This window comes from Lepisosteus platostomus, chromosome 15 (assembly GCF_059453375.1).
Source record: "Lepisosteus platostomus isolate fLepPlt1 chromosome 15, fLepPlt1.hap1, whole genome shotgun sequence".
Taxonomy (NCBI): domain Eukaryota; kingdom Metazoa; phylum Chordata; class Actinopteri; order Semionotiformes; family Lepisosteidae; genus Lepisosteus; species Lepisosteus platostomus.
The window spans coordinates 6,978,778-7,050,362 of NC_142625.1; the positions used below are offsets into that span (position 1 = coordinate 6,978,778).

General features: G+C 49.5%; 6 non-coding genes and 3 pseudogenes across 6 annotated transcripts; all 9 read right to left on the minus strand.

Annotated features, from left to right (window-relative positions):
* Positions 1 to 1,610: 1,610 nt before the first annotated feature.
* LOC148647808 (U2 spliceosomal RNA) lies at positions 1,611 to 1,790 on the minus strand (annotated as a pseudogene).
* A 6,592-nt stretch (positions 1,791 to 8,382) lies between these two features.
* Positions 8,383 to 8,572, minus strand: LOC148647809 (U2 spliceosomal RNA). The gene has a single exon (XR_015927143.1). It is a non-coding gene; the product is annotated as a U2 spliceosomal RNA (small nuclear RNA).
* Positions 8,573 to 14,952: 6,380 nt separating this feature from the next.
* On the minus strand, positions 14,953 to 15,129 carry LOC148647810 (U2 spliceosomal RNA; annotated as a pseudogene).
* Positions 15,130 to 20,368: 5,239 nt separating this feature from the next.
* LOC148647811 (U2 spliceosomal RNA) lies at positions 20,369 to 20,559 on the minus strand. Its single transcript, XR_015926840.1, has one exon. It is a non-coding gene; the product is annotated as a U2 spliceosomal RNA (small nuclear RNA).
* Positions 20,560 to 26,150: 5,591 nt separating this feature from the next.
* LOC148647812 (U2 spliceosomal RNA) lies at positions 26,151 to 26,333 on the minus strand. Its single transcript, XR_015927148.1, has one exon. It is a non-coding gene; the product is annotated as a U2 spliceosomal RNA (small nuclear RNA).
* Positions 26,334 to 31,548: 5,215 nt separating this feature from the next.
* Positions 31,549 to 31,733, minus strand: LOC148647813 (U2 spliceosomal RNA). The gene has a single exon (XR_015926902.1). It is a non-coding gene; the product is annotated as a U2 spliceosomal RNA (small nuclear RNA).
* Positions 31,734 to 39,313: 7,580 nt separating this feature from the next.
* LOC148647814 (U2 spliceosomal RNA) lies at positions 39,314 to 39,503 on the minus strand. The gene has a single exon (XR_015927004.1). It is a non-coding gene; the product is annotated as a U2 spliceosomal RNA (small nuclear RNA).
* Positions 39,504 to 45,582: 6,079 nt separating this feature from the next.
* Positions 45,583 to 45,772, minus strand: LOC148647815 (U2 spliceosomal RNA). Its single transcript, XR_015926839.1, has one exon. It is a non-coding gene; the product is annotated as a U2 spliceosomal RNA (small nuclear RNA).
* Positions 45,773 to 49,062: 3,290 nt separating this feature from the next.
* On the minus strand, positions 49,063 to 49,238 carry LOC148647816 (U2 spliceosomal RNA; annotated as a pseudogene).
* Positions 49,239 to 71,585: the final 22,347 nt, after the last annotated feature.

Genomic DNA, 71,585 nt, shown 5'->3' on the forward strand with positions numbered 1-71,585 from the left:
CCCGGTCGTTCGCCGTCTGATCCCCGTGCTGTTTCCAGCTGCTCCACGTGACGTTCCTGGCCGCTCACCGTCCTCTTCTCCCTGGCGCTCCTCCCTCTCCTGTCTTCCTCCCTTCTTCTCCCCCTTACCGGGGGGCCTGCTACCCGTCGGCCGGCCTTCCCCCTCGCTGTCCTCATCTGCCTGCCTGATCCACTCCCTGACCACCTTCTCCATGTCCGTGCCCCTCTTATTGCACTGCCTGAATAGGTGGCCTCTATCCCCGCACAGGGAGCACTCTTTCACCGGGCAGTCTCGGGTGTGGTGTCCCGGGCGGCTGCACTTCCCGCATTTTTCCGCACTACATGCCCCCTCTCGGTGCCCGAAGGTCCGGCACTTCCTACAGAATTCAGGCTGGTCCCAATAGAACAAATACCCCCTACCTCCTCCTATTGCGAACGTGCCTGGTGGGTGGCTGTATCCATCATTTGACTTTCCGTCCCGCAGCAGTTCCATCAGGTACGTGTGTCGCTGAGCACCAAAGGTCCCGCCCTCACCTCCACGTATCTGCTTAAAAAGGTAGTCACGTCGGCATCTGTCACGAACGGGTCGAACATGTGCAGGACCACCCACCTCTTGCTGTCGCTCTGTAGTCCACCGCACTCATACTCCCGGAATCCGCCGTCCTCGATGACTTCATTGCACTTTTCTACCATCCTCTTGTGGATGTCTGCACTGACAAATGTGGAGTCGATGAACTTCTGTGGAAAAGTGTTGTCCTCACGATCCCTTCTCTCCCTCGACCTCTGACCTTAGCCAAAAGGCCGAGAAGCGATGCCCACAAAGGCGCGGACCGACGCGCGGGCGTTCCGCTGGCGCACAGTGGCGCAGGCCGACTCCTCTGGAGCCCGGGACCCGCGCAGCTGCCGGCCTCCCTGCAGCCAGAGGCCTGCCGCCGGACTCTGCTCCCCCTCTCTCTTGCCTGCCTGCCTGCCTGCCTGCCAGTCCCGGGCGGGGGCCCTGCTCTTTGATCTTCTGTCAACGGCCCGACAACGACCGCAGCCGCAGGGGGCGCCAGCCTCCCAGCCTCCTTAGCTTAGGCCCCTCCCACCGGTGGCAGCTGTGCCCAACCAGCTGCAGGCGAAAGCCGAGCGCCAGCACCTGCGGGCAGAGGCAAGGGGCAGCTCTCTCTCCGGAGGGAGGGACGGGGACACGCGCACGCACACACGCCTGCCTGCCGAAAAAAAGAAAGAAAAGGTGGATATACTAAGTTTTCTGGAGGGAAAACGCCCAGCTGTCGAAAGGGGCCCGTCTGCAGGGACAGGGACGGACACACACACACAAGCAAGCCACGCCTGCCTCCCTGGGAAAAGGCTGAAAAACCTAAGTTTTTTGGAGGGAAAACGCACGGGAGCCGAAAAGGGGCCCGGCCTGCTTGCTGAGAGAGTCGAGACGCGGGAAAGCGCACTGAGGGAGCACGGGAACGGAGACGGAGACGGGGAGGGGGAGAGAGAGACAGACACAGAGACACACAGATGGACGAGAAACGAGACTGGAGAAGAAGGAGCTCCAGTCCACCTCGCTTGCTTGCTTGCTTGCTTGCTAGCTATGTCTGTCTTTTCACCGCTGAGAGAAGGTGGTGCACCGCTCCCGGAGGCGCTGCAATACCGGGCCGATGCGTGGAGAGGACGGAGCAAGCCCCTGATCCAGCTCCCTGTTCCAAAAATCCGTTTAATATGTGGTCCCCCGATGGGGGACGTATCAGATATTAAACTGATAAGAACAGATTTCCCTCTAATGTCCCGTGCACAGTTCCTTCCATCGCTCCTTCGCCGCATCGAAGCCCCATTTCAAAATGTCCCATCGCACTCTTCTTGTTATTTCTTCTTCCACTCTTCTCAGAATCCCCGAAGCCCGCTTTTCCACTCCGTGCTTTATCAGGTCAGTCGGAGCGTCCCACAAAAAGGCCTTGGCGAAGCTAATCAGAAGCCACAGGAGAAACTTCCGGTTCCAGGCTTGCACTCCTGGTAGTCCTTTCATGATGACTGTTCTTGTCACAGGGGAATCGGGGCTTACCTGGTTGAAAAGGGTCCTGCATGAGCTCCAGACTCTCTGGGCAAAACCACACTCCCAAAAAACGTGACTCACCGTTTCTTCCCTTGCACAGCCGTGTCGCGGGCACAGGCTCTGTTGTGATAGCCTGTGTGCATGCATCACTGCCCTGACTGTCATACGACCCCATACGCTGAGCCAATTCAAGTCTTTAAGTTTATTATCCAGACCTTTCGGCTGGACCTGCTGCCAGATGGTACTGGACACACCTGGGATCGCTGGTCTCTCTGTCGTCATCACTATCTTGTAGCTCAACCTGTGGTTCAGGGAGCACAGTCCCTCCTTCACCTCCGGATGTGCCCGCAACCACCGCACCGCATGGCGGTAGTGCAATGGCAACCGCTCGGCTTTAGGGGTCGTGTTGGACCAGACAGTCAGGTGTCACATGCTTGCCGCGAGCCAAAGGCTCACAAACCGACTGCACAGATGGGGTGGATTCTCGTGCAGGATCATGCATAGGCTCGCCACGAAGGCACAGTCCAGCTTCGTCGGGAAATCGAGGATCGCTCGTCCCCCCTCGGCCAGGGGCCTGTACATGTCGGTCCTCTTGATCCTCTCGTACGTATGTCCCCAGACGAAACTGAAAATAGCCCTTACCAGTTCTTTCCTCCGCCTGATAGGTAGGGGGTACACTACCGCCAGGTGGAGTAGCAGAGGCCGGATCTTTGACTTCAGCACCAGCGCTTTCCCAATCCAGGTCAGTGATCTTGATTGCCAAAGGCCCAGCTTTTGGTTGGTCTTCCCGAACCTGGCCTCCCAGTTGAGACTCACGGGGTCCTCGGTGTGGAAACTGACCCCCAAGATCTTCACCGGTCCATCTGTCAACGTCAACCCACCAAAGTCCCTCGGTGCGCTCGGCCAGGTCCCAAATACCTTCACTAGGCTTTTGGCCCTGTTCAGTCGAGCGCCGGTGCCCTTGGAGAAATCCTCCACGATGCCGAGAGCTCTCCCCAAGCCCCTCTCGGAATCAGGAAGAGCGTGACGTCATCAGCATATGCGGCGATCTTCGCCATCTGCCCACCTCCACCTGGCACTGGGATCCCGTCCACCTCCGGATCTCTCCTCAGCCGGTCCAGGAGGAGCTCTATAAAAATGACAAATAACAAGGGCGAGAGAGGACAGCCCTGTCGCACACCACACCGCACTGGAATACGTTCACCTAAGGCTCCATTAACACATACCCGGGATGTCACGCCATTGTAAAGGGTCTGAATCCAGCCGACAAACTAGTCCGGCAGACCCTTCCTCTTCAGGAGTGCCCACAGAATTCCGTGATGAACCAGGTCAAAGGCCTTGGTCTGATCCAGGCTCACCAGCATGAGTGGCAGGCCTCTATCTCCCACCCAAGCGATAACATCACGGATCAGCTGCAGGGTCCAGCTGATCTTACAGCCTGCCACACCACACGTCTGGTCAGCCTTCACCAAGGCCGGCATCACTGCTCTCAGGCGGCCGCCCAGCACCCTGGCCAAGAGCTTGTAATCGGTGCACAGGAGTTGAATCGGCCGCCAGTTGCCCAGGTCTGTCTTGTCTCCTCCCTTGTGAATCAGGGAGATGATGCCGATCTTCATAGTAGGCCCGAGTCCATCACGGTCCTACAACCTCGTTGAACACCTGCACCAGGAACGGCTCCAGATGGTCCCAAAAGGCGAGGTAGAATTCCGTCGGCAGACTGTCGATGCCAGGGACAGTGCCCTTCCTCATACCCAGCAAGGCAGATCTGATCTCTGCCCCTGACACTGCCCCGCACAATGCAGCGGGGTCGTCTACCGTCTTCTCCACCCCGCCCAGGATCTCATTCCTGATGCTGGGGTCGGTCTCCTTTTCGTCAAACGAGGCATTGTAGTACTCTGTGGCACACTCTAACATCCCGGGTATGTCAGTGGCTACAGACCCGTCTGCCCTCCGGACGCTTTCAAAGAGGCTGCGTTCTTGCTGCTTCCTCACGGCACCGAAGAACTAGGCTGAGCAACTTTCGTCACTTTCCCTCCAGACTCCCCGTAATCTGAAAAGGAAATCTTTGGCCCACTGCAGCCACTTACCCCTAAGCAGGCTCCTGATCTGAGCGACCCGCTCGCCGTTGAAGGTGCCCCCCTGGTTCAGTTGCGCGTATAGTGCTTCCAGCTCTTCCTGGAGCTTAGTGCACTGGTGTTCGTCCAAGCTTCGGCGGACCTTACAGTACCTCTTCGTCACGACCGAGATGGTACGCTTGCAGGACTCCCACCAGTACACTGCCGAGCTAAAGGACTTCCTCCTCTCCTCATAGTCACTTAGCACTGTAATGATCTTCCTCCGATATCTTGCCTCCTGCAGAACTTGCCTGTTCAGCTTCCAGTAGCCTGCCTGGAAGCGGGGGTCCTCGACACCGAAGGAGACCATTAACACATAATGATCTGAAAAACAGGTGGGGGTCACTTGCCTGCTTAGGGTTGCCCAGTTTGCTGGGGTGAAAACGTAATCCAAGCGCCTGAAGGTTCCCCTTCCGTTGTCCCAAGTGTGGCGTGCGACGTCGCGAAACCCGTCCCTCAGGCCAAAACCCGCGATCATGGACTGAAGTAAGTGGACGCCCTCGCCGTGTGCGTCCCCCAGGTCGATGTTGAAGTCTCCGCCAATGATTAGCTCCCTGTTCGTGTACAACAGGGGCTCCAGATCTCTCAGGAAGGCACCCTGCTGCCGTCTGTCTGCCGGGGCGTACACTGCAAGCAGTCTGGTCTTAACTCCTCTCCGGGTCCCGTCAACCACCAACAGACGTCCGGGGACCACTGAGCTGACCACCTGTGCAGAGAAACCTGGGGAACCACACACGATGCCCACGCCGGAGGAGTTTACCCCCCCCAACGCTCCACCACGAGGGCCCCTGCGTCCACTCCTTCTGGAAAAGCTTCACGTCCTCGTGGTCCTTAAGATGGGCCTCCTGCACAAAACAAATGTCAAAACGTCTTTGGGACAGGTCTTGGAAGACTCCAACTCTCTTTACCTGATTCCGCAATCCCCTCACGTTAGCCGTGGCTACTGTGAAGGTCATTACGGCTCTGGGTTGCTGTCACTCTCCATTTCCCCGCCAGGGCTAGAGCTAGACAGGTGCTCTACCCCTGTTGTTCTTCCCAAGCTTTTGCTGTCTTAGTCACCCATAAGGGTGACTGCTGGTACCGGGCTCACACCTGGGTCCACGCAAAAGCTAGGGTCGGGGTCGGGTCTCAGACTCGGGTCATAAACAGGTCCAGGGTCTAAATCAGGCCCAGGGTCGGGATCAAGGCTGGTGTCAAGGACAAGGCCGGGCGTACTAGGCTGGCAGATCATCGGGCTCCCCTCATCCTCAGTCGTTTGTAGGGCAGGGAGTGAGCTCCAAGCCGCTATCCCGGCTCCCTGCCCTCTGGCTCCTGGTCACTCTGAGCTAGCTCCGGCTCAGCCTCCTCTTCCATCTCCTCCTGGTCCGCCACAAACTCCTGGTCCACCACCACCTCCTTGCGGCGACCCCCGGACCTCTTCTTCTTCTTGTCCTCCGATTCTGTCTGTCCCTTACCAGCCTGCGCCCGCTTCCTAGATCGGACCATCGTCACGGGCGCCCGATATGTCGTTCCCTCCTCATCCGCCGGCTCTGGCGCTGCAGATGTCCCGGCTTCCGCCGGAACAGGTCCTTCCTTCACAATGTCTGCCCAGCTCCCTTTAACGCGCTCAACGTCCCGCGATGGCCCTTCCTGTGGATCTTCCTCTGTCTCCTGTCTTCGCGTCTTCCCTTTCCCCTTCCGCCTCGGCTTCCCCACCGTCTGCCACTCGTTCTCCTCCACGCCCTTCCCAGGGGCTCCTTTGGCTTTGGCCTGGCCGTCCTCTCCACTGTCTCCCGCTTCGCTGTCCTCTGCCCCGCTCTCCCCTGCTGCCAGGCCCACACCTTCATAGAAATCCTTATTAAAATCGGCATTCCTACGACGGCAGTCACGGTACAGTGACGCCACACAGCGAGCATTCTTTAATTGGGCAATGCCGTGTCTCATGACCCCGTTTGTTACACTTCCTGCATTCAGTTACTTTACAGTCGGCCTCCCGCTGCCCATACTCCCGACACTTGCGACAAAAGACCGGCTGGTTCCCATAGTACAGGTACCCCCTACCTGTTCCGATCGCAAAGGTGGCAGGTGGGTGGGCAAATCCTCCCGGGGACCTGGGGTCCTTCCGCAGCTCGACGCGGTATTGCCTCTTCCCTGTCCAGACCCTACGCCGATCTATAATGAGCTTCGGCGGCTCCAGAACTTCCACATAGCGACGGAGAAAGGTGGTGACATCACAATCCGGCATAAAGAGATTGAACATGTGAAGGATCACCATCCTCTCGTTGTCACTCTGCAACCCCACACACTTATAGTTTCCCAGCTTACCGTCTTTTTGAGCTGCTATTACCTGCTCCGTAGCATGGTGGTGCCCCTTCTCCGTCACAAAGGAGAGATCCATGAACCGCAGCACCCGATTCCCCTGTAAACATTTAATCTCCGCGACTTCTAGCTGCAAGACACCAAACAGTACCTCTTCCTCAAAGTCATCCCTTCCCGGCATCTCCCCATACGCCTTCCAAATGAAGCAGATGGTCTTGCAAATGTTGGGACCCTCCTCCACCTTCCTCGCTGCAATGGGGTCCGCAGCCATCGCAATGCAGCCTTTTCTGCTGCCGAAGCAGCCTACTCACCAAAGCCGGGGTCCAAAACCATCCAATCCAAATCGAAATCCAACCGCAATCCAAGCGAAATCCAAAGTCCGAAATCCAGGCAATCCAACAGCGTAGTCCTCCTCGGCAGTCTCCTCTCCGGTGTTCTCTTCCACGGTCTTCTGGAGTTCCCTTGGCCGCGGACAAGCCACGTACCAAGATCGCAGCCAAAAGGCCGAGAAGCGATGCCCGACGCCGGCCTTGGGCGGGCGCGCGGGCGTCCGGCTGGCGCGCAGCGGCGCAGGCCGACGCCTCGGGAGCCCGGTCCGCATGCGGCTGCCGGCCGCCCGGACTCCGCTCTCCCTCTCTCTTGCCTGCCTGCTTGCTCGCCTGCCTGCCCGCCAGTCCCGGGCGGGGGCCCTGCTCTTGGATCTCCTGTCAACAGCCCGAGAACAACCACAGCCGCAGGGGGGCGCCAGCCGGCCGGCTTCCTTATCTTAGGCCCCTCCCACCAGCAGCAGCTGGGCCGAGCCACGCCAGCAACTTCCTCCTCAATCACTGGAGCAGCCTGCACCACCTCCTCCTCCTCCTCTTCTCCATCCACCCTCAGTGTACCGTTATCATACTCCCTTGCTCTTCGTATATCTCTCCATACACAGTTCCTGAACAAATGTCCTTCAGTCTCACACAGGGTACACACTTTCTTCCGGCACTCCCTTGCTACGTGCCCAACACCTCCACACTGTGCACTCATTCCCCCTACGCTCAGCGGCTTGATGTCCTAAATTCCGACATCGTCTGCAAAATTTGGGCTGGTTCTGATAGAAAAGATAACCCCTACTACCTCCTAGCGAAAAGGATGCCGGGGGGTGGTGAAAGCCCTCTGCCCCACGTGCGTCTGACCGTAGCTTCACCCTGTACTTCCTTTTCCCAGCCCAGACGTAACGGCTATCGATAATTTTCTCCGTCTGGCTGATGACTGAGACGTGCCTCAGCAGAAAAGCTGTTACATCATCATCGCTCAGAAAAGGATCATACAAATGCACCATCACCACACGAAAATTGTTGTAATAACAGCCCAGCACTTCAAAATCCCTCAAAAATTTCTCGTCCTTCTTATCCGCGTACCTTGCAGACACCCTCTTGTAAATCTCCTCATCTCTAAAGGTGACATCCATATACTTCAAAGGTCTATTCCCTTGTGCACATAAAATCTCTTCTGCTTGTCTTCAAACTCACGTCTCCCAGGCGGTTCTACCCCTCGCATCCAGCGAAAGCGCAAAGTCCATTTGAAAGAAAGAAAGAAAAGGTGGATATACTAAGTTTTTTGGAGGGAAAACGCCCAGCTGTCGAAAGGGGCCCGTCTGCAGGGACAGGGACGGACACACACACACACACAAGCAAGCCACGCCTGCCTCCCTGGGAAAAGGCTGAAAAACCTAAGTTTTTCGGAGGGAAAACGCACGGGAGCCGAAAAGGGGGCCGGCCTGCTTGCCGAAAGAGTCGAGACGCGGGAAAGCGCACTGAGGGAGCACGGGAACGGAGACGGAGACGGGGAGGGGGAGAGAGACAGACACAGAGACACACAGATGGACGAGAAACGAGTCCACCTCGCTTGCTTGCTTGCTAGCTATGTCTGTCTTTTCACCGCTGAGAGAAGGTGGTGCACCGCTCCCGGAGGCGCTGCAATACCGGGCCGATGCGTGGAGAGGACGGAGCAAGCTCCTGATCCAGCTCCCTGTTCCAAAAATCCGTTTAATATGTGGTCCCCCGATGGGGGACGCATCGGATATTAAACTGATAAGAACAGATTTTTTTTATATTTTATTAGAAAACAGTACAAAAAACAGTGCTTAAAAGTTTATTCTACCCACCACCTTTAACACCACGTGATCAAGTCCTTCCATCTTTCCCGTGCAGCAGCAAAACCCCAAAATTATTGCAAAATTAGAAAATCAAACACAAGGTTTCCATGACAAAATTCAAGGTGTCATCCAAAATCATTATACATCAGTTTCTACACACAAATTTAACACAGGTAAATCAAAACAACTCTTACAACAAAATCAAACCCTTCCACCTTTCCCGCGCTGCGTGATATCCCCATTTCTGTACATCTTTTAATCCGAAATTTAACTTCGTGTACTATTCGCTGATAAATGCTATTAACTGTTCTTACTTTGCCCTTACGAATTAAAACGTCTCTTGCATCCCACAATTCAACTTTGACCATACTGATCAGGAACCATAACAGGAAATTAACACTACCCCTTTTAACTCCCCCTTTGATCCCATACAGTACCACTGATGCTGACACATGAAAAGATACATCCAACAATCTGAACAGTTTATTATATTTCTTCCATACCTTTTGTACAAAATCACATTCCAGAAAAGCATGCTTTATTGTCTCTATATTTTTACATTCTTCTCGTGGGCACACAGTTCCTCGTCAATTTATGCTTGTAAAGTACCTCACGCACTGGCAGCTGTCCCCACACCATCTTCCAGTTGAGGTCGATGAGCCTGTGTTCCAGACCTCGTGGTTGGATTCTAGGCCACACAGCCTTCTTCCCTTTCCACTCTATCGGGATCTTAATCACATCTATCAGATGCTGATATAGCAGTCTATGATTCAATATTATCGATACCTCCCCTCTATCCCAGTATCTCTTTAGCCAAGCTTGAGCATGTTTATAGTGCCAAGGGAGATCACTTCCATGCGGTACTACATTGGACCATGACACCAAAAATCTCACTCATTGCGCAAACCAAAAACGCATAAAATATTGGTGCGCATGACTCACTGGAGAACTTAAGGCCAGGCACAGATTGGACACAAAAATACAATCTAATTTTAATGGGAAATCTGGGATACCTCTTCCACCCTGCTCTATTGGTCGAACCATATCCACTCGCTTGATATACTCATACTTACCACCCCAAATGAAACGGAACACTTCGCTGACCAAAGTGCGTCTAAGCTTTGCCGGCAGAGGATAAACATATGTCAAGTAAACAAGGAGCGGTAAAATGTCCACTTTCAATACTAGCACCTTCCCAATCAGAGTCAGTCTTAGCTTTGTCCATAAACCCAATTTCCTCCTCACCATTCCAATTTTCGAAATCCAATTGCAATATCCTGAGCCTCTTCGCAGAAAATCGAGTCCCAAAATCCTTATAGGTCCTGTGCACAAAATAAAACCGCCACCCCACTGCTCCGATACTTCACTAGAGCCGAAAGTTTTAAAAGTGCTTTTCGCTACATTCAAATGTGCACCGGATGCCCTCGAGAAGACTTCAAAAATTTCTAGAGCAAAACTCAAGCTAGAAGTGGTTCCTACCAATAACGTCACGTCATCTGCGTACATTGTCAATTTAGGTCTTTCACCTCCACTTCCTGGCAATACCAATCCGTCTATCCTTCTATCACCTCGAATAGCAGATGCAAAAGGCTCCATATACATTATGAATAAAAGTGGCGAGAGAGGGCAGCCCTGTCTCACCCCTGCCTTCTGATGAACTAAATCTCCCAACCAACCATTTATCACTGCTCTGCTGCCTACATTATTATACAGAGTCTGGAGCCAACCTATCATTGTTGGGCCAAATCCCATTTTCTCTAGTACCAGCCACAAAAACTCATGAGAGACTCTATCGAAAGCTTTTTCGAGGTCTAGGTTAGCTAATATTAAAGGCACACTCCTCTGTTCTGCCCATGCTATAGTGTCCCTTAATAACTGCAAAGTCCATCTGCTTGACCTCCCTTTCACTCTGCAAGTTTGATCCCTTCCTATTACAGTGGGCATCACAGACGACAAGCGGTTGGCAAGCAACTTAGCCATTATCTTATAGTCTACGCACAATAGTGTTAATGGCCTCCAATTTCTCAACAATGTGCGATCCTCTTTCTTATATACCAAAGTTAAAATTCCTTCCCTCAAGGACTGACCCATACACTTTTTATTAAAAATCTCTTCCATCAATCTCAAGAGCAAAGGACCTAAAATCCCCCAAAAGGTGCCATAAAATTCCACCGGGATCCTGTCTATACCCGGTACCTTCCCCTTTTTTAATGATCTCATCGCCGCCTCCAGCTCAGACAACTCAAAGGGCCTTTCCAATCCATCCCTTTCTTCTTCCGACAGAGTCACTTGTAGCGTCTGGAGCACTGCTCTGGCCGCCTCCCTCTCACATGTCTTCTCCGAAAATAAATCTTCATAAAACTTTGTTGTTTCTTGGAGCATTCCCTCTCTATCCGAGATCTGTTCACCACTAGTGCTTGTAATTGCATACAGGACCCTCTTCTCCTGTCTTTTCCTAACTTTATTAAAGAAAAATGTGGAGCACTTCTCATAGTGCTCCAAGACTTCTATTCTCGCACGAAAAAGAAAATCTCTTGCTCTTCTCTCGTGGTGTTCTTTTATCTGTTTCACGAGATCCTTAATCAGCTGTACCGACTCCTCACCTGGGGGCGCTATACCATCTCCATTATCATAAACCTTCTCCAAGTTTTTCTCCAATGTCTCCACATCCTCCCTCTCCCTCCTCCTCCTCTCCCTACAATACTTCCTGGAAACTTTCCCTATTATAATTTTGATCTCCTCCCATAACTCCACCAAAGATCCACCCTCTGTCTTTCTACTCAAAAGTCTTTCTAGTGTCCTCTCCATCATCCTTCTTTAGCTTTCTTCTAACACTGCACAGTTTAACCTCCAGGCTCCTCTGCCAAAATTAGGTCCAAAATCCTCTACCTCAATATTCAACATACAATGATCTGAAAACCATACTGGGGTCACTTTAGCATTCTCCACTTTTACCTTACTGGAGGCGAAGACATAATCCAGCCTCCTTCTAACACCTCTAGTATTGCTCCAGGTGCTTCCCACCCGGGATCGATTGCCCTCTTTATGACAATCCTTCAGATTGTACATTCGCACCATGTCCTTCACCACCCTAGTATCCCCATCCTTCTCGTTATCTATGTCTATGTTAAAATCTCCACCCATTACCACCACCCTATTCGTGACACACAGCGGACTCAAGCTCGCTAATCCCTCCTCTCTCCCTGATTGCCGCTGGTGCATATACGCACACAAACCTAAAATCCAGACTGTTAATCTTTGCATCCACATGCAACAGCCTACCTGGCTCACTCACCCTCACCTCTCCACACTCCACTTGAGGTTCCCCAAAAAGGATCCCTATTCCCGTGGAGTTCACCTTTCCGATGCTCCACCTTGAGGGGCTACGGTCCCACAAGGCAGTCAGAGCCTCCAGATCTTTCCCATCTTTAATATGAACCTCCTGTAAAAAACATACGGTAGGTTTCAATTTCTTAATGCACTCAAAAACAGCTATTCTCTTGGCTATATCTCGCAATCCTCTCACATTTATGGTCAAGATATTACTCATTAGCTATTTATGCTGAAGGGTCAGGTCCAAGCCTTCTGGGCTTTTCCCTCACTCTCCTTGATGTAGGCCTGTAGATCAGACCCACACCTAATTACATCCTCTCTCTTCTTACCTTCGAGACCCATCCCTAGGACTTCCCTTCCGCTATGGTCAAAAAATGGCTTAACACTACTAAACTGTGTAAAAATATCCTTAATTTTCTCAAACCCTTTAGGGTATCTCACCCCCTCCCTATACCATGTGGTTCGTTTTAAAAAAACACTGGTGGTCTCAAGGTCAAGCCTTCAGGAACTCCCCACCTGCTTCACTTTCCGTCGTAAATCCTCATACCTCTTCTGGCGATCTCTTTTAGCTGAGTCCCCAGCCCTTTGAGTTTCCCTGTCCTTAATTAATTCAAACAATGCCTGCTGTGCAGCTATGGCTGTCTTCTGGTCTGTACTTGTTATCCTAATTAGATTCCTTCCCTCTATCTCAAATACCACCCCCTTTTGTGCTAATTTCCCCAAACTAGGGAAAGATGAGAAATCGATCTGGCCCTCCTCATTAATTTTCTGTTCAGACAGAAAATCTGTCGTCGCAGCAACTATGAGTCCTACCAACCCACAAGGTCGCTTACTATGACTGGAAATACCCTCTACCTGTTTCTCAGACTCCCCACTTGTTTGCGGGGCCGTCTCAGCTACCACCTCGGGAGTTGAGACCTCCTCACTACTCTGCTCTCCTTCCAATTTTCTTTTAGCGGCCCCTCCAGACCACTCCATTCCCCCTTCTTTCTCTCCTATAGTTTGCTGAATGGTACTCATAATGTCCTGCATTGCTTCCAGATTTTTAGCAGTCCGAGCTGCAATGTCCTCAACTGCTGTTGAAATCTCTTCCTGGTCTACCTCTGGGTCCAGGGTGGGACTTTCGTTCTCCTGACCCTGGACTTCAGCCGATTTCTGTTTCTCTCCTTCTGCCACTTCTCTGATTGTCTCCTCCGCTCCGTCCAGCCCCTCAGTCGCCTCCTCTCCGTCCTCTGGCCCTGAAACAGAGAGGGACAAAGAAGGCCCAGCAACCCCAGACACGCCCCCTGCCGCTTCCCTGCTTACCGAAGTGTGGCTCAGAGGGCAGTCCTTATACAAATGACCTTCTTCCCCACACAGGTTGCAGGTCTTCTCCTTCTTGCAGCTCGCTCCAAAATGTCCCGTTTTTCCACACTTCCTGCAAACTATTTCTCTGCAGTTTACCGCAAAATGTCCCTCTTTCCCACACCTTCTACATGTCAAAGGTTGTCCGGGATAATGAAGATATCCACGGTTGCCTCCAATATAAAAAGTTGCCGGAGGGTGCAAAAAACCATCTTCCTGTGCACTGATAGTTCTCAGGCGAACTAAATACTTCCTTTTCCCTGTCCAATACCTGTTCCTATCTATCACTTTCGTGCTCTTTGCGATGATGTACACAAATCTTCTTAGGAAGAGTTCTATATCTTCTTCTGGCAAGTAGGGATTAAACATGTGTACCGTTAAAGGTCTGTTCTCTCTTACAAAAAGTGGCTCCACAATATAGTCACTCAGTGGTTTCTTGTCTCGGTTAGCTTTTACTATTTCCCACACCCTGCTACATACAATTCTATTTGACAAGGACAGGTCATATGTCTTTTTTCCTAGGAAATCTTGAAAACAATATACATCCTCTGGGCCTAGATCAAAAAACCCAAGGACTATCTCCTCCCCAAATACTTCTCTATCTCTTAGAATCCTCTCACCAGCTTCTACCTTCTGTACAAAACGAATGGTGTTTCTTAGCTGACCTTCTCTACTGCTGGCGCCCTCTAATGGCTTTCCCGTTGAACTTCTGGCTGAAGCCGCAGCTGCCGCATAGCTTTTCCCTCCTTCCTTCGCATATCCTCTCTCAGCTCTTCCAAGATCTTCACCGGCCAGGGTCCTCCCTGCCGTATCAAAAACGCCTTCGGGAGTCGGCTCCATCCCTCCTTCCTCCCCACTCCGCCGCTCCCTCTGGTAGGTTGTAGGAAATCTTCTTCCGGTGACACTCACCTCTCTCCTCTCCGTCCGTTGCTGCTAACTCTTCCCTTGACTCAGTCCTCTAGTCGCGGTCAGGCCACGTACTACTGGATCTGAGCCAAAAGGCCGAGAAGCGATGCCCGACGCTGGCCTTGGGCGGGCATGCAGGCGTCCGGCTGGCGCGCAGCGGCGCAGGCCAACGATTGGGAGCCCGGTCCGCACGTGGCTGCTGGCCTCACAGACGCCGCTCTCCCCCTCTCTTGCCTGCCTGCTTGCTCGCCTGCCTGCCCGCCAGTCCCGGGCGGGGGCCCTGCTCTTGGATCTCCTGTCAACGGCCAGACAACGACCGCAGCCGCAGGGGGGCGCCAGCCGGCCGGCCTCCTTAGCTTAGGCCCCTCCCACCAGCAGCAGCTGTGCTGAGCGAGCTGCAAGTGAAAGCGGACCGTCGGCACCTGCGGGCAGAGGCAAGGGGCAGTGCTCTCTCGGGACGGACGGACGGACGGACGGACACACACACACACACAAGCCACGCCTGCCTCCCTGGGAAAAGGATGAAAAAAGTTTTTTGGAGGGAAAACGCACGGGAGCTGAAAAGGGGGTCGGCCTGCTTGCCGAGAGAGTCGAGACGCGGGAAACTGCACAGAGGGAGCACGGGAACAGAGACGGAGACGGAGACGGGGAGGGGGGTAGAGAGAGAAAGAGAGAGAGACGGAGACACACAGATGGATGAGACGCGAGAAGAAGGAGCTCCAGTCCACCTCGCTTGCTTGCTTGCTTGCTAGCTATGTCTGTCTTTTCACCGCTGAGAGAAGGTGGTGCACCGCTCCCGGAGGCGCTGCAATACCGGGCCGATGCGTGGAGAGGATGGAGCAAGCTCCTGATCCAGCTCCCTGTTCCAAAAATCCGTTTAATATGTGGTCCCCCGATGGGGGACGTATCAGATATTAAACTGATAAGAACAGATTTTTTTTTTATTACAAAATTCATCACAATCAACACATAATCACAACAACAATGTTCTCCATAACAAAAATCAAACTCCTGTAAGGGAACAAAAAAACAAGCTTCAATACACACATCATTACCCTAACCCCACCCCTTATTCAAATGAGCACACACCCTTCAATAACAAAAACTCCCCTTATTTAAAACCCAGGGTCATCCTTTCTTTTCTAAATATCCATTAGGGATTTCCATTTCTCTTTTACTGCATGGTAGCTCCAATTACGCAAATCAGCTGCTATCATACATTTAACATTCCACACAACTTTGTTCCAAACACCCCTCACACTCCGCAACACCCCTTTCTTAACTAACACATTTCTGGCGGCCCACAATTCTAATTTAACACAACTAATCAAAAACCATAAAACAAACGCAGCCTTTTTTGTTCTCCCCCTCCCCCCAACACCATACATTATGGTCGCCAGATTGATTTTGAAACCTGTCTCCAATATCCCAACCAAAATGAACACTTCCCCCACACACTCTGTGCAAAATTACAAAACCAAAAAACATGTTCAACCGACTCGACTGCTTGGCAATCCGCTCGTGGGCATCCGGCCTGCCTGGTAAGCTTGTGCTCATACAAAACGTTAATCATCCTCGCAAATGGTTCTATATATAGGATGAACAACAACGGGGACAAAGGACAACCTTGCCTTACTCCTGAGTTTTGTTTTACGAACTTCCCAATGAAGTCGTTGACCACAACTCTGCTGCCCACCTGTGCATACAAGGTTTTCAACCAACCAATAAATGTATGTCCGAAACCCATTCGCTCCATCACTTACCACAAGAAAGAGTGCGATACTTTATCAAACGCTTTCTCCAAATCTAGATTGGCTAGAATCAATGGCAGATTCCTTTGCTCTGACCACGCAATTACATCTCTAATGAGCTGTAATGACCAGCTAATCCTTCTCCCCTTAACGCCACAAGTTTGATCCTTGCCTACCACACACCCTATTACCTCCCTCAAGCGATTAACCAGTACCTTGGCAATGAGCTTATAATCGGTACACAACATAGTAAGCGGCCTCCAATTCCCCAAGTCCGTTGACTGCCCCTTCTTGAATAACAAGGTCAAGACCCCCTCACGCATTGAATCCCCTAACCTTCCCTTAGTGACGACCTCTGTTGTTATTTCGAGCATTATAGGTCCTAATATGTCCCAAAATGTTTTGTAAAATTCTGCAGGCAAGCCGTCTAATCCTGGTGCCTTCCTATTTTTCATCCCGGCTAGTGCTTCTTTAAGTTCTTCCAAACTAATAGGCTTTTCCAAGAAACACCTACCACTCTCCGACACCCGTGCAGAAATACACTCTAACACAGCGGACTCCGAAGCTTCTCCTAAAACTTCCCCAGAAAAGAGCTCCTGATTGTACACATGGACCGCTTCCAACATGCCATCAGTGTCCTCCACTATCTTATCAGTACCAACACGGACCCCGTTCATACTTCTTCTATTTTGAAGCTTCCTCACCTGCCTGAACAGAAAGGAGGCACATGTCTGTTGCTGCAACAGGGAATCAATACGGGCCTTGAACAAAAAGCTTCTAGCTCTTTGCCTATGGTAAGCTTTCAATCTGGCCCTAACAACTGCAATGTCCTCCATATCTACCTCCACCCCCTCATTAAGCTGCGTGTAGAGGTTATTCAGTTCCTGCTGCAAGATCCTCCCTTCCTTCACTTCACTCCTCCTGCGATTTAGGTTGTACTCCCTTGTGAACTTTTTAATTCTTTTCTTAACTACCTCCCACCAATCCAGGGCTGAGATGTAGCTCTTCTTCGCTCCCCACCACTCATTCAGCTTGGATTTCATACCTTTAATATAAGCTTCCTCACTCAATACCTCCACATTCATTCGCCAAAAGCCCCTGCCATACAACCTGTGCTTAAGATGCAAATCAACCACAACGATGTCGTGGTCAGAGCACCACACCAGCTGGACAGCAGCTTTCTCCACTGTCACTTCCCTTGAGGCGAAGATATAATCCAGGCGTCTTGCAATACCTGCTGCGTTCCTCCAAGTCGCCACCCCTGCCCCAGCTGCAACTCGGGAAAAACAATCCACCAAGTTAAAACGTGTCAAAAGCACTCGCAGCTGCTTCCCCCCCGCATCCTCCCAGCTGCCAAGATCAACATTGAAATCCCGCCAATGACAAGTGTTTTGTTCGAAGCACACAGCGGGTATAGCTCTTTAAAAAAATCTGCCCTCAAAGAGCTTATAGCAGGGGCATACACCGAAATAAGCCTAAAATTGTTACCAAAACACACATCCACACTCAAGGCCCTCCCAGGCACTATTACATTGCATTCTTCTACAATCATATCGTGATTACCAAATAAAACCCCCACACCCGACGAATGTACCCCACCCACACTCCACCGAGACCCACCCTTGTCCCATTTCCTCGTAAAAGCTCTAACATCCTTGTCGTTCTTCAGGTGCACTTCCTGCAGGAAACACACATCAAAGTTTAGGCTTTTCAAGGAAAAAAACACAGCAGTTCTCTTCACTCTGTCTCTCAACCCCCTCACATTTAGAGTAACCAGCTTCATCTCGGATACAAATTAGGTCTTCTCTTCCCATCTCCTAATAATCTTCATAGCTGCGATATACGCATCCCTGACTTCCGACTCCTTTTGCCCATACACATACAAACGAGTGATATTTCTAGTGTTCCCATCACCTTCGATCTTAACCCCCAGATGAGACCTTAAAATACTTTTAAGCGCTCCGGCCCGATTAGGAAACTTTACGCTCCCGTCCCTCCATTCACAGCTTTTCAGAAAACCCGGAGATGCCTCTAGGTACTTCACTATTCCGTCTTTTTTCTTGATTGCCCCTACCGCAAAGGCCTCCTTTGCCATGCCATCATTGTCTCGCCACTGTTTCTCAATGTCCCTCAAAAGAAGCTTTTTAGACCCGATTTCTGCGTGCGTCTTCCCATACAGCCGGAAGCGCTGGATCTCACTCCCATTGCGCACACAATCGTATCGAATGTCCTTCCTTGATATCTCCTGTTCCTCAAAATCAGTGGGCCACAGGACCTTACCACCCCCCTCGTCCCATTTACAGAGCTCTACAAAGTCACGGGGAAGATCTGAGTCTAGCCAGAGGCCTTCCTCTTCTTCTTGCCTTGGGACTGCACCTGCCTCTAAGACTTGGGTGAAAGAATTGCCGCTTCCGTCATTAGGACCTCCAGTTTCGGGGACAAATGGTGTACCAGTGGATTCTGAGGAGCTGCAACCACCAAGTTCACCTTGTCCCTCTACCCAGACCTCTCTTTCCTCTTCCTCCTCCTCCGAGCACGGAGGGGGCTGGAGCCTCAGAAACCTGCCTACCACCCGAAGGTGGCTCCTCTGGATCTCTGCCCGCTTTTTTCACAAAAAGTTCTTCAGACACAGCTGCCTTCCTTTTAACTGTCTTCTTGGAGGTCGAAGCACCATCCTCCTCCTCTTCCTTCATTCTATCCCCCCAGCCTTCCTGTAGGGCCATGCCCCCCATCTCATCCACCGCATCTTTTAAAAAAAACAGTCCAGGTGTATCAAAACTGATGTCCTCTCCAGATTGACTTATTTCCATCTCCTCATTTCCCATCCGCCCGCCATTGTCTCCTGATACACCTTCCTCAGCTGCCTCCTGTTCCACTGGTGGATCTACAGCTGGGTTTCTCAACACACCTGTGTCAGTTGCCTCACTCCCAGAGTCCCCTTGGCCCGCAGACGCAGCTTCCCCATCCTTCCGAAGCCCGCTTATGGCTGCAGAATAGCTCCCAGCCCTTCTCGGGCACTCCCTATAAGCATGGCCTTACTTTCCACATAAATTGCATTTAATGTCCTCTGTGCAAGCAGACGCCACATGCCCAATACCTTCACATCTTTTGCATACCTGCACTACACAGTTCAGAGCTATATGACCCTCTTGCCCACAGCGCCTGCAAGTGAGGGGCTGGCCCGGGTAAAACAAGTACCCATTGTTTGATCCAATCGTGAAGGTAGCTGGCGGATGAAGCAAACCATCACTTGCCTGTGCACTGAACCTGAATCGCACTCGGTACCTTCGTCTCCCGTTCCAGTATTTCTTCCTATCGAGCACTTTGACCCCTTCGTCCTGCACATCCACAAAGCGCTTAAGAAAGCTCACAATGTCCTCTTCCGCCATATAACAATTAAACATGTGCAACGTTAATGTCCGCAGCTGCCTTGCAAATAAAGGCTCAACGTAAAAATGCTTAAGCGGCTCCTCATTCCGATGCTCATTAGCAATAAACCAAACTTCACTGCATTTAATGTCAGAAATCAAAGAGAGGTCAAATACCTTTTTCCCGGGAAAATCCTGAAGACAGTAAGTATCCTCCGGGTGCACACCCAAAGCCTTCTCTAGAACCACGTCCTCAAAAGTATCCCTGTGAACAAACTCCTGGATCCCATCATCCTTCAAAACAAACCGGATTGTATTCCTCAGCCTCGCCTCCCTGCCGCTCGGTCTTCTCTCCATCCTCTCAAAATGGCTGCATCCTCCTCCGCCACGTAGAAAAAGGTCAAAAAAAGCTCCTGCCTAGCCTATAGGCAGGCCTGGGGAAAAAAAACCCTCACCTTCCCTCCTTTCAACTGTTCCCACAGCCGCGGTCAAGCCACATTTTTTTTTCCTATAAAATATACTTTATTCCAAAAAGAAAACATCTCACACATCATCACTCCACATAATTAAAACAACGGCGGAACGGCGGTGATTGTCCGTTATCAATCTTTGCAAGGTGGGCGGATTTGCAAGGGAGGGACAGGGACGCGCGCCCGCACACACGCCTGCCTGCCTGCCGAAAAAAAAGAAAGATAAGGTGGATATACTAAGTTTTTTGGAGGGAAAATGCCCAGCTGTCGAAAGGGGCCCGCCTGCAGGGACGGACACACACACACACACACAAGCAAGCAAGCAAGCCACGCCTGCCTCCCTGGGAAAAGGCTGAAAAAACTAAGTTTTTTGGAGGGAAAACGCACGGGAGCCGAAAAGGGGGCCGGCCTGCTTGCCCAGAGAGTCGAGACGTGGGAAAGCGCACAGAGGGAGCACGGGAACGGAGAGGGCGAGAGAGAGACAGACACAGAGACACACAGATGGACGAGAGACGAGAGATGAGACCCGAGAAGAAGGAGCTCCAGTCCACCTCGCTTGCTTGCTCGCTCACTAGCTAGCTACGTCTGTCTTTTCACCGCTGAGAGGTGGTGGTGCACCGCTCCCGGAGGCGCTGCAATACCGGGCCGATGCGTGGAGAGGACGGAGCAAGCTCCTGATCCAGCTCCCTGTTCCAAAAATCCGTTTAATATGTGGTCCCCCGATGGGGGACGTATCAGATATTAAACTGATAAGAACAGATTTTTTTTTTGTTTTTATTAGAAAATAGTACAAAAAATTCTTAACCTGTTATTCTACCCACCACCTTAGCACCACGTGATCAAGTCCTTCCACCGCTCCTTAACTGCTGCAAAACCCCAGCGTTTGATGTCCCATCGAATTCTTCTTGCTACGTCTCTCTACCTTCTGGAGGATGCCTGGGACTGTTCCTTCTATGCCGTGTCTGATCAGCTCTGTTCGTTCTTCCCACACACAGATCTTAATGAGGCTGATCAACAGCCATAGAAGGAAGCGTGTGTTCCATCTTCGGGAAAGGAGCCGAAAAGGGGGCCGGCCTGCTTGCCCAGAGAGTCGAGACGCGGGAAAGCGCACAGAGGGAGCACGGGAACGGAGAGGGCGAGAGAGAGACAGACACAGAGACACACAGATGGACGAGAGACGAGAGATGAGACCCGAGAAGAAGGAGCTCCAGTCCACCTCGCTTGCTTGCCCTTTCCTTTCATTACCAGGGCTAGTGACAGGGGAAAAACCAGACCCACCTGCTCAAGTAGGTGTCGGCTGGACCTCCACACCTTCTGTGCAAACCCGCACTCCCAGAAAACATGATGGACTGTCTCTTCCTCTGTGCAGCCTTGTCTCGGGCACTGGCTCTGTCTGGACAGGCCATGTGAGTGCATGACCGCCCTGACCGCCAGCCGACCCCATATACCGAGCCAGTTCATGTCTTTTAACCTATTGTCCAAGCCCTTTGGTTGGGCCTGCTGCCAGGTGTCCCTGGGCACACCCAGGATCGCTGGCCTGTCCTCCACCATGATTGTTTTGTACATTACTAAATGGCTCAGCGATGTTGTTCCGTCCCGTACCTCCGGGTGTGCCCGCAGCCACTGCACCGCGTGGCGGTAGTGCAGTGGGAGTCGCTCGGCCTTTGGGGTCGTGTTGCTCCAGGCGGCCAGATGTCTCATGTGTGCCGAGAGCCAGAGGCTCACGAAACGGCTGCACAGATGAGGCGGGTTGCTGTGCAAGACCACGCAGAGGCTTGCCACGGAGGCGCAGTCCAGCTTTGTCGGGAGGTCCAAAATTCCCCTGCCACCATCTTCAACAGGCCTGCACATGTCTTTCCTTCTGATGCGCTCGTACGAGTGGCCCCACACAAAGGTGAAGACGGCTCGTATGAGCTCCTTCCTTTTCCTTGCTGGTAGGGGGTACACTACTGCCAGGTGGAGAAGAAGGGGCAGGATCTCCACCTTCAGCACCAGCGCCTTTCCGATCCATGTCAGCGAACACCGCTGCCAAAGGCCCAGCTTCTGATTGACCTTCCGGAACCTGGCCTCCCAGTTCAGTCCCGAGGGGTCCAAGGTGTGAAAAAGGACCCCCAGGAGGTCCAACAAGAGTTCCAGATAGATGACGTACAGCAGGGGCGATAGAGGACAGCCCTGTCGCACACCACACTTTACTGGGATACTCCTCCCTACTGCTCCGTTGACACATACCCGGGACTTCGCACCACTATATAGTGCTTCGATCCACCTGACGAATCCGTCAGGCAGACCCTTCTTCCGCAGGAGTGCCCACAGGATCCCATGGTGGACCCGGTCGAATGCCTTTGCCTGGTCAAGACTCACCAGCATGAGCGGCAGGCCTCTGTCTTCAACCCAAGCGATGGTGTCCCGGATCAGCTGCGGGGTCCAGCTGATCTTTCGGCCTGCCACGCCACATGTCTGGTCTGCTCCTACTAGCGTTGGCATCACCGTTCTCAGGCGGCCGCCCAGCACCCTGGCTAAGATCTTATAGTCAGTGCACAGGAGCTAGATTGGCCGCCAATTGCCCAGGTCCGCCTTGTTTCCACCCTTGTAAATCAAGGAGATGACCCCGGTCCTCATGGAGAGGCCCAGATCACCACTGTTCAGGGCCTCATTGTTGACCTGCACCAAGAGAGGCTCCAGTTGACTCCAGAAGGTGTTATAAAATTCCGTTGGTAGGCCATCGATGCCAGGGACAGTGCCCTTCTTTAGTCCAAGCATTGCTGTTTTCAATTCTGCCCCTGACACTGGCCCGACCAGAGTGGAGGTGTCTTCCGCCACCTTTCCCACACCTTCCAAGAAACTCTTTGATGCTGAAATCGATCTCCTTCTCTTGGAACAAGGCTGTGTAGAACCCTGTGGCACACTCCAGCATCCCGGGTATGTCTGTAGCTGCAGTCCCGTCTTCGTGCTGGATACTATCGAAGAGGTTTCGCTCCTGCCGTCTCTTCACAGCGCTGAAGAACTGGGGCGAGCATCGTCCTTCCCCTTCTCTCCATACTCCCCGCAACCTGAAGAGGAAGTCCTTCGCTCTCTGCAGCCACTTGTCTCTCAGCAGGCTCCTGACATATATAATCCTTTCATTGTTGAAAGCGCCCCCCTGGTTCAGCTGCTCGTACAGCGCCTCGAGTTCTTCTTGAAGTCGGGTACACTGGCGTTCCTCCAGACTCCGCCGGATCCAGCAGTAACGCCTGGTTACCGTCGCGAGAGTCTGTTTGCACGATTCCCACCAGTGCACCGCAGAGCTGAAGAGTTCCCTCCTCTTCTCGAAGTCTCTCAGCACCGACTCGATCTTCTTCCGATATCTCGCCTCCTGCAGGACTTGCTTGTTCAGCTTCCAGTATCCAGGCTGGAAGCCGGGGTCCTCAACACCGAAAGAGATCGATAGCAGCCGATGGTCCGAGAACCAGGTAGGGGTCACTTGCCTGCTAAGGATTTTCCATTTAACAGTAAGGAGGATGTAATCAAGTCGTCGGAAGATCCCTCTTCCATTATCCCAAGTATGGTGTGCAACATTTAGAAACCCGTCTCGGAGGCTAAAGTCTGCTATCAAGGACCTCAACTGGTGAACTCCCACGCCGCGTGAATCTCCCAGGTCGATGTTGAAATCGCCGCCAATGATCAGCTCTCTGGTAGTATACAGCAGGGGTTCCAGATCTTTCAGGAAGGCACCCTGCTGACGTCTGTCTGCTGGGGCGTACACATTGATTAACCTGATCTTAGTTTTCCTCCAGATCCCGTCCACCACCAGCAGACGACCCGGGATCGCTGAGCTGATCGACTGGACGACGAAACCTGGCGAGCCACAAAGGATGCCGACTCCAGCGGAGTTCACCCCTCCAACACTCCACCACGAGGGACCCTTCCTCCACTCCCTCCGAAAGGTCCTCACGTCGTTGAGGTCCTTGAGGTGGACTTCTTGTAGGAAGACCACGTCCAATTGCCTCTGAGACAGGTATTCAAAAACCGCCGTTCTCTTGTCCCGCTTCTTCAGACCCCTCACGTTGACTGACGCCGCTGTGAGGGTCATGGCGGGTCCTGTGGGTTTGCGTCACTCTCGGGGGAGCTTGCCGCCCCTGCTGTACTTACCGAAGTGTCGTCGGTGGACATATAGCCGACTTCCACAGGGCTGTACATGTTGTCTTGCTCGGGGGTAGGCGTGTCCGGCTGGCAAGTGACCAACGGGCTGCCGTTCTCCGTCATATCCTGCGCCACTGAATAGGTGCTCATGGTTGTTGGTCCTGGTCCTTGTCCAGGGGGAAGGGAACTGTCGTCGCTGTCCTGCTCCGAATCACTCGAGGCGGACAGGATCTCTAGCTCTTCTTCCATCCCTTCCGAGTCCTCCGATTCTCCCTTATTCCCGTCCTCATTTTCCCCCTCGGCGGTCTTCTTCTTCTCCCCCGTTCTCTTCTTCATCTTTTTCCTCTTCTCCTGCAGGGGTACCGCCTTCTTCTCCTCCACTGGGGCTGGAGCTGCAGGTGCTCTCTTCACCACCTGCGCCCAGGTCCCTTCGTCCTCGCCAACCTGTCGGGATGTTCCCGGCTGCTCATTGTCCTCCTCTGTCTGTCGGTCAGCCTTCTCCCGTTCCTGTTCCTGTTCTCCTCCCCCTTCCTTCTTTCTTCCACCAGGGCCTCCGCTGCCCGTTGGTCTCTCTTCCGCCTCCCTGTCCTCCCCTGCCAGCCTTCCACCTTCATGCTCTGCCCTGTTGAAGTCCGCGCTCCTCTTTACGCACTGCCGGAACAGATGCCCGGTGTTGCCGCACAAGGAGCACTCCTTCACAGGACACTGCCGGGTTGAATGCCCCCGAACGCCGCACTTCCCACAGTTCACTTCCTGGCACTCCCCCTCTCCATGTCCAGTCCTACGACACTTTCGGCAAAACTCTGGCTGATTCCAATAATAAAGGTACCCCCTACCAGAGCCGATGGCGAAGGTGGCCGGTGGGTGGGAAAAGCCGTCCGGTGATCTTTCATCCCGTCGCAGCTCTACTTCATACCTCCGCTTACCGGTCCAAACCTTCTTAGTGTCTGGGACGACAATTGGACCATTCTTCACCTCAACATATCGTCGCAGGAAAGTCGTCACGTCAGCATCCGAGAGGAAGGATTCAAACATGTGAAGCACCACCCACCGTTTGTTGTCCCCCTGCAAACCACCAACCTCGTACTCGCGCATCTTACCCTGTTCAATGACTTCCGTGCATTTCTTGACAGCCTGTCTGTAGATCCCCACGCTCACAAAGGTGACATCAAGGAATTTCTGTGCCCGGTTCCCCTGCACACATTTCAGATCAGACACACTCACCCCCAAAAGGTCGAACAAGATGTTGTCCTCTATTTCTTCCCGCCCAGGCATCTCCGTCTCCAGCTTCCAGTTGAGCCGGATGGTCCACTTCACACTGGGGTCCTTCCCGGCCCTCCTCCGTTCCCCGGGGTCCGCAGCCATTTTGGAGCGCAGCCTTTCGGCTGCAGTGCAGCCCACTCACCACTAGTGCAAAAGAGTCCGAAGACCGCAATCCAAAGAGAATCCAAATCCAATCCGAGTTCAGTCCACAGGAAATCCAAAAGCGTTGTCCTTGATAAGGGTGTCCTCTGCTCTCTCTCCCTCGACCCTGGATCGTGCCAAAAGGCCGAGAAGCGATGCCTCCAAAGGCGCGGACCGACGCGCGGGCGTTCCGCTGGCGCACAGTGGCGCAGGCCGACTCCTCTGGAGCCCGGGACCCGCGCGGTTGCCGGCCTCCCTGCAGCCAGGGGCCTGCCGCCAGACTCTGCTCCCCCTCTCTCTTGCCTGCCTGCCTTCCTGCCAGTCCCGGGCGGGGGCCCTGCTCTTTGATCTTCTGTCAACGGCCCGACAACGACCGCAGCCGCAGGGGGCGCCAGCCGCCCGGCCTCCTTAGCTTAGGCCCCTCCCACCGGCAGCAGCTGTGCCCAACCGGCTGCAAGCGCAAGCCTAGCGCCAGCAGAGGCAAGGGGCAGCTCTCTCTCGGGAGGGAGGGACGGGGATGCGCGCGCGCACGCGCACACGCCTGCCTGCCTCCCTGCCTGCCTGCCGAAAAAAAAGAAAGAAAAAGGTGGATATACTAAGTTTTTTGAAAACGCCCAGCTGTCGAAAGGGGCCCGCCTGCAGGGACGGGGACGGGGATGGACACACACACGCAAGCAAGCAAGCAAGCAAGCCACGCCTGCCTCCCTGGGAAAAGGCGAGCACGGGAACGGAGAGGGCGAGAGAGAGACAGACACAGAGACACACAGATGGACGAGAGACGAGACCCGAGAAGGAGGAGCTCCAGTCCACCTCGCTTGCTTGCTCGCTAGCTAGCTACCTACGTCTGTCTTTTCACCGCTGAGAGAAGGTGGTGCACCGCTCCCGGAGGCGCTGCAATACTGGGCCGATGCGTGGAGAGGACGGAGCAAGCTCCTGATCCAGCTCCCTGTTCCAAAAATCTGTTTATGTGGTCCCCCGATGGGGGACGTATCAGATATTAAACTGATAAGAACAGATTTTTTTTTTTATTATACAAAATACAAAATAAAACACCAAAACTTCAAATACATAAATCCACAAACACAGTCGAAAACAAAAACTACTACACAGCTAAATCAAAAGGTATCATAATCTCATCCCTTATATAGACACAACCCACCCCAATACAATTCCCATGCTCAAAAACCAACCCACAATTAACATCAAGCAGATATGCGTACATAAAATAAGCAACCTACTTGAAAATACACAAAACATGATTTACAACCCCAGCCCTATTTACATGATCCCGCCCCTTATGCAAATTGCCTGCCACCCCCAAGTTCACCCCAATAGTCTTATTTACAAAATTACAAGAAAATTAAAGGTTCTAAACTATTTCCAATCCCAGATATCCACTATGGATTTCCATTTCTCCTTTGCGGCGTGAAAACCCCATCTCTTTATGTCCCCTTCTACCAACCCTCTCAAATTCCATAAAAGCCTTCTATATAACCCATCTACTGTACAAACAGTTCCCCTCTTGACTAACAAATTCCTGGAATTCCATAACTCAAACTTAATTAAACTAACTAGCAGCCATAACACAAAGCTCTTAGTATTTGCCCTGCCTCCCACCTTCAGCCCATATAACACAACCGCAGGAAGCACACAGAAAGTGGAGGACAGACTACTAAACAAAGTTTCACATTTGTTCCAAGTTCGCTGAGCAAAATTACAGTCCCAGAACACGTGGCTGATCGACTCCACCGCGTGACACCCGGCTCTTGGACACTCCTGCTGCTTTGTCAGCTTGTGCTTAAACAAAACCTCACGGACTGCCAAACGACCCCAAGCGGATAGCCAGTTCAAGTCCATTAGGTGGTGCTGTAGCCCTCTGGGCTGGACTCGCCGCCATACCTCGTTGGGGACGCCTCCTACGAGGCTGGCCTCTTCAGTTTGGGTTACTGCAGAATAGAGCCGTCTGTGGTTAAGCAGGACCTGGTGATCTTTAAGCTCAGGGCGTTGTTTCAGCCAGTGTGTCGCGTGTCGATAGTGCCATGGTAGATCGTTCCCATGAGGCAAACTGTTGGACCACTGAGCCAAGGCGCGCACGTGACTAGATAGCCAGAACCTAACAAAATACTGAAAGGGATGTGAGACTGGGGAATGCAGAGCTATACACAGGCCAGACACATATATACAGTTTAGTTTTACAGGGAAGTTGGGAACTCCCCGTCCGCCTTCTTCCACTGGGCGATACATATCAACTCTGCGCACATACTCATATTTCCCCCCCCACATGAACATAAAAACCTCCCTTACCAGATATCTGTTGAAGCGCGCGGGCATGGGATACACCGATGCCAGGTAAACCAGCACAGGCAGAAACACCACTTTCAGGATCAGGACTTTACCTACAAAGGACAGCTGCTTGTTCTTCCAGTGCGTCAGCTGCAGCCTAGCCTTCTCCAGCCTCTGGGACCAATTGCACCAAGCAGCATCCTGTGCCGTGAATAACACCCCTAGGATCTTAAGGGGCCCTTGACAGATGCCCAGACCATGTGCCGGTCCCAGTTGTTCTTTCCAGGGCCCGAAGAACTTGATCTGACTTTTCCCTCTGTTTAGCTTTGCCCCTGACGCGAGGGAGAAGTTCTCGAAGACGTCCAAGGCTGCCTGTAGGCTAAGGTAAGAGCTGAGGAATAAGGTAACATCGTCAGCATATAATGCCACCTTAACTCTTTTTCCTCCACTCCCAGGTACGAGGATCCCGTCAATGGATGGCTCCTTCTGGACTGCCCGCGCATAAGGTTCCATATATAGTGCAAAAAGTAATGGGGACAGGGGGCAGCCCTGATGCACACCGGACTCTTGGTGAACAAGTCCTCCCAGGTGCCCGTTCACCAGTACTCTACTGCCAACCTGTGAATACAGTATTTTTAACCAGCCCAGCATGACAGGGCCGAACCCCATCTTCTCCATCACCCGCCAGACAAAGGCGTGTGAGACATTGTCAAATGCTTTTTCTAGGTCCAAGCTGGCGATCAGCAACGGGACGTTCCTGTTCTCGGACCACGCTATCACATCCCGTACTAGTTGGAGGGTCCAGCTGGCACGCCGACCTCGAACCCCGCAGGTTTGGTCCCAACCGATCACATGGGCTAAGACCCCCTTCAAGCGGTTTACCAGCACTTTAGCGATCAGCTTATAGTCCACACACAGCATCTGTAGCGGCCTCCAGTTTTTAAGGTCCGTTGCAGGCCCTTTCTTATACAACAGTGTGAGGATTCCCTCCCTCATGGACTCACACAAAGCCTTCCTACGAAAGATTTCCTCCGTCACCTGAAGTAAGATTGGCCCTATGATATCCCAAAACGTCCGATAAAATTCGGCTGGTAGCCCGTCTTTACCTGGTACCTTGTCAGCCTTCATGCCGAGCAGAGCGTCGCCAAGTTCCTGCAAGCTTATAGGAGCCTCCAATTGTTCTTGGGCTTTGACAGGAACCTGTGCTGTAATATTGCTCAGCAGCTTTGCACCCATGGCCTCGTCCACCGTCTTTAGGGAGAAAAGACATTGGTAAAAGCGTCTCACCATTTCCAGCATCTCCTCACTACTAGCTACTATTTTCCCCTCCGAGGTCTGAATGCCAGTCATCACACTGCGCTTCTGCCTCTGACGTATTTGTCGGAAGAAAAAACTGGAGCATGTTTCGTGAGTTTGTATGAACTGCACGTGGGCTCTGAACAGGTAGCTCCTTGCCTTTTGCTCGTGGTAAGTGCGCAGTTCAGCTTTAGCTGCTGCAATATCTTCAGGGCACACTGACATATCCTTATTACACTGGGAGAACAAGGTGTTTAATCTGTCCTGCAGCGCCCTGCCCTTCTGCCGCTCACGTTTGAGCCTTGCTCGGCAATAAATTCTGGACTCCTTTCTAATTTTCTTTTTTAAATGTTCCCACCAATCAATCAGGGGGGTCCCCAGATTCCTCTCCTTCCACCATGTTTGCAATTTGTACCTCATTACCTTGACATTCGTCTTCTCTTAGGTTCTCCGTATTTAACTTCCACACCCCACGCCCAAACTGGTTCTTTAAATGTGGAAAATGGGCCTCTACTAGGGCATGGTCAGAGAAACCTACCGGCAGCACCACCACCTTCTCAACAGGTACGTCCAGTGAGGCGAATACATAATCAAGGCGCTTTACAGTACCTTGGGCGTTCCTCCGCAGAGGGCAGGCTTGATTCCTCTGCCAACGCTCTTATACGCTCTAGCGCGGTGAGCGAGACCCCACCTTCCTCCTCCACACTCCCCGGGACCTCCTCTGCACTCACCGGAGCCTCCGTTTCTTCTTGGCCGTGGCGATCTTCTGCTGAGGTAAGTGCTATTGCCGTCTGCCTGTGGTTCGTTACCCCGTGCCCTTGTTCCTCACCCTCAGGTTCCATCTCCTCCTCGCCAGCGTCAGGGACCTGCGATGCCGGTGCCAGACCCTCTGCTGCATCTTCTGCCTGGTGAACTGAGGTAGCACTTGCTGCCGATGTGCCGCCGGCCACGGCTGCGAAACTCCTACCTTTTTTTGGGCACGCCCTGTAAATGTGCCCAGAAACCCCGCACAGATTACACTTTGGTTCAGCTCTTTACATTAAGGTGCTGTGCCCCACAGTATCACATCTTCGACAAACCTCCACGTCACAGTCAGCAGCATAGTGGCCCCTCTGCCTGCATCGTCTACACGCCAAGGGTTGATCAGGGTAGTACAGATAACCTGTATATGTTCCAATTGAGAAGTTAGCAGGGGGGTGCAAGAGCCCATCCTCAGCACTGGGGTCTGCTCTGAAGCGCACCAGAAATTTCCTTTTCCCGTTCCAGACTCTCTTCCTATCCATCTCCTTGATACCCGTGCCCTGAACGTCAACAAATCTTTTAAGAAAATTAACAATGTCTGCTTCTGGGGTAAAAGGGTTGTTCATATGGACCCATATGGGTCTCGTCTCATGTGCAAACAAAGGTTCAAGGAAAAAATGAACAAAAGGTTGCTCTTGCCTGCGAGCAGCCAAAACAGACCATACCTTCGTGCACTGTTCTGCAGAGTAAAGTGACAAATCAAAAATCTTTTTACCTGGAAAGTCCTGGAGGCAATAGATCTCTTCAGGCTGTAAAGACAAATGCTTGAAAAGGACTTCATCCTCGAAAGCATCCCTCTTGGCAAAATCCTTGTCAGAAGCCTCCACTCGCAGCACAAATCGCACAGTATGCCTTGGTCTTGCGGTCTTGCTTGAAGTCCTCTCCATCTTGCGTAGAGTGGCCGGAATCCTATCCGCCACAAAGAAAAAATCGCCGTCGCTTGAAAAAAGCAGCGCCGTCCACCCCTTCCCTCCTTTGACTCAGAGCCCAAGCCGCGGTCAGGCCACGCACTCAGGATCTTCGCCAAAAGGCCGAGAAGCGATGCCCACAAAGGCGCGGACCGACGCGCGGGCGTTCCGCTGGCGCACAGTGGCGCAGGCCGACTCCTCTGGAGCCCGGGACCCGCGCAGCTGCCGGCCTCCCTGCAGCCAGGGGCCTGCCGCCGGACTCTGCTCCCCCTCTCTCTTGCCTGCCTGCCTGCCTGCCTTCCTGCCAGTCCCGGGCGGGGGCCCTGCTCTTTGATCTTCTGTCAACGGCCCGACAACGACCGCAGCCGCAGGGGGCGCCAGCCGCCCGGCCTCCTTAGCTTAGGCCCCTCCCACCGGCAGCAGCTGTGCCCAACCGGCTGCAAGCGCAAGCTGAGCGCCAGCACCTGCGGGCAGAGGCAAGGGGCAGCGCTCTCTCGGGAGGGACGGACACACACACACACACACACAGACGCGCGCGCCTGCCTGCCTGCCTGCCGAAAAAAAAGAAAGAAAAGGTGGATATACTAAGTTTTTTGGAGGGAAAATGCCCAGCTGTCGAAAGGGGCCCGCCTGCAGGGACGGGGACGGACACACACACACACACACACAAGCAAGCAAACAAGCAAGCAAGCAAGCAAGCCACGCCTGCCTCCCTGGGAAAAGGCTGAAAAACCTAAGTTTTTTGGAGGGAAAACGCACGGGAGCCGAAAAGGGGGCCGGCCTGCTTGCCCAGAGAGTTGAGACGCGGGAAAGTGCACAGAGGGAGCACGGGAACGGAGAGGGCGAGAGAGAGACAGACACAGAGACACACAGATGGACGAGAGACGAGACCCGAGAAGAAGGAGCTCCAGTCCACCTCGCTTGCTTGCTCGCTAGCTAGCTAGCTACCTACGTCTGTCTTTTCACCGCTGAGAGAAGGTGGTGCACCGCTCCCGGAGGCGCTGCAATACCGGGCCGATGCGTGGAGAGGATGGAGCAAGCTCCTGATCCAGCTCCCTGTTCCAAAAATCCGTTTAATATGTGGTCCCCCGATGGGGGACGTATCAGATATTAAACTGATAAGAACAGATTTTTTTTTTATTGCAAAAGTATAAAACTTAAATCAAAATTCCATAAACAGAGTCCAAGACATTAAACATAACCACCATACATCATTTGAAACAAAAAAAAAACAGGATTCAACACAAAATTACACACATAATTCTTACAACAGTACTAAACCCTTCCACCTCTCCCGGGCAGCGTGATATCCCCACCTCTGTGTATCTCTTTTTATTCTGCATTTTATTTCATGTAGCACTCTCTGGTAGACACTGTGCACCATTACTTTCCCCTTTTTAATCAAAATGTCCCGAGCCGTCCACATCTCTGCTTTAATCATACTTATTATCAACCATAGTAAAAAGTTGACGCTGCCCACTTTGCCCCCCCCCTTAATGCCATACAGCACTACTGCCATTGAAATCCTAAAAGATTCGTCCAACAGCATAAAGAAGCGATTACATTTCTTCCAAACTTTTTGCGCAAAACCACATTCCATTAAAGCATGTTTAATTGTCTCAGGACTCTTACATCCCTCTCTTGGACATGTTGCAGACCTTGTCAATTTGTGCTTATAGAGCACTTCTCTAACCGGCAATCTTCCCCACACAATTCTCCAATTGAGATCAATAAACTTATGGTCCAAACCCCGTGACTGGATTCGGGACCACACGGCTTCTTTTCCCCTTCGCTCTGCCGGAACCTTAGTTGTCTCTATTATTTGCTGGTATAAGCATCTGTGCTTCAGTAATATTGAGGTGTCCCCCTTGTCCCAATATTTCTTCATCCACCCTGTTGCATGTTTATAATACCAGGGGAGGTCTCCCCCATGTGGCACCGCATTTGACCATGTCACCAACATTCTCATATGCTGTGCCAGCCAAAATCTCACAAAATATTGATAAGCATGGTTCACAGGCGAGTTCAAAGCAACACACAGGTTTGACACATAGATACAGTCCAACTTCATTGGAAAGTCTGGGACTTCTCTGCCACCCTTTTCTATTTGTCGAACCATATCTACTCTTTTCACGTATTCGTATTTCCCCCCCCATATAAAATGAAACACCTCACCAACTAAAAGACGTCTGTACCTTGCCGGCAGTGGGTACACGTACACCAAATACACTAAAAGCGGTAAAATGTCTACTTTCAAGATTAAAACCTTCCCAACTAGGGTCAGCTTTAACTTGCTCCATAAGCCCAGCTTCTTTCTGACTTCCTTGATTCTAAAGGCCCAGTTACATTGCCCTGATCCCCTCCACAAGAAGTCAAGACCCAAGATCTTGATGGGTCCTGTACATAATCTGAAGCCACTCGTCCACTGTTGTGATATCTCGCCAGAGCCAAAAGCCTTCACCGTACTTTTCTCTGCATTTAAACAGGCGCCCAATGCTCTCGCAAAGACTTTAAAAACATCCAAAGCGAAGGTTAGACTAGATGTTGTGCCTGCTAATAGTTACATCGTCTGCATACATGGTTAATTTGACTCTTTCGCCTCCGCTCCCAGGCAAGATCAAACCATCTATTTTGTCCTCTCTTCTGATTGCACATGCGAAAGGCTCCATGTAAATCGCAAATAACAAAGGCGAGAGAGGGCAACCTTGCCTCACTCCGGCTTTCTGATTGATAAAATCTCCTATCCAACCATTCACTACCGCTCTGCTACCCACTTCGTTGTATAGGGTTCTGATCCAGCTGATCACAATTGGTCCAAAACCTAAGTTCTCCAAAACCATCCATAAGAATTTGTGCGAGACCCTGTCAAAAGCCTTCTCCAGATCTAAGTTAGCCAATAATAGAGGAACCTTCCTCTGTTCAGCCCATGATACAGCATCCCTTAATAACTGCAGGTTCCACTTTCCCGACCTCCCTTTCACTCCACTAGTCTGGTCCTTGCCTATTATACTCGGCATCACCTGAGCTACACGATAGACAAGCGCTTTTGCCATTATCTTATAATCAGCGCATAAAAGCGTTAGAGGTCTCCAATTTTTCAAGGACGTACAGTCTCCTTTCTTAAAAATCAGGGTTAAAATGCCTTCCCTCATAGACTTACCCATACGTTCCTTGCTAAAAATCTTTTATTAGTTCCAAAAGAAAAGGACCTAAAATTTTCCAAAAAGTGCCATAGAACTCTACTGGAATTCCATCGACCCCCGGCACCTTCCCCTTTTTCAGAGACTTCATCGCCTCTTCCAACTCAAGCAGTTCAAAAGGTTTTTCCAACTCAGCTTTCTGTTCTTCTGACAGGGTTGTCTGCAAGTTCCGAAGTATCGTTCCCGCTGCTTCCCTTTCACTTACCTTTTCCGAAAAAAGGTTCCCATAAAAACTAGATACTTCTCGAAGCATTCCCTCTTGGTCTTTAATCTGTCCACCACCAGAGTCAGAGACAGCTTGTATTACTCTCTTTTCCTGCCTCTTTCGAATCTTATTAAAGAAAAAGGTAGAACATGTCTCATTTTTCTAGAAACTCCACCCTCGCTCGGAACAGAAACTTTCTTGCTCTCTTCTCATAATACTCCTTTATCTGTTTGACAAGAGTTGTGACTTTTTCCTCAGTAGAGGGTGCTGTTCCATCTCCACTGTTATAGGCTTTCTCCAAATCCCTCTCAAGATTCTCTAATTCCTCCTTCTCCTCTCTCCTCCTCTCCCTACAGTATTTCCTGGAGATCTTTCCTATCAAAGTCTTGGCCTCTTCCCAGATCTCTACCAGAGATCTGTCGTTCAGTCTTTTATTCAGAAACCTTGTTAAAAACCTTTCCATCTTCTTTATGTACTTCGTTTCTTCCAGAACCGAACAATTTAGTCTCCAGACCCCTCTTCCAAAATTAATTCCAAAATCCACTATCCCAACATTCACAACACAATGGTCAGAGAACCATACTGGAGTGACTTTAACGATTCCCACCTTGATTGTGCTGGATACAAAAACATAGTCTAGTTTTCTACACACACCCCTTGTGTTACTCCAAGTACATCCCACTTGGGGTGGGTTACTCATTTTATGACTGTCCTTCAGATTGTACATTCTTAAAATATGCTTTAGCTTTCGGGCATCTCCATCCTTCTCATTATCGATATCAATATTAAAATCTCCACCAATCACTACAGCTCTGTTTGTCACACATAAAGGACCCAAGTTAGTCAAGAAGTCTCTTCTTTCCCTACATGCAGCTGGTGCATACACACACACAAACCTACCATCTATCCCGTTAACCCTCGCATCCACACACAACAACCTTCCCGGCTCACTCACCCTCACCTCTCCACATTCCGTTCGAGGGTTCCCGAACAGGATCCCTACCCCGGTAGAGTTCACCTTACCAATGCTCCACCTTGAGGGGCCATGGTCCCACAAGGCGGTCAGCGTCTCCTTATCTCTTTCGTCCTTGATATGTACCTCCTGTAAAAAACACACAGTCGGTTTCAAATCTCTGATGTACTCAAAAACAGCCGCCCTCTTAGCCCTATCACGCAGCCCTCGCACATTGATTGTCAATATGCTGCTCATTGGGTAAAAAGGTTAAGTCCAAGCTTTTTGGGCTCTCCCCTCACCCTCTTTAATATAGGCCTGTAATTCTGAACCACATCTAATCACCTCCTCCTTCTTCTTACCTTCGAGGGAAGGCACTTCCCTTCCACTATGATCAAAAATGGGTTTAACACTGCTAAACTGTCTGAGAATGTCCTTGATTTTTTCAAACCCTTTTGGGTATCTCACCCCCTCCCTGTACCATGTAGTTTGCTTAAGGAAAGCACTGGTGGTCTCGATATCAAGCCTCCAGAGGCTTCCTGTCTGCCACACCTTCCGGCGTACCTCTTCATATCTCCGCTGGCCAAATCCCCCGCCCTTTGGGTCTCCCTGTCCTTAATTAGGTCCACCAGAACCTGCTGTGCAGCCATAGCGGATTTCTGTTCCCTACTAGTGATCCTGATTATGTTTTTACCCTCTAATTCAAAGACCACGCCCTCTTGTATTAATTTAACCAAATTAGGGACAGGTGTAAAATCAATCTGCCCCTCCTCATTTATTTTTTGCTCAGACAGAAAGTCCTCTGTTGCAGCAACTACCAGTCCAAATAAGCCACAGGGTCGTTTACTGTGGCCCAAAAAACTTTGTCTGTTTTCCAGTTGCCATACTTGTCTGAGGAGCCGTGTCAGCAACCACCTCAGGGGTTGAGACCTCCTCACTGCTCCCTCCTATTTTTAATTTCCTCTTTGTAGTCCCACCAGTTCGTTCCGCCTCTTCTCTGACCCCTATGGTTTGCTCAATGTTACTCATTAAGTCCTGCATGGCCTCCAGATTTTTGGCCGTCCGAGTAGCAATATCCTCTACTGTTGCTGATCTATCTTCCTCGTCTACCTCTGGATCCGGAGTGGGACTTCTGCCCTCTAGCTCCCGATCTTCCACCGGTTTCTGCCTCCTCCCGTCTGCTGCTTCTCTCACTGTATCCTCCTCTGTTTCCTCTGGTCCTCCAGTTGCCTCCTCTCCCTCCTCTGTACCTGAAACAGAGGGACAAAGAAGGCCCAGCAACCCCAGACACGCCCCCTGCTGCCTCCCTGCTTACCGAGATATGGCTCAGAGGGCAGTCCTTATACAAATGGTCATTCTCCCCGCACAGGTTGCATGTCTTCGTCTCCTTGCAGTCTGCTCCCAGGTGTCCCGTTTTCCCGCAGCGTTTGCATATTAGCTCCCTACAATTAGCTGCGAAATGTCCCTCACCTCCACACCTCCTGCACGTCAGCGGTTGTCCCGGGTAACTGAGGTATCCCTGATTCGCACCAATAAAAAACATAGCAGGGGGATGCAAAAAACCATCTTCTTGATTTCTGGCTGTCCTCAACCGAGCAAAAAACCTGAACTTCCCCGTCCAATGCTTATTTCTATCCATTATTTTGGTTCCTTTCGCTGTTAAGTCCACAAACCGTTTCAAAAATACTTCAATGTCCTCTTCGGGCACATAAGGGTTAAACATCTGAACTACCAGCGGCCTGTTTTCCCTTATAAACAAAGGTTCCACAATGTAGTCACATAATGGCTTCACATCCCTTTTAGCTTTGGCTGTCTCCCATACTTTGTGGCAAACCGCTCTGCTGGTCAAAAACAAGTCATAGGTCTTTTTTCCTAAAAAATCCTGAAAACAATAAACATCAGTGGGGCTCAGACCAAAGACCCCATGGATTATATCATCTCCAAAAATTTTTCTATCTCTCAAAACCCTTTCTCCAGCTTCTTCTTTCTGCACAAATCTGATTGTGTGTATCAACTGACCTTCACGACTGCCAGCACCCTCTAGTGGTCTTCCCGCCGTACTTCCAGACGCAGCCGCAGCTGCCGCATAACTCCTTCCTCCTTCCTTCGCAGGTCCTTTTCCAGATCTTCCACGGTCTTCTCCGGCCAGGGTCCTCGCCGCTCCGTCTGGTAGGTTTGTAGGAATCTTCCGCCGTCGCCGATGCTCTCCTCTCTCCTCTCCGTCCGTCGCTGCTTTCTCTTTCTTTGGCTCAGTCCTCAGACCGCGGTCATGCCACGTATCCTTAGATCTGAGCCAAAAGGCCGAGAAGCGATGCCCACAAAGGCGCGGACCGACGCGCGGGCGTTCCGCTGGCGCACAGTGGTGCAGGCCGACTCCTCTGGAGCCCGGGACCCGCGCAGCTGCCGGCCTCCCTGCAGCCAGAGGCCTGCCGCGGGACTCTGCTCCCCCTCTCTCTTGCCTGCCTGCCTGCCTTCCTGCCAGTCCCGGGCGGGGGCCCAGCTCTTTGATCTTCTGTCAACGGCCCGACAACGACCGCAGCCACAGGGGGCGCCAGCCGCCCGGCCTCCTTAGCTTAGGCCCCTCCCACCGGCAGCAGCTGCGCCCAACCGGCTGCAAGCGAAAGCCGAGCGCCAGCACCTGCGGGCAGAGGCAAGGGGCAGCTCTCTCTCCGGAGGGAGGGAGGGACGGGGACGCGCGCGCACGCACACACGCCTGCCTGCCGAAAAAAAAGAAAGAAAAGGTGGATATACTAAGTTTTTTGGAGGGAAAACGCCCAGCTGTCGAAAGGGGCCCGCCTGCAGGGACGGACACGCACGCACGCACGCACGCACGCACGCACGCACGCACGCACGCACGCAAGCCAGCAAGCCACGCCTGCCTCCCTGGGAAAAGGCTGAAAAAACTAAGTTTTTCACTCCCTATAAGCATGGCCTTACTTTCCACATAAATTGCATTTAATGTCCTCTGTGCAAGCAGACGTCACATGCCCAATACCATCACATCTCTTGCATACCTGCACTACACAGTTCAGAGCTATATGACCCTCTTGTCCACAGCGCCTGCATGTGAGGGGCTGGCCCGGGTAAAACAAGTACCCATTGTTTGATCCAATCGTGAAGGTAGCTGGCGGATGAAGCAAACCATCACTTGCCTGTGCACTGAACCTGAATCGCACTCGGTACCTTCGTCTCCCGTTCCAGTATTTCTTCCTATCGAGCACTTTGACCCCTTCGTCCTGCACATCCACAAAGCGCTTAAGAAAGCTCACAATGTCCTCTTCCGCCATATAACAATTAAACATGTGCACCGTTAATGTCCGCAGCTGCCTTGCAAATAAAGGCTCAACGTAAAAATGCTTAAGCGGCTCCTCATTCCGATGCTCATTAGCAATAAACCAAACTTCACTGCATTTAATGTCAGAAATCAAAGAGAGGTCAAATACCTTTTTCCCGGGAAAATCCTGAAGACAGTAAGTATCCTCCGGCTGCACACCCAAAGCCTTCTCCAGAACCACGTCCTCAAAAGTATCCCTGTGAACAAACTCTTGGATCCCATCATCCTTCAAAACAAACCGGATTGTATTCCTCAGCCTCGCCTCCCTGCCGCTCGGTCTTCTCTCCATCCTCTCAAAATGGCTGCATCCTCCTCCGCCACGTAGAAAAAGGTCAAAAAAAGCTCCTGCCTAGCCTATAGGCAGGCCTGGGAAAAAAAACCCTCACCTTCCCTCCTTTCAACTGTTCCCACAGCCGCGGTCAAGCCACATTTTTTTTTCTTATAAAATATACTTTATTCCGAAAAAAACACATCTCAAAAAGAAAACATCTCACACATCATCACTCCACATAATTAAAACAACGGCGGAACGGCGGTGATTGTCCGTCATCAATCTTTGCAAGGGTGGGCGGATTTGCAAGGGAGGGACGGGGATGTGCGCGCGCGCACACGCCTGCCTGCCTGCCGAAAAGAAAGATAAGGTGGATATACTAAGTTTTTTGAAGGGAAAACGCCCAGCTGTCGAAAGGGGCCCGCCTGCAGGGACGGGGACGGGGACGGGGACACACACACACACACACACACACACACACACACACACACACACACACACACACACACACACACACACACACAAGCCACGCCTGCCTCCCTGGGAAAAGGATGAAAAAACTAAGTTTTTTGGAGGGAAAACGCACGGGGGCCGGCCTGCTTGCCCAGAGAGTTGAGACGCGGGAAAGCGCACTGAGGGAGCACGGGAACGGAGAGGGCAAGAGAGAGACAGACACAGAGACACACAGATGGACGAGAGACGAGACCCGAGAAGAAGGAGCTCCAGTCCACCTCGCTTGCTTGCTCGCTTGCTACGTCTGTCTTTTCACCGCTGAGAGAAGGTGGTGCACCGCTCCCGGAGGCGCTGCAATACCGGGCCGATGCGTGGAGAGGACGGAGCAAGCTCCTGATCCAGCTCCCTGTTCCAAAAATCCGTTTAATATGTGGTCCCCCGATGGGGGACATATCAGATATTAAACTGATAAGAACAGTTTTTTTTATGTTTTATTAGAAATCAGTAAAAAACAGTGCTTTAAAAGTTTACTCTACCCTCCACCTTTACACCCACGTGATCAAGTCCTTCCATCTTTCACGTGCCGCGGCGAATCCCCATCGGAGGACGTCCCACTGGATCTTCCATAAGACGTCCCTCTTGACTCGCTTCAAGATGTCCGGCACTGACCTCTCCCCCCCGTGTTTGACCAGCTCTGACCTCGCGTCCCAGACGTGGAGCTTGGTCAGGCTGATCAGGAGCCACAGCAGAAACGCCGCATTCCATCTTCGGGAACCAGCCACGCCCTTCATCACCGTGTTCAGCGTCAGGAGGGACCCCAGGCCTACCTGTGCGTACAGGTGCTTGCTGGACCTCCACACCCTCTGCACGAACCCGCACTCCCAAAAGACGTGGTTGACGGTTTCTTCCCCTGTGCAGCCGTGCCTCGGGCACTGGCTCTTCTTTGACAGTCCGTGCGAGTACATGACGGCCCTGACCGCCATTCGACCCCACACACCAAACCAGTTCAGGTCTTTAAGTCTGTTGTCCAGGCCCTTTGGTTGGACCTGCTGCCAGATGTCGCTGGGCACACCCAGGAGTGCTGGCCTGTCCAGTGCTGTGACCACCAGGTACATCCTCCTATGGCTCAGCGCTACGTCCTTGTCCCGTACCTCTGGATGTGCCCGCAGCCACTGCACTGCGTGGCGGTAGTGCAGTGGGAGCCGCTCAGCCTTCGGGGTCGTGTTCTTCCAGGCGGCCAAGTGTCTCATACTCGCTGCCAGCCAGAGGCTCACGAACCGGCCGCACAGGTGGGGCGGGTTACCGTGCAGGATGACGCACAGGTTGGCGACGAAAATACAGTCCAGCTTCACTGGGAAGTTCGGGATCCCTCTGCCTCCTTCCACGATAGGTCTGCACATGTCTATCCGGCGGATCTGTTCGTATGAGTGGCCCCACACGAAAGTAAAAACTGTTCTCACCAGTTCCTTCCTCCTCCTTGCGGGTAGGGGGTACACTACTGCCAGGTGGAGAAGCAAGGGCAGGATCTCCACCTTCAGCACCAGCGCCTTCCCTATCCATGTCAGGGATCGTTGCTGCCAAAGGCCCAGCTTCTGCTTGATCTTCCGGAACCTGGCCTCCCAGTTCAGTCCTGCGGGGTCCAAGGTGTGAAATAGGACCCCCAGGATTTTCACCGGGTCCGTTGTTTGTCTCAGTCCTCCAGTGATCTCTGGTACGTATGGCCAGGTTCCAAAAAGCTTCACCAGGCTCTTGGCGCGATTCAGTTGGGCGCCGGTGTCTCTGGAGTAGGCCTCCACGATTTCCAACACTCTCCCCAGACTCCTGTCAGAGCTGAGGAAGAGCGTCACGTCGTCCGCGTAGGCCGCAGTTTTAGCTTCCTGCCCACCTCCACCTGGCACTTTAATTCCCTCCACTCCAGGGTCCTTCCGTAAGGGGTCTAATAGCAGCTCAAGGAAGATGACGTACAGCAGGGGCGAGAGTGGGCATCCCTGTCGCACACCACACCTAACCGGAATCCTCCTCCCTACTGCTCCATTGACTCTTACCCGGGACGCAGCGCCGTTGTAGAGCGCTTCAATCCACCTGACAAAGACGTCAGGCAGACCCTTCTTCCTCAGGAGTGCCCACAGGATCCCGTGATGGACCCGGTCGAACGCCTTCGCTTGGTCTAGGCTCACCAGCATGAGCGGCAGGCCTCTGTCCTCCACCCAGGCGATTAATGTCCCGGATCAGCTGCAGGGTCCAGCTGATCTTCCGGCCTGCCACGCCACATGTCTGGTCCGCCCCGACCAGCGCGGGCATCACTGTTCTCAGACGGCCGCCCAGCACCCTGGCCAAGATCTTATAATCGGTGCACAGGATCTGGATCGGCCTCCAGTTTCCCAGGTCCGCCTTGTCTCCTCCCTTGTAGATCAGAGTCACGACGCCGGTCTTCATAGAGAGGCCCAGTTCATTGCTGTCCAGGGCCTCATTGAAGACCTGCACCAGAAAAGGCTCTAGTTGGTCCCAGAAGGTACGGTAAAATTCCGCTGGTAGGCCGTCGACTCCGGGGACGGTCCCCTTCTTCAATCCGAACAATGCTGTTTTTATTTCCGCCCCCGTCACAGGCCCAACCAGCGAGGCGGGATCGTCTACCGCCTTCTCCACACTCTCCAGGAGCCTCTCCTTGATGCTGGCGTCGATCTCCTTCTCCTGGAACAAGGCTGTATAGAACCATGTGGCACACTCCAGCATCCCGGGTAAGTCCGTGGCTGCAGTCCCATCCTCGCGCCGTATACTTTCGAAGCAGCAGCGCTCCTGCTGCTTTCTCACGGCGCTGAAGAATTGGGGTGAGCACTGTTCTTCTCCCTCCTTCCAAACTCCCCGCAGCCTGAAAAGAAAGTTCTTTGCTCTCTGCAGCCACTTAACCCTAAGCAGGCTCCTGACGTTGGCAATCTTCTCGCCGTTGAAGGCGCCCCCCTGGTTCAGCTGCTCATACAGTGCTTCCAGCTCTTCTTGGAGCTGGGCGCACTGGCGTTCCTCCAGACTCTGCCGGATCCAGCAGTATCGCCTGGTGACCGTTGCGAGAGTCTGTTTGCACGATTCCCACCAGTGCACCGCGGAGCTAAAAAGCTCCCTTCTCTTCTCCAGGTCTTTCAGCACTGCCTCGATCTTCCTTCGGTATCTCTCCTCATGAAGAACTTGTTTGTTCAGCTTCCAGTACCCAGCCTGGAAGCGCGGGTCCTCAACACCGAAGGAGACCGTGAGCAGCCGATGATCCGAGAACCAGGTAGGGGTCACTTGCCTGCTTAGCGTTGTCCACTTCACAGTAGAGAGGATGTAGTCGAGGCGTCGAAAACTCCCTCTTCCATTGTCCCAGGTGTGGTGTGCAACGTTCTTAAACCCGTCTCGAAGGCCGAAATCCGCGATCAAGGACCTCAACAGATGAACTCCCTGGCCGTGCGGGTCTCCCAGGTCGATGTTGAAGTCGCCGCCTACAATCAGCTCTCTGTTGGTGTACAGCACGGGCTCCAGGTCTTTCAAAAAGGAGCCCTGCTGCCTTCTGTCTGCTGGGGCGTACACGTTGACTAGCCTTATCTTCACTCCCCTCCCGGTTCCGTCCACCACCAGCAGACGTCCGGGAATTACTGAGCTGACTGTTTGGGCGGCGAACCCTGGCAAGCCGCACAGGATACCCACACCAGAGGAGTTCACCCCTCCGACGCTCCACCACGAGGGACCCCTCCTCCACTCCCTCTGAAGGGTCCTCACGTCATCGAGGTCCTTGAGATGGACTTCCTGCAAAAAGGTCACGTCCAGATTCCTTCGAGACAGGTAGGAAAACACTGCCACTCTTTTTTCCTGCTTCCTCAGACCCCTCACGTTAGCTGTTGCAACTGTGAGGGTCATGGTGGGTCTTGAGGGAGGCAGTCACTCTCCATTCCTTCCGATCGGCTGGAATCGGGTGAGCTCGCCATCCCTGCTGTACTTTCCGAGCTGCCATCCTCTGTGTCCATGTACTGGACCAAGGGGCTGTCCGGGGGCTCTCGTTCCGGAGTTGGTGTTCCAGGCAGGCAGGAGACTACGGGGCTGCCATCATCCGTTACGTTGGCCGACACTGAATAGACGGCCAGCATTGCCGCCCCTGACCCCTGCCCTGGGGGGAGAGATTCCGAGGTGCTTTCGGCCTCGGAGTCACTCAAGGCCGACAAAACTCCCTCCTCCTCTTCCATCGCCTCAGAGTCTGCGAAGTCTCCCGGGTCTTCCTCCTGGCCTTCCTCCTCGGCCGTCCTCTTCTTCTTCTCCTGCGTCTCCTGCTGACGCTTTTCCGCCCTCTGCCTCTTCGACCTCCTCTTCTTTCCTGCGCCCTGCAGGATTACCATCCCCTCCTCCTCTGTTGGCGTCGGTGCCGGTGTCGCAGTTCCTCCCCCGCCCTTCAGGGGGCGCCCCTTCTTCACCACCTCCGCCCAGGTTCCGGCCCCTCCGTCTGCTCCCCGCGATGTTCCTGGTCGTTCACCGTCCTCTCCCTGCGCTGTTTCCAGCTGCTCCACGTCCGATCCCCACGACGTTCCTGGCAGCTCACCGTCCTCTTCTCCCTGGCGCTCCTCCCTCTCCTGTCTTCCTCCCTTCTTCTCCCCCTTACCGGGGGGCCTGCTACCCGTCAGCCGGCCTTCCCCCTCGCTGTCCTCATCTGCCTGCCTGATCCACTCATTGGCCGCCTTCTCCGTGGCCGCCTCCTCCGTGGCCGTGCCCCTCACTAGCCTCGTCTTCCTGCGCCATCCACTCTCTGACCACCTCCTCCATGCTCTCCTCCTCGGTGGCCGCCTTCTCCGCGGCCGTCTTCTTCGTAGCCGCCTCCTCCGTGGCCGCGCCCCTCTTTTTGCACTGCCGGAATAGGTGGCCTCTATCCCCGCACAAAGAGCACTCTTTTACCTTGCAGTCTCGGGTTTGGTGTCCCTGGCAGCCGCACTTCCCACATTTCTCCGCCGTACATGCCCCCTCTCGGTGCCCGAAGGTCCGACACCTCCTGCAAAAATCAGGCTGGTCCCAATAGTACATGTACCCCCTACCTCCTCCTATGGCGAATGTGCCTGGTGGGTGGCTGTATCCGTCCTTTGAATTTTTGTCCTGCCTCAACTCCACCAGATACCGACGCTTTCCCGTCCACACGGCACGTGTATCCTTGAGCCCCAAAGGCCCCACCTTCACCTCCACGTATCTCTTTAGGAAGGTAGTAACGTCGGCATCTTTCACAAACGGGTCAAACGTACAAAACCACCCACCTCTTGCTGTCGCCCTGTAATCCACCACACTCATACTCCCGGAATCCGCCGCCCTTAATGATTTCAATGCATTTTCCTACTGTTGTCTTGTGGATATCTGCGCTAACAAAGGTGGTGTCGATGAACTTCTGTGGCTGGTTCCCCTGCACACACAAGATCTCTTCCGCCTTCAGCCCCAAAGCTCTGAACAGGACGTCATCCTCGAACTTCTCCCTTCCAGGTGGTGCCGTCTCCGGCTTCCAGCGGAAGCGGAGAGTCCACTTAACGCTGGGGTCCTTCCCAGCCCTCCTTGCCTCTCCAGGCTCCGCAGCCATGGATGAAACAGCCTTTCGGCTGCAAACAGCCCCCACGAAAGCTTGGTGCAAAAACAAAGGTACCGACGTCCAAGGTCACAAAAGGCGTTGTCCAAAAGGCAGTCCGGGTTCCAGTTCCAAAAAGGCAATCCAAAGGCGTATCCTCTCGGGTGTTGTCCTCTCGCTCGTCTCTCCCTCGACCTCTGACCTTAGCCAAAAGGCCGAGAAGCGATGCCCGACGCCGGCCTTGGGTGGGCGCGTGGGCGTCCGGCTGGCGCGCAGCGGCGCAGGCCGACGCCTCGGGAGCCCGGTCCGCACGCGGCTGCCGGCCGCCCGGACTCCGCTCTCCCCCTCTCTTGCCTGCCTGCTTGCTCACCTGCCTGCCCGCCAGTCCCGGGCGGGGGCCCTGCTCTTGGATCTCCTGTCAACGGCCCGACAACGACCGCAGCCGCAGGGGGTGCCAGCCGGCCGGCCTCCTTAGCTTAGGCCCCTCCCACCAGCAGCAGCTGTGCCGAGCGAGCTGCAAGCGAAAGCGGACCGTCGGCACCTGCGGGCAGAGGCAAGGGGCAGCGCTCTCTCGGGAGGGACGGGGACACATACACACACAGACGCGCGCGCCTGCCGGAAGAAAAGGTGTATATACTAAGTTTTTTGGAGGGAAACCGCCCGGCTGTCGAAAGGGGCCCGCCTGCGAGGACGGGGACACACACACACACACACACACACACACACGCACGCGCATGCGCACGCGCACACACGCGCCTGCCTGCCTGCCTGCCTGCCTGCCGGAAAAAAAGGAAGAAAGGTGTATATACTAAGTTTTTTGGAGGGAAAACGCACGGGAGCCGAAAAGGGGGCTGGCCTGCTTGCCCAGAGAGTCGAGACGCGGGAAAGTGCCCAGAGGGAGCACGGGAACGCAGACGGGGAGGGGGAGGGGGAGAGAGGGACACACAGATGGACGAGAGACGAGACCCGAGAAGAAGGAGCTCCAGTCCACCTCGCTTGCTTGCTTGCTACGTCTGTCTTTTCACCGCTGAGAGAAGGTGGTGCACCGCTCCCGGAGGCGCTGCAATACCGGGCCGATGCGTGGAGAGGACGGAGCAAGCTCCTGATCCAGCTCCCTGTTCCAAAAATCCGTTTAATATGTGGTCCCCCGATGGGGGACGTATCAGATATTAAACTGATAAGAACAGATTTTTTTTATTATTATTATACAAAATACAAAAGAAATTCCCAAAACACCAAAGAACAAAACACCATCCCAAATACACAATAGTCACAATAACAACCAAAGTCATATTGACCCATAATTCTGTTAAACACAAAAATCCATTCAATAGTCGACTAACAAAAAAACTTCTGAATACTAACAACACATCCCATTCAATTTCAACAAATTATTACACAGCAAAATCCATAACAACACAAACCTGTCTAAATCTATTACATAATCTGAAACCCCACTAATCTCCATACTCCCACCCCTTATGCAAATTAAATCAAAACCCCATCCCCAAACTTACAATACATTCATCTCCTTAACCCCATCATATACAGTCTGCATCCCATCATAGTTTACAAAAACATAAACAATTCCCCACCAACATCATCTCATTTACATTCACCCCTTATATAAATTCTCTACACAATCCAGCTCCCCTTACAAACACACACCCCCATCAAACCCACTTAAAAACAGAACACATCCCACTAAGCCAAAAACATACATAGAACAAAAGCATCCTAAATACAACTAAGCACAGTCATCATCTGAAACACTACTCTCATTTTCCCTTTCACAAAATATTTTAGCAAGTAAAACAGAAGCATCTTTACACTCCGCTTTAACTTTCCCCGACACACGAAGCCCTTTAAACATTTTTTTTTTCCTGAAACGAGTACTCGAAAAGAAGCTGTGGAAACTCCTTTTCCACATACCGTGACACAGCCATCAGCCGTTTCCTATCCATATTCACCGAAAGGCTTTCCCGCATATCCGTATCCACCACCCCTCGAAACCCCTTTCTACTTCTTCCCAAAGGCCAGTTAGAATGAATACGACTCTTCCTTTCATCCCTCCACCACTTCCACTCAATGTCTCCATCCCAAAAATCCATCCTACACCCCGAACCCTCTACTAACTCTTTCCCTCCCATCGGCACCTCCCCCTTTGGGACATCGTCCCCCACCTCCACTCTCCTTGAATCGACGTCCTCCTCCTCCTCAGAATCAACATCAACAGTTAGAACAGCAAAGGGGTTTGCACTCTCCACTGCCTGCCCACCCACTTCCACCTTTTGTCTAACAACACCCTTCCCTTTACCCTTCCCCCTCTGAGCCACTGACCAATCAATACCCTCACCCCCCTCCGACACTTGACCATCCCCACTTGGGTCGTCGTCCTCCACCTCCTCAGGATCACCAGCCGCCGCTTTCTTCCGACGAGGGACTCCCCTCTCCGCCACTTGACCTGTCCCACTTGAGTCGTCGTCGCCCTTCACCTCCTCAGGATCACAATCCGCCACCCTCTTCCGACTAGGAACACCTGGAAAAGACATCCCCTGGCTCCCCGCAGGCCCCTCATCACCATCCATTTCAATGTCAGGCACACTCTCCGCCCACGACACCCTTCCTGAATCTTCAGCCAACCCCTCCACCATTTCGGTGACCTCCACCAGTCCCTCTCCCTGCTCAGGGAACACCAAACCTCCATCCTTCTCCACCTCACCTCCAGCCGCCACCATAACCTCCTTCTCCTCAGACCTCCGTTCTCCTGAAGCCGCTCCTGTCCTCCTTGCAAAAGACTCTCCAGTAGTCGACCGGGCTCGAGCTGCCCCTGCATAGCTCCTTGATCTTTGAAAACAGTTCTTATACACATGGCTGGCTTCGCCACACAAATTACAAGATAAGGGCTTGGCACACTTCTCTGCCCTATGCCCTTTTTCACCACACCTTCTGCAACATATAACAGTGCATTCAGCTGCCACATGACCCTCAGTTGCACAATTCCGACATACAAATGGCTGCCCAGGGTAATTCAGGTGACCTCCATTCGAGCCGATCATAAAGAAAGCTGGCGGGTGAACATACCCACCTTTCTCAGTCACGATAGTCCTTAAGCGCACCATGTACCTTCTTTTTCCCGTCCAGAAATTCTGAGAGTCCATAACCTTTACACCATTCCCCTGAATGTCCACAAATCTTCTCAAAAAACATACAAGCTCAGACTCTGGTACATACGGATTATGCATATGAACAGTCAAAGGCCTCAGTTCTCTGGCAAACAATGGCTCTATAAAAAAATTAACAAAGGGCAAGTTCTCCTTCTGAGCTTGTAGAAAGCTCCACTTCTCCATACAAACTTTCTCAGAAATAAAAGAAACATCAAAAATACCTTTCCCAGGAAAATCTTGAAAGCAAAAGACATCCGAAACCTCCAGGCCCAACGCTTGGAACAGCACAATGTCCGAAAACTCTTCTCTCTTCATCCTTTCGGCTCCCGGTTTCTCCTTCCATACGAAACGAACAGAATTCCGCATCCGTCCCTCTCTGCCCAACCGCTCTCCACCTGTCGAAGCCGAAATTCCGCCAATCGCCTCCATCGCTCCGTCCTCCTCCCTCCGGTTGACTCTGCCTCCAACAGCTGCCTCCACCGTCGCCTCCTCCCCGCCCTCCTGACCCCCCGACTAAGACCTCGGAACTGCGGGCATGCCACTTGAACCTTGATCTTAGCCAAAAGGCCGAGAAGCGATGACCACAAAGGCGCGGACTGACGCGCGGGCGTTCCGCTGGCGCACAGTGGCGCAGGCCGACTCCTCTGGAGCCCGGGACCTGCGCAGCTGCCGGCCTCCCTGCAGCCAGAGGCCTGCCGCCGGACTCTGCTCCCCCTCTCTCTTGCCTGCCTGCCTGCCTGCCTTCCTGCCAGTCCCGGGCGGGGGGCCCTGCTCTTTGATCTTCTGTCAACGGCCCGACAACTACCGCAGCCGCAGGGGGCGCCAGCCGCCCGGCCTCCTTAGCTTAGGCCCCTCCTACCGGCAGCAGCTGTGCCCAACCGGCTGCAAGCGAAAGCCGAGTGCCAGCACCTGCGGGCAGAGGCAAGGGGCAGCTCTCTCTCGGGAGGGAGGGACGGGGACACGCGCACACGCACACACGCACACACGCCTGCCTGCCTGCCGAATAAAAAGAAAGAAAAGGTGGACATACTAAGTTTTTTGGAGGGAAAACGCCCAGCTGTCGAAAGGGGCCCGCCTGCAGGGACGGGGACGGGGACGGGGACACACACACACACAAGCAAGCCACGCCTGCCTCCCTGGGAAAAGTTTTTTGGAGGGAAAACGCACGGGAGCCGAAAAGGGGGCCGGCCTGCTTGCCCAGAGAGTTGAGACGCGGGGAAAGTGCACGGGAACGGAGAGGCGAGAGAGGGAGACAGACACAGAGACACACAGATGGACGAGACCCGAGAAGAAGGAGCTCAAGTCCACCTCGCTTGCTTGCTACGTCTGTCTTTTCACTGCTGAGAGAAGGTGGTGCACCGCTCCCGGAGGCGTTGCAATACCGGGCCGATGCGTGGAGAGGACGGAGCAAGCTCCTGATCCAGCTCCCTGTTCCAAAAATCCGTTTAATATGTGGTCCCCCGATGGGGGACGTATCAGATATTAAACTGATAAGAACAGATTTTTTTTATTACAAAAAGCAAACCTTCAAATATAAACATAAACAAATCACAAACAACCAAAATACACATTAGTCATAACCCAAAAACAACCAACCTTATAACACAAACCCAAACATAATACAAAACCAATCTATCTGTTAAGCACTTCCTTTTTCTAACAATAATTCCCATTCAACTTATCAACAAAATTGTTACAACACAAAATCATAACACAAAACAAATCTGTTCAAATCCCACTACATAACCCCAAACCCCGCTCATCTCCATAATCCCATTATGCAAATTAAACCAAAATCTTCATTCCCAACCTTACAATACGCTCATTTTCCTAACCCCATTATATACAACCAGCGTCCCATCCCAATTTCCCAAACAATTCCCCCCACAACGTCACCCTATTTACATTTTCGCCCCTTATACAAATTATTCCAACCATCAAATTCATATCACAAACAGTACAATACTTTTGTTACACTAATACCAATTCGGCCAAAAACAATACACAGCAAATCAATATCGCAGTTCATCATTATTCAATTCCACCATTCCCCCCATAATCCCACCCCTTATGCAATTATAACCCTGACTTCTAAAAGTCACTTCAAGCTTTATAGTAAACAAATAAACCCTTCCATCTCTTTTGCAGCATGGTATCCCCTTTTCCTTAAATCCAATGTTAACTCATTTCTAATTCTGTACAAGAGACTGTTATATAAACCCACTTCACTTGTATGTACCCCGTTTTTGGCCAACTTATTCCATGCTCTCCATAATTCCAGTTTCATCATGCTTATTAATATCCATAACATTAAACCAACCCCACGTGGATATGTCCCCTTCTTTATTCCGTACAATATCATTTGCAGAGTGACTACAAATCTCGGTACCAATTTCTCAAACACTACATTGCACATTTCCCACGTCCTTCTTGCATACTCACATTCCCAAAATACATGGTTTATGGTCTCCTGTTGTTTACATAGTGCTCTAGGACATGTTCTCTGCAAGGTCAATTTGTGCCTATATAAAACGTTGCGCACCGGGAGCCGCTGCCAGGCTATGAGCCAGTTCAGGTCCATCAATTCGTGGCTCAATTCTTTGGGTTGTATTTGACCCCATACTTCATCTGGCAATCCACCAACCAACTCCATTCTGTCCTTTGTTGCAGCTTCTTCGTACAATACTCTGTGATTGAGCAGCAATGCGGCCTCTACCCCATTTGCGTGTCGTTGGATCCACACCGTGGCGTGCCTGTAGTGCCAAGGTAAGTCTTCGCCGTGGGGGGTCTTATTGTCCCATTTAAACATCCCTCTTAATTTCCCTGCTAACCAAAACCTCACAAAGTATTGAGATGCGTGAACAAACGGCGTTTTAAGAGCAACACACAAAGAAACCACAAATACACAGTTAATCTTCATAGGCAAGTTTGGAACTCCCCTTCCCCCTTTCCCAATAAGTCTAAACATGTCAGTTCTCTTTATATATTCATATCTTTTCCCCCATATGAACCAAAAAGTATCTCTTATTAAATATCTGTTTAACCTCAGGGGTATCGGGTATACTGCTGCCAAATAACTCAAAACAGACAAAACTTCAATCTTGATTACAAGCACTTTACCTATATGAGTCAAACTTATTCGACCACTGGCCTAGTCTTACTCTCACCTTTTCCAATTTCTCTAGCCAGTTATAGTTGGCCGCATCCCCTTCCTTAAAGTGAACTCCCAGTATCCGCATTGGATCCCTACAGACTTGAAGTCCACTCACTCTATCTTGCCTGTCTCTCCATTTCCCAAAAAATTTGATTTTACTCTTCTCTTTATTCAACCTAGCACCAGAAGCTGCAGCAAAAAGCTCAAAGTTCCAGCGCCCTCTGCAGGTCAGCGTCAGAAGACATGAACAGAGTTAAAATCGTCAGCATAAAGGGCTATCTTAGCCCTTTGTCCACCACCCCCAGGTATCAATATCCCCTCCACTTTCGGGTCTAGACACACTAAACGGGCGTAGGCTTCAATGTAAATGACAAAAAGCAAAGGAGAAAGAGGGCATCCCTGCCTTACCCCTGAGTTCTGCCAAACCATATTTCCAATATACCCGTTTATTAAGATCTTACTTCCCACTTCTGTGTACAAGGTCTGAATCCATCTAATGAAGGTTGGGCCAAACCCCATCCGCTCCATCACCTTCCACAGGAAAGAGTGGGAGACCCTGTTTTCCAGGTCCAGATTTACTAACATAAGAGACAGCTCCCTTTGTCCTGTCCAAGCTATTAAATCTCTTATCAATTGTAAGGTCCAACTTATTTTTCGACCCTGAACCCCACATGTTTGCTCTATGCCAATAACTGATGGTAGTACCCTTTTTAGTCTATTCACGAGTACTTTGGCAAAAAGCTTGTAGTCCGTGCACAAAAGTGTCAATGGTCTCCAATTCTTTAAGTCGGTAGCCCTTCCCTTTTTAAACAGCAATGTTAAAATCCCTGTCCTCATCGAAGTCCCCATATGCCCCTTTTTAAAGATCTCATTCATAACCTGAAGCAGCACGTCACTCAGCTCATCCCAAAACGTAACATAAAACTCAGCAGGTATGCCGTCGACACCGGGCACCTTACCCTTTTTCATGTCACTCTTGACCTCGTTTAATTCCTTTAAAGTGAAGGGTTCTTCTATGCTCAGCCTCTCCTTCTCTGTCACTGTTTGTGACACCTTTCCCAACACTCTTTGTACTGCTTCCTCTTTTATTTCCTGATCTGTAAAAAGTTCTTGGTAAAACTCAAGTGCCACTTCTAGTACTCCATCTCTATCTGACACCAACTGTCCTGAATGATTCTGTATCCCCTCCATCACCCTCCTTCTCTGCCTTTTCCGCAAACAATTGAACTGAAATGTTGAACAAGTTTCCGAGTACTGCAATTTGTCTATATGTAATTTAAAAAGATATCTGCGTGCTCTTTTCTCGTAGTAGTCCCTCAATTTCCTTTTTTGCGTATAAATCTCTTCTAAGTCAACGGGTAAACCCTCGTTGCTTTTCTCATATAGGCGGTTCAAACTCTCTTGCAATACTCTTCCTTCTTTCCTTTCCGCTATCTGTCTTTTCATGCAGTATTTATTCCCTTGTTTCTTTCTGAATCCACCTTTTAACTGATTCCCACCACTTTAAAATTGAAGATTGCCTACACCTTGTTCATTTCCACATCGCCACCTTCCTCCTTATTAGTTCCCTATACTCAGCATCTTCTAGGATCTCAATGTTAAATTTCCAGAACCCTTTTCCAAACTTAATTCCAGTTCCAGTAATTTCAACCATCAAAATGTCATGATCAGAGTGCCAAAAGGGAGATGTTAACACACTCCCTATCCCCAAGTCTCTGGATGCAAAGATATTTTTTTTTTCTTATAAAATATATTTTATTCCGAAAAAAATACATCTCAAAAAGAAAACATCTCACAAATTATCACTCCACATAATTAAAACAACGGCGGAACGGCGGTGATTGTCCGTTATCAATCATTGCAAAGGTGGGCAGATTTGCGCTATTATGAGAGTCCCTCCAAACCCTACCGCTTGCTGTAAACCATTAATCCCTGTACAGGGTCCATAGGCCTTTCCAGCGCTCCTTTGCCGTGGGGAAACCCCATTTGGCAACGTCGCACTTCATCCTCCTCCTGAGGTCCGCCAGGATCCTCTCCTCCAGCTCCCTCGCTCCCCACTTGTTGTTGTGCCGGATGAGATTGTTCCTTGCGTCCCACAGGCCTTTTTTTGTGAGGGACAGCAGCAGCCACATCAGGAACTGCGTCCCCCTGTCCAGTCCGGTAGGTGCCAGCCCCAGCAGAATGTACTGGTAACTGAGCACCGCACCCGTCCCCAGGAGTTGCATGGTGTTGTCCATTCTGCCCCACACCGCCTTGGCGAAGGGGCAGCTCCAGAAAACGTGCTCCTGAGTCTCCTCGACGAAACACGTGTCCCGGGGGCAATGCGGATTCCTGGAGATCGAGTGTCTGTAGAGGACCTCTCTGGTAGCCAGTCTCTTGTGTACGGCCATCCAGTTGAGGTCCTTCAGTTCGTTGTCCAGTTCTTTCGGCTGCGTTCTTTCCCAGACTTGTCTGGGAACTCGCAGCCTTTCGTTGGCGACCAGATGCCCCCTCACCTCTTTGTACAGAGCTCTGTGGTTGGTGCAGGCATGAGCTCTGGAGAACAGGCATGAGAATATAACAGAAGGGGATTTGGACAGTATAGACATATCTGTGAGTGTTGAAGCGGATAAAGAACAGACCCAGGCAGAAAGTAATCAGGGGAAAATACTGAACGTAAGCCCTTCTATGGACAATCAGGAAGCTGAGACTTCAAGAGGTGTGCCGGGATTAGAGCTAATGAAGAAGGCAGTGGATGAAATAAGTTGGGGAGACAGAATGGAGGAAGGGGAGGGGGAGGAAATTCATCAGAAGAGTAAAACCAAAAGGAAACATCAGGGATCAGAGGAAGACCCGGGTAAGAAGGTAGGAAGAATTACGGAAGGTTCAGAGATGTGGCTGGATCCGTCTGAGCAAAGCAAAGGCATTGCAATCCCGATGCCTACCTTGGAAGAGAGGTGGGAAGGGCCAGCCTGCGTGTCAGAATCATCTCTGTCACCGTTGGATTCATCCCTGCAAACGCTAACTCAAGACATCAACTTACCTGGTGGAATGACTGAGAAAGAGAAAGAAGTTTGGTTCGAAGCATGTTTACCTTTGAGTTTCAGGAGGTATTGCAGATGGGACGACGAAACAGCAACTGTTACATGGCCTGAGTGCTTTGATGGGTCTGTTTTTGGGGAAAAAGGTATTAATTTAAGACCGGTAGTGATTTTGGGTGAAATAACTACATTTCAGATATATGCAGAAGATACTAACGAGATGCGAGTAAAGAGATATCAATTAGAAGATTTAGTGTGGGAATGGGTGAAAGAGGTAGAGATAGACAAGGCTAATTTTGAACAGAAAAGAAATAGAAGGCGGGAGGGTGCAAAGGTTAGGTTGACTGTCCTCAAGGAGTTCCTAAGTTCATGTAAGTTGGCAAACGGGAATGTAGTATACCCTACTGAAGCGGGGGGCATCGGGAAAATGTTAAAAGAATACAAAAATGTAAAAGTAGAAGCGGAAAAAAACAGAGAAAAGCTGTCAGGGCTGTTGATAAGGGGGACGAGTGAAAAAGAAAGTAAGGAGGTGTTTATACGGTTCTTATTTCTCGTAGGAAAATGGATGAAGGTAGGATATTGTTAAGCCAATTAATCTAAGATGAAAATTTTAACACTTAACGTACAGATGCAGCCATTCAAAATGCGCAGGCGATACCGCATTATTTTCTGGTACGCTGTACGCAGTCTACTGCAAGCTACCGGTAAATACCGCGAGTTACCGGAAAATACCGCGAGTTACCGTAAATTCTCCTATAATACGACAAGCAAAATAAAAGTATCCGGAATTTCCGCAAGGTGGAGCTAATAAAGCTCAACCTCTCATGTTTGAGCTGTGACCATCAAAATCTTTAACGAAGATATTACTAATAGTATTAATAATGAATGACCTTGGACAAGCTGTAAGTGTAAACTCAAAGTATTGCCCTGGTCAACATTCTTTTTTTCATTGACCGTCTTTGTAAAAGTAACACCACAGCATTTCGCAATCACGCATTTGTTTCCAATCATGCAAAGTACAGTGATTCACCATGCCTTTCACATGCTCATAAAAGAGATTGATTTAGGAACATAAAGCGTTTTAGTTTCGTTTTGTGCTGGGACCCGTGGATTGATTAGAGATATCAAGTACATACAAGTCATTTTTTAAATGTTGTAGTTCGTCTTGAAAAAATGTTACGAGTACATCATCTATCAACAATTACACAGGTTCTGTTTCCATATTGCGGATTTTGGTTACGTAATATTATTTTCTAGATTTCACGTTGTGAATATATGATTTGGGCAAACAGAGCCGCAAAGAAGTACATTATGGGTTGTTGTTTTTTTTTGCAGTTTTATCTAGAACAAGCGATGCTTAAACCTTTGTCTGATTCTTGTGAAACTATCCACACGACAGTTACAGTACCTAGGAGTTGACTTCAGTGATGTCACTGATGGGATGTTTCTAAAAATCCATCCTCTGTAAAACGTCTTCTTTAGTTCTCCTGCATATGTATTCGCTAATGAAGCTGTGTGTTCTGAGCCTGGATCTCTACATTTCTGTATGAACCAGCTTAGAGGGCTAAAGACAGCTTGTGTTTAAATTGAGTGTAAGGCAATTTATGCTTCTAAAGTCATGGTCAGCATTTATTATTGTACTGTGCTGTAAACGTTTTCTGTGCCAAGTCACATTATTTTATAGCGTTTTTATAGCGTTATCAAATCCGGTGGCGCTGTGTGTTAGTTTCCTGACTCCCATTATTTAAACTGCGACACTGATCATTCATCTCTAAATAAACTTTCTTTTATATAGCGTTTTAAGCAAATAGGTAATTAGATTGCTCATAAACCTAATCGCTTTTTCTACATAAACACAGCGTGATTGCTCTCTGAAAATGCTTTTCCTTTATTTTTAAAGTAGGCTCAGATTTCAACTATAGATTGTATTATTATAAACTTTCTTGGAAAATTGTATTTTATGTAAACCATGTTTGCTATTAATTCATTTAGGGCTAAAATACGTTCATTGTCTTCCAATCGAGTCGAGTTGACATTGGAAGCCTGCCACACCCGGACTGTTAAACCAACGCATTAGCACGTCAAAGCCCATTGAGCCAGTATTGGCTTTAGTATCCCCCCCTCTCCCCTCAATTCAATTCAATTCAAGGTGTTTTATTTGCATGACAGATGGATACAAGCAGTGTTGGGTATGTATATTGTAACGCTTACGGCAGACAGGCACTGTGTAAGAGCCGGCGCACCAGAGCAGTGCACCGAGGGAGCATCTGCATTTATAACTTAGTTTTTAAAATTAGTCAAGCAATATGAAGCATCTCCTTTTACTTAGTGCCTGAGCATAAAAAGAATAGAAGCATACTGCAACGCGTGTGAAGTCCATAAACGATATTAATTTTGGAACTTAAACATACAGTATATGGCTGGTCTCGGTACTTTAAAGAAAACATACACACCAGTATTCCATTTCTACCTAAACATTTTAAGCATCGAAGTCTTTAACTAACGTGATACCGGAGTCAACAAGCATACTTTTAGAATTTGATTAAAAGGGAATATAATATGGAATCGCGTATCTCAAGAAATTAATAATGATATAATTATATTCATGTTGCAAAAGAACTGCAACGGACATAAAAACTCCCTTGCTTTTAACAGAGCGTTCCATAATTTCTAACTACGAAAATGCCAGTAAGCAGTAATGCTTTAAGTTGAAAATCAAGGTAGATTTTGAGGATGATAAAGAGGGTAAACTGGGATGGGAGGAGGGTTTGGTTTTGCATAAGGGGCAGAAGATTTCCTTTCTGCTTTGTGTAAGGATGGTATCAAAAGCAATCTTAAGTGGTGAGAATGCTGTGCTCAATGTATTTAAGGGACTTAAAAGTAAAAGGAGATGCTTCGTATTGCTTGACTAATTTTAAAAACTAAGTTATAAATGCAGACGCTCCCTCGGTGCGCTGCTCTGGTACGCCGGCTCCTACACAGTGCCTGTCTGCCTTAAGCATTACAATATACATACCCAACACTGCTTGTACCCATCTGTCATGCAAATAAAACACCTTGAATTGAATTGAATTGAGGGGAGAGGGGGGGAATACTAAAGCCAATATTGGCTCAATACCCTCAATGGACTTTGACGTGCTAATACGTTGGTTTAACAGTCCGAGTGTGGCAAGCTTCTAATGTCAACTCGACTCGATTGGAAGACAATGAACGTATTTTAGCCCTGAAGAAAGATGTGAAGACGGGGGTTTGTATTTAATCTTTTCTGTAGGGGGTTTAGACTTCCAAGTCACAAGCAGGGGTTTATGGCAGGAAAGGGGGTTAACTGATAAGGAGTGCAGATGCCAGCTAGGAACCCCCCTGGGTGTAATGTTAAACTGACCATTTGCCCAGAACATCATAAACTGGCCAAATACCATGAACCCCCCTCTTTACCATCAGACCGAGTGACGTCAGAAACGGAGAAGAAAACTGTATATAACCCAAAAGTTTGTAACAATACGGAGGAACAATACTTCGGTTTTGTTGTTTCTTGCGAGAAACAAGACTTCGGCTTTATTGTTCCTTGCATGCAATAAACTCATCTGTTTTACTTCATCTCGGGATCAAGAACCTTATTTCTTCTGTTACAACAAATTTGGCGTAGTCGGCGGATGCTCCAGAAGGCGCAGAACTTCCCATCGGCAGGAGAGACGGTCAGCGCGCACATAACTAAGAGGTAAGGACTCCTCTTTTATTTAAAAGTCCCGACTCTCTCTGACCGATTGGGAAATCTCTGCTCCCTGCGAGAATCGCCCGAGATGACGGAGTAAACGTGAGTTTCTGAATTCCTCTGGCCCGGGGAAGGCACCGGTGTATGTAATGGGTTGTTTGCTGTAAGCCCAGAATTTGGTCTGGCAGGGGTTCCGCGGTATTGTGTACAGGCGTTCGAAGCTGGTGTATGCCTTAATTGCGCGTGGAGTTTTGAACGGGTTTTGGACCCTTACCGTGAAGTCAGGACTGGTGTGGGTCTTAATTGCACCCGGAGTTCTGAAGCTCAGAACTGGTTTGGGCCTTAATTGCGCCCGGGGTTCTAGAGCAAGTGGTGCATTAAATGCACGTAGTTCAGGACTGGTGTGGGTCTTAGTTGCACCCGGAGTTCTGAAGGTCAGAACTGGTGTGGGTCTTAATTGCACCCGGAGTTCTGTGTCTCGGGATCGGTGTGGGCCTTAATTGCGCCCGGGGTTCTGGAGCTGAGTGGTGCATTAAATGCACGTATAATCCAGGATTGGTGTGGGCTTTAATTACGCCCGGGGTCCTGAGATTAGCTACGCCTTGATCGTGCACAGATTGGCGTGGCGTGGTTTTTTTTTTAAAGGAAACAGGAGTAGAGGAGATATATGTATGTATGTTTTTGGTGTTTTCCTTGTTTGTGAAATACATATACACACGCACGACACTAACATAAACACACCTCATAATAAAAGAGCAAAGCATTAAGTAGCAGGATTTAAAGGACGTTGAGACCCGAGAATCGCCCTGATTGAGCTCAGTGCGTAAGTCCACCCCGGGGCAAAAGCAGCGATGCTGGCGTTCTGGGGATGGTGAATTACTGATCAAGAAAGGGGGTTTTCGAGGTCTCGTTTCTTACCTGTGAACAGTGCGGTGTAAATCCTCTCTAAAGTCTCTGAGAGGTATTTAGATCTGGAGGTAACAGACGCCCTTAGCTGAATGAGTGCAGTAATGCACAGGTTTTTCCAAGTGAAAACATCCCCCTACTGAATGAGCTGTTACCTCACACACGACAAAAGTAAATCTTAAAGAAACCAAACATCTGTGCTAATTGGGTGTTTGAGAAAGTGGTGGAAGTATCTGATTACATATCAGAAAAGTGTAAATTGACTGAAAGGGAAGAGAAATATAGGAAGAAGCTGAGTCTGTCAGAAGGAGTTTGGGGCGAAGATGCCTGTAAAAAAGCGTACGAACATTGGAACAAAAACAAAGATTTAGCTGCAGCCCTGGTGATCGGCCGACACCTGAGGTGGCAGATTAGCATGAAGGAGAAATCAGAATGGGATAGAAAAGAGAAGGAGTTCACAGAAAAAATAAAAGCGTTAAATGAGAGGAAAGATAATTTATTCGCGGCAAAAGAGGTACTAGAAAAAAAACTAAAAGAGGCAGTACAGGAGAATGAGAAATTAAAAAAGGAATTAACTCCTGGTCACGCTGCACTGGTTAATGTGCTACAGCCGGCGACTAAGTTATATCCTGCTCTCCCACAGGGGAACAAACAGGCAGGAAACGAAAATAATTGGGATCAATTCCCTCAGTGGCCATATGGAGAAGGGGGGTCTGATTGGGATAACACTTGGTATGAGTGTGATAAAGACGGATCAGGGTCTCCCCTGTTAGAGGGAGGGCGCCCGCAGGTCTGTACTCTCACTCGAAGTGGGAAAGGACTTGATGTAGCAGGGGCTGGTGCCGTTGATGACAGCGCCACTCTAACTCCGTCTCGCACCCCGCCGAGGGGGTCAGTTCTCGCACCTACCTTCCCTGAACCCCCAATACGATCAAATCCAAAACCGGAGGATATTGACCGGTGGGCTAGAGAAGTACCGCACCCAAAATTAGGGATGCAGCGAACCTGGAGTGCGCTTCAGGAATTAAAAGATACTTATGGTATCTCCCCCCTGACTGCCGCTATGATCCTCAGAAGGACAGGGGAAAAGCGTGTCGGAGAACTTAAACAATTGTGTGAGGATAACGGCAGGGGAGGGCGATGGGAATGGGTTTGGCGATGGCTTAAACAAAATTATCCACCAAAGACAGATTGGAAAAAGATATCTGCGTGTCAGCAAAAAGAAAGCGAGGATGTGGCCGACTTCACTGACCGCTTCGTCACACTCTGGCTGGAATGCTCAGGACTGAGTGACGAAGATGATGTGAATAGCGACGCCTCTGCTGTAATTAAACAAATTTATTTGGGCGGTCTTAAGCCTGATATAGCCAAAGCCCTTCAGTTAAGAGCCCGAAATAGGGCAAGATACGACTAAACAATTTTAGGAAATAGTTAAAATGGCACGGCAAATCGAGAGAAATATGTATGCTAAGGTGCGGGCAATACAAACAGGGTGGACACCCCCCATACTGAAGGGTGGAGCTGGCCCTGACACCCGACTAAATCCAAAAAGCGAAATTACAACTCGGTGCCATTATTGTAAAAATTTCGGACATTGGCAAAAGAATTGCAAAAAGCGATTAGCCAGTGAGGGCAGGTTTGGAAGATACCGAGATCCCCCTTTCAATCCCTCGAATCGAGAGGGGCAAAAAAACCTGTTGTCACAATTACAGGATCTGAGCGAAGCAGACAAACGCGCTATCAGGGAGCTTTTAAACTAGGACTCCCCCTAGTGGCCTCCCTACGCCTATCTCAGGAACTGAGTGAAAAAGAGCTCAAATTACAATGCACGATTAATGGGATTCAAATGTCACTTTTATGGGACACTGGGGCTCAATTATCGTGTTTATCTGAACAGTCAGCCAAACGGTGTGGTGTCATGTTCACAGGGAAGGAGCTGGAGGCCACTGGTGTAGGGGGTAATAGAATAACACTCAGAGAAACTCAAGAACTCAAGATTAGACTAGGAGATGGGGAGGTAACATTTAATGCTGTCATGTGGGTAGGATCTACCCCAGATCTGTTGGGATGGGATGCTCTGAAATACCTACAAGGGTTACATTAACCGTACATGAGGAGAGGGTGGAGGTAAACATCTGGTCCCTCCAAAAAGACGAACTAAAAGGGCATCCAATTTGGACTATGGATAAGGACGAATGCGGGCTTCTGGATATGGAACCCGCCACATTTACTGGGAAATCCCCGCCATACACAAAGCCATATAAAATCAACAAAGAGGCGGAGGAAGGGGTTCGACCAGTAATACAAAAACTATTGACTCAAGGCATTGTACGAAAAACACATAGTACAAGCAACAGTCCAATATGGCCCGTAAAGAAAGCCAGCGGAGAATGGCGATTCACAGTTGATTACTCAAAAGCTAATCAACACATCAACCGTCTCACCCCCTTAGTAGCAGACCCCTCTGCTATTTTTCAACTACTGACCCCTGAGCACCAGGTGTTTTCAGTAATTGACATGGCTAATGGGTTCTGGTCTGTTCCTCTACACCCAGAGGTACAAGATTGGTTCGCCTTTGTTGTAGATGGAGAACAATATACTTGGACCAGGTTACCACAGGGGTTTCATAACAGCCCCACCGTGTATCACATGGCACTTCGGAGGCATCTCCGGGAGCTGCCTCAAGTGTCCTCCGTCGTTATCCAATATGTGGATGATATTTTAATCGCGTCTCCTGACGAGGAAACCCACAAGAAGGACCTCCAAATTATTCTCAACCATTTGGTTAAAAAAGGACACAAGGCTAGTTATAGCAAAGCACAGTTATGCCTAGACACCGTAATTTACTTGGGACAAAAGATTAGTCAGGGAAAAAGGGAATTGACAGAAGATCGGGCCCAGGCAATCCGAACACACCCTAGTCCCAATACGGTGAGAGAGCTCCGATCATTTCTGGGTCTGTGCAATTTCAATAGAAATTGGGTTGATGCTTTTTCTGAAAGGGCCAAACCACTTACAGACCTATTAAAGGGGGGAGGGAGGTCCCTTGATCCTATTGCTTGGAGTCCTGAAGCTGAACATGCTTTTAATGATTTAAAACAAGCTCTGTTACAGGCTCCTGCATTGGGGTTTCCTCAGACAGACCAACCATTCTACCTCTACGTAAGTGAAAAGAATGGATTTTGGACAGCTGTACTAACACAGGAACATGGGGGTAGGTACCGCCCGGTAGGGTATTACTCTGGATCCTTGGACGAGGTAGCCAGGGGCTGGGGACCATGTCTACGAGCTGTTCAGGCCGTCTGTCTAGCAGTACAGGCAGTCAATAACATAGTGCTAGATCAACAACTGATTGTTCGATGCCCACATGCGGTACACACCCTCATGTCCCTGAATCGGGTCAGTCAGGTTAATGCGATACGATGGAGCAAGTGGCAGGTCTTGTTAGAGGCTCCAAATATTACCATTGAACGTGAAGGAGCTCTTAATCCAGCCACATTGTTACCTGACCCATCAGAAGCCTACATGTTAGAACACAGCTGTGATCTTTGGGCAATGGGAGAAGATGAGGGCATCAAAATAGCCGAGCAACCACTAAGGAATGAAGACCTCATCCTTTTCACTGATGGAACTTCATTCATAAATTCTAGTGGGGAGAGGAAAGCGGGTTGGGCTGTGACTACAGAACATGATATCCAATGTGGGGGAAGATTTGAGGTACCCACGTCAGCACAGCGAGCTGAACTGAAAGCTTTGGTGGAAGCCTGTAAATTAGCAAAAGGCAAGACCACCACAATATACACAGACTCACGATACGCATTTGGAGTATGCCATGATTTTGGAAGGTTATGGAGTAATAGGGATTTTTTAACCTCTGCTGGCACTCCGGTAAAGAATGCAGATCTGGTGTCTGAGCTGCTTGCGGCTCTCCAACTCCCAAAGCAGGTAGCTGTAGTCAAATGTAAGGGCCACAGCAGAGAGGACACTCCCGAGGCCAGGGGCAATAAGCTAGCAGACTGGACAGCACGTCAAGCTGCCCTGGGGCAATGGGAGGAGTGGGCTATAGAAAAACCTCTTCAGATTATTTCAGTTTGCACAGTGAACATACAGGCACTCCGGACGGAACAGCTCAGCGAGCTCCAGGCCCAGGCTCCAAGGATTGAGAAATGGACCTGGATGGAACGCAATGTGGGGCTGCAGAAGGATGGGACCTGGAGGTGCCAGCGTACGGGCAGACCCGCCTGTCCCAAGCAACTAATGCCCTACCTGGCACAACAAATACACTCCACAGGGCACCCAGGCGTTAGCCAAATGACTCGACGCTTTGCTCAGAGCTGGGTGGGCACAGGCTTCACACCCTTCGCAGCTGATGTGGTACAACGCTGTGGAGAGTGCCAAAAAGCCTCTGGAGCACCGCCGGTTCGGGCTCCTAATCTTCGACGTCCTGCACCCGAGGGGCCCTTTAGACACTGGCAAATAGACTATTGTTCACTGCCACCCTGTAAAGGGAAAACAGGCCTCCTAGTGATGGTGGACCAGTTTTCTAGATGGGTGGAGGCTGTCCCTGTCAAACGAGAGACTGCGCAGACAACTGCCAAATATCTCGTGACAGAAGTAATTCCCCGATGGGGACTCCCGTGTCGCATAGACTCAGACCAGGGCACACATTTTACTGGAAAAGTGTGTCAGGTGGTGGCAGACCTACTAGGGATCAAATGGGACTTGCATTGCCCTCATCACCCGCAGTCCTCCGGCATGGTGGAACGGGTGAACCGGACTTTGAAAGCTAAATTGACAAAGTACCACTTGGGAGGGATCCCCTGGGTGGATGCATTGCCCGCTGTACTGTGCAGCATCCGGGCTGGGACAAATCGAATAGTGGGGCTGAGCCCGTTTGAGGTGATCACGGGGCGTCCCATGAGACTGAGTGACTCTCCAGGACATGACAGAGTAGGCTTGAGTATACTAACTGATTCTCTGTTACAGTATTGCAAGTTGCTGACAGAGGCCACCCAAGGAGCCCGTGAGCAGGTCCTGGAGGCGTGGGGACCACCACCTGAAGGAGGGCACGACCTCATCCCAGGAGAGTGGGTGTGGATCAGGAAATTTCCTTCACAGGTTCTCCAGCCCAGGTGGGACGGACCCTACCAGATCCTGTTGACAACCGAGTCTGCGGTTCGAGTGGAAGGAAAAGATCGCTGGATCCACGCGTCACACTGCCGACGAGCCTCATCCCCGGACCCAGAATGAAAACATTTCTGTCAATAATGATAATTGTTGCTGTAGAACTATGTTCCGCAGGGATTAATGATCATCTCTCCCACAAAGGAGAACATGGAATTAATTCCTTTTTAGGCCTCTCCTATCTGACAGCTAAGAAAACCAACCAAAGTGCCTGCTGGGTGTGTGCCGCATTACCCAAATATGTACAGGGAGGACTTCCTATGGGGGCCATTCCTTGGCGTCTCGAGGAAGTCATAGGCATGATCATTTGGAGGGATAATTTAGGAGATTTTAATATGACAAACTATGGGGGTTGCCATAACACGACTTTAACCTGCACAACATTACAGTATCTACAGGAGCGAGGCTTAGAGCCCACGAGTTTCACAGGCTCTTACGCTCCTAAATATAACAGAAGCCATACACCACCATACCTGACTCTAAATAAGGAACGTGAGGGAAACATATGCTTTCAGCACACCAATGGTCTGCACTTGGTTGGATGGAGTCGTTGCAACCTTACCATCGCTGCAAATATATCCACCTCTACCTTCCAAATTCCAGGATGGGATCGGCACACCCCACAATTTGGTATAAGTTTCTTATTTTCAGAGGCATGGGGAGCGCCAAACGGAACATATTTCATTTGTGGAAAACGAGCCTACCCATGGTTGCCAGCCCAGTGGTCTGGCTCATGTTATTTAGGATATGTGGTTCCTCATATCCGTGTTCAAACCCACACCCCCTTCGGACCTAACCACAGACCACAAAGAAAATTGGCTGATTGGGAATATTATTTAGGTATAATATTTCCACAAGCCGGCATGAACTTTCTGAGTCGAGAGTTAATTCAAATGGCTTCGACTTTAGAAGAATTAGCAAATTCTACCTCATCTAGTCTGAAGGCTGTTAATGATGAGATGGTAGCCCTCAGAACAGTGGCCATGCAGAACCGACTAGCTTTAGATTATGTACTGGCGGCCCAAGGAGGAACTTGTGCAGTAATTGGCACTGAATGCTGCACATATATCCCTGATAATTCTGAGCACATCTCAGATCTGGCCCAACACATTTACAATGAGGGACAGAAATATCAGGACTATTATACCGAAAATTGGGGAATTGGATCTTGGGTAAAGTCTGTGTTTGGGGCCTGGGGCGGAACTTTTTTACAGTGTTTATTTGTAGGAATAGTATTGTTTATATGTGTAATTGTAATCATCACGTGCACAAAAACATGTATCACATCTTGCCATAACCGTGGAACGAACAATGTCATGGCAATACATACCTGTTCGCCAAGAAAGGAAAGATCTGCCCTGACATTGTATGTATAAAAATAGGCTACACTGACGTATGCCATATTTTATAAGGGGGGAATGAAGAAAGATGTGAAGACGGGGGTTTGTATTTAATCTTTTCTGTAGGGGGTTTAGACTTCCAAGTCACAAGCAGGGGTTTATGGCAGGAAAGGGGGTTAACTGATAAGGAGTGCAGATGCCAGCTAGGAACCCCCCTGGGTGTAATGTTAAACTGACCATTTGCCCAGAACATCATAAACTGGCCAAATACCATGAACCCCCCTCTTTACCATCAGACCGAGTGACGTCAGAAACGGAGAAGAAAACTGTATATAACCCAAAAGTTTGTAACAATACGGAGGAACAATACTTCGGTTTTGTTGTTTCTTGCGAGAAACAAGACTTCGGCTTTATTGTTCCTTGCATGCAATAAACTCATCTGTTTTACTTCATCTCGGGATCAAGAACCTTATTTCTTCTGTTACAACAGCCCTAAATGAATTAATAGCAAACATGGTTTACTTAAAATACATTTTTCCAAGAAAGTTTATAATAATACGATCTATAGTTGAAATCTGAGCCTACTGTAAATATAAAGGAAAAGCATTTTCAGAGAGCAATCACGCTGTGTTTATGTAGAAAAAGCGATTAGGTTTATGAGCAATCTAATTACCTATTCGCTTAAAACGCTATATAAAATAAAGTTTATTTAGAGATGAATGATCAGTGTCGCAGTTTAAATAATTTTTGTAGGAGGGCTTGGACAGATTCCAAGTGCATTTTTGCAATTTACGTTGCATTGTCCAATGTTCTGTTGTAATACAGGCTAGAATACAGTTACAGTAGTCTAAGCTTTATCAGCCTATTTTAAATAATTTTTTTGAATCCCTGGCGGAACACACTCCATAGGAATCAGCGCTTTTATACAGTATATCGCCTTTAAACACATATATTTAAACACGCGTTTACGATTTAAATCAAAACGTGATTCAAATCAATATAAATGTATATTTTGTAACGCATAGGTGACTATTCATTGTTATTAAAAAGACTTAAATTCGATCATGTCGTGATATTTAGAAATATAAATTTGTTTGGTGCGAGTGAGGTTTTATTTAATCTCTGACCAAGGGAAACGTTTCATTTTTTCAAAGAAATGTTTGTTAAAAAATAAAGTCATAGTTCCATGGGATTCAATCACAGACCATGTGACATGGGAGTCAGGAAACTAAGACACAGCGCCACCAGATTTAATAAGGCAATAAAAACGCTATAAAATAATGTGACTAGACAGAAAAAGTTTACAGCACAGTACAATAATAAATGCTGACCATGACTTTAGAAGCATAAATTACCTTACACTCAATTTAAACACAAGCTGTCTTTCTGTATGAACCTCTAAGCTGGTTCATACAGAAAATGTAGAAATGCATTAGCCTGATTATGATTAAAAAACACATAATTAAACACGCTTTTGCGATTTAAATCAGAACACGATTTAAATCAATATAAATGTTTATATTGTAACGCATACTGTCCAGCCTCCATTTCTCTATAAAAATTTACTCTATTGCACACACACACACAATAGAAGCAGGAACCACTGTCAGAAGGGAAGAAGGTGACTATTCATTGTTATCAAAAATGACTTAGAATCGATCATGTTGCGATATTTTGAAATATAAAAGTCAACTGATTGTCCATAATATCGCTATTCTATTTTTTCGAAGAAATGTTTGTTAAAAGAAAAGTCCAGCACCAGCTGGATTCGAACACACAACCTGTGCGTTGTTAGTCACACACCTAGACCAGTAGGCTACAAGACAACTCGCATGAACAGGGAGGCGAAACAGCCTTACACAGCCCTGTCGCAGTACACGAATATAATCATACCGTTATTAAATTCTTGAGATACGCGATTCCATATTATATTCCCTATTAATCAAATTCTAAAAGTATGCTTGTTGACTCTGGTATCACGTTAGTTAAAGACTTCGAAGCTTAAAATGTTTAGGGAGAAATGGAATACTGGTGTGTATTTTTTTCTTTAAAGTACCAAGACCAGCTATATACTGTATGTTTATGTTCTAAAATGAATATCGTTTATTGCCTTCACACGCGTTGCAGTATGCTCCTATTCTTGTTATGCTCAGCTACTAAGATTTCCCTTCAGTGGTAAAATTCAATATCTACAACGGGCACAGTAAAGACGTTTACAGTAAGTCTTTCTACGACAGACCAACGGACCACGAGTGCCCCTGTCGGTCAACCAATCACGCACCGCGGTATTTTGCGTCATCGCGCGTCACGATGCACGACGCCGTAGCCAATTACCTCCGGTACGTGTCTGTACCGCGCGCTTTGAATGGCTGCATCTGTAGTCCTTGCTTGCTGCTTCAGAAGTCATTCGATGGTAAGGGGGAGGGTCATGGTATTTGGCCAGTTAAGAGGCCCTGGCCAAATGGTCAGTTTAAGATTATGCCCCCAGGGGGTTCCTTGCTCGCATCTGGAATCCTTATCAGTCAACCCCCTTTCCTGCCATAAACCCCTGTTGCTTAGAAGTCTAATTTTCAGGGAGAACTGACTTAAGTTATTAACCCTTTTAACATCTTGTCTCTTACTTCAATACTTATCTGATCAATCTAACTGCCTATTTTCTGTGCTTTCTCTATCCTTTAAAATAAACTATTATTCCACAATGCAGAGTATTACATGGCCAGTATTTACATATGATATTTGTGATTTAAAGAAATTAACACAAGCAGCTTTGGGGGATTTAAGTGTTGGCTGAGTTATTGCAGGATAAAAGATTAGAGATGTTGGTAAGAAAAAGATAATTTTGGGAAACTTGAGGAATACACTGATAATAAGAACACTTCCTAATGGGGTTAGGCATACTTTTGATTAATTAACAGACTGTATGTTTACATAGATACTGAAATGAGGATTTTATTTTAGATTTTGTGTAGTTGCTAGCATTGAACTGTATGTTAAATGCACATGAATTGAAGGAATGGGCAAACATAGTTGATGCTTATCCACAGAGCCAGCATATTAAGATGTTTATAATTAGAGGCAATTTGTTTAAATAACTAGGTATGGATACTTATGTGCAAGAGAGGTGGAAAGGCTGTTTCCTTAAGCCAGCACTATAAAATATTTTATTCGCCATGAGATTCTGCCATTTCATAGTGGGTTTCTAACACTGTATATAGTTCCATCCACATAGTGCCTTTACTTCCATCCATTTTCTAATCTCTTTATCCAGTACAGAGGATTTGGAGCCTATCCCAGTAAGCAACGGACACAAGGCAGAATACACCCTGGACATAGCGCCAGTCCATCACAGTCCATATGGGCCAGTTTTCCCATAAACCAATTAACTTACCAGTACGTTTTGGAGTGCCAGAGGGAGTCATATCACACATATGGAGAAAAACCATATATCCAAAATAGAACATGCAAACCCCACACACACAGGACAGCAGGAATTGAACCTAGGACCCCAGTGCTGCAAGATAGCAATGCTAACCACTTCGCCACCATTATAAATGGATGGATATTTTAGTTATCTTTCTAGTTCACAGGTTTGCATACATAATTTAATTTTGAAAGCCACTGAGACATCAGGTACTACTGTTGTATTTATGAAAAAGAAACAAAACAAAAAGCATACTTACAACTGTGCCATCCTACTCCTTGGTTAATACGTTTTATTATTTATAAACAGGTAACATTGTTAGGAAAATATTTTGAATTATATTTTACCCTGTTTTTTCTTTAGTTTTGTATTTAACTTACTATATGTTAGTCAGATTTAATGTATATTTGAACAATGAAAATATATTTTTACAAGATGCGGGGGAAAGTGCAACAACTTATTACAGTGCTTAATTTAATATTCTTGATTACTAATAGTTTATGCTAACACCTAACTTTCTTAATTAGATGTATTTAAAACAGTGAACTAAGTGTAACATACCATTCAGAAATACAATCGAGAATAGTTTTCTGGTGTTTGTATAGATGAAACGTTTCTAAAATGTATAATGTAACAAAATTAAAGACGATTCAAATCTGTAATCTTTCCACTTGTAATGTCATTAGAAAGTACAACAAGTTTCTGCTTTGTCTAAGGATAGTATCAAAAAGTAGTCTAAGTGGTGAGAAAGCTGTGCTTAATGATAATTAAGGGACTTAAAAGTAATAAGAGATGCAGATGCGATTGGTGTCATTAAGCGCTCCAGGCAGCGGAACGTTCATTCTGTACTGCTGAGCTCCGCGCCTCCTCCCTCTCTAGGTGCCGCGCCAGGTCTAAATATCTAAACATATGTATCTATATAGCAGGTAGTATCACTGTATTCCACTTTCTTTGTAAACAGGGAAAAAGAGATTCACAACGCGACGCTGTGTCACTGTGTAAAAAGAAAACGTTTTGAACACCCTATATTGTAATGAGCTGCTGAGCTGAGAATAGGAGTTCCTGCTGTCAGAGGGGGTGGAAAGTGCCCACATTTAATTAGTATTACAATTTGCACTGATTCCCTTGCGAAGATATGGACATAAGAATATTCGTGCGTGATCAAAAAATGGCATTAAGCACTTAAAATTAATATGGTTAATAATAGTAAACTGTAACATGCTGTAACAAGATCGGCTAAACTGCGAAGCCTGTTCCCAGACACCCTGCCCCCACTGCCATTAGAATATACACAAAGCACTCCCCAGACTGTTCGCCCGTTTCACTGTTACCTGGATACCTCTTTGTTTAGAACTCACTCTCCCCCCTGCCTGTCTCACTTCTTTTAATCCTTCTGTGCCCGGATTGCAGCGGGTAAGATGGTTTTCCAAGAAAAAAAGAGAAATTAAAAAAAGATAAATTTCACCAGAGCCTCTTCTCTCCTTGTGTCTCATTTTTAGTTTAGAAGGATTCAAGCAGGATTTTAGATGAAAGGCAGCGACTTTAATCAAGCCCAAATCATAATTGAACCCATTCAGAGCCTACATTACATTTTAGCATTTCATTCTGAGCAGAAACCCTCACACCTGAAGAAGGCTTGCGTTTTCTCTCTTCTCTTTTAAGCATGTGTACAATGCTGTAATACAATTTAAAATAAAAGTTTAAACAGTATCAACTAAACTCCATTAATATAAGTATCGAGTGGTATTAAATAAATACAGCTTTTTAGATTATTTAGAAATATAAAAAGTCAATTAATTGTCCATAATATTTCTATTTTATTTTTTTAAGAAATGTTTATTAAAAGAAAAGTCGCCGCGCCGGCTGGATTTGAACACACAACCTCTGGTTTACAAGTCGGGAACGTAGACCACAGTACCACCGGCAAGGTCACATGACCAATCAACAGACATTGTACAGCATGTACTACTGTGTTGCAATATATGAATATAATTATATAGTTATTAATTTCTTCAGATACGCGATTCCATATTATATTAGCAGAAAAGATTAAAACTACCACTTTTTATACACGCTATTTCACATGTTAGTTAAAGACTTCGATGCTTAAAATGTTTAGGGAGAAATGGAATACTGGTGTGTATTTTTTTTTAAAGTACCGAGACCAGCCATATACTGTAATACTGTATGTTTATGTTCCAAAATTAATATCGTTTATGGCCTTCACACGCGTTACAGTATGCTCCTATTCTTTTTATGCTCAGCTTCTAAGATTTCCCTTCAGTGGTAAAATTCCATATAAATATTCAATACTAAAACGGGCACAGTAAAGACATTTAAATCTTTCTACGACCGACCAACCGCGAGTGCCCATGTCAACCAATCACATACCACGGTATTGCGCGAGGATGTAGCCAATTACCCGCGGTACGTGTCTGTGCCGCACACTTTGAATGGCTGCATCTGTATGTACAGTACACAGCGGTACCGCAGGTTTAACTGAAGGGGGCAAATCCACCTGAGCCCAAAAGCCCAACATATTAATGTGCATTCGCCTGGCGCTACGCAGTTTTCATCACTCTCTGTGGGAGTGCTGGCTGTGATGAATTAAACCGGTTTCACAGGTATTTTCAAAGTAGAAGGGGGCGAGTCTTCCAGCGAAAGTCACCTCCCCCCCCCCTCCAAAACCCCTTACAATTTAGCACTGTAATAAATTCTATTCTACTCTGAGAATATAGAGGGGAGGAAGAATGCCCGTGGTCTTTTCACCAATAAACTTGTGTCAAGCTGTCGACAAAAAACAGCTGTCAAAAACGTTTTTTTAAAAAAGTCAATTTTGTGTCCATAATATTGCTATTTTGATATTGCTAATTGCTACTGCTACTGAGTCTCTGTGTCTACAGTACATTGTTCGTGAACAAACCGGTTCACAGGTATTTTCAACCCCCAGCCACTGTTGTTTCATTGGTTGTTATCCTGTAAAGCGCTTTGAGGAGCCACCTTTTAGGCCCTATATAAAATAAAGTTTATTATTATTATTATTATTAATATTGATTACATTTTTCCTCCCAGAACTTGTAAATTGTTGTTGTTATCCTGTGAAGCACTTTGAGAAGCATACTGTCCAGCTTGTC